The following is a 70,481-nucleotide window of genomic DNA, read 5'->3' on the forward strand; positions in this document are numbered from 1 at the left end:
CCTAGGGGGCGGTATCACCCCCATTGAAACTGGTAGGTTAAGAGCTCAGGCTATAAAATCAGAGCGCCCTGGGCTTCATCCTAGCTCCATGAGACAGGTATTTTATTCACCCTTTCTGTGCCTCAGTTCCTTTGATAATAATAGTACCTATCACGTAAAGATATAATGAGAATTAGTGAGTAAACGCATGTGAAGTGCATAGAACCAGGTGCCTGGCTCATAGCAAATAACGAGCCATTGTTCTTATTATTCTAGTATAGTTATAATAATTACTGTTATTAATATTACTATTATTCTTACACTGTTAAATGCTGTTATGTGAAAGACTTCTGATCGCCTCTTAATTGTGGTTTTAAACTGCTCCCACAGGAGTACAAAATAGCAACTAACAATACCTCCCCTAACAATGGAGCCCACCTGTAAGCTCAGAACTGAACCCTCCTGAATCTGGGGCCTCTTCATCTGGTTCTCAGATTACAGCACAGGGCACCAGAGTTGGGCCCCAAGGGGTTTGTCTATAGCCCATCTTCCTGGAGAGGGGCCCCCTTCATGGGGGGCAACCCCAGGGAGGAGGACGTAGGCCCTGGAAAGCCTGTCCTGATCAACGTGGGGAAGGGCTGGCATAGTGCAGCCACTCCCTGGGGCTGGAGGAATAGAAGTGGGCAGGGGGAGGACGCCTCAGATGGCTGAACAACAGGGCCCCTGCTGACATCCTCCAGCAAAGGCTACGGAGCCAGCAAAGGGGAGACCTTGGGAAACATTTTCCCTCCTCCCTCATCATGTCCCTAAAGGCAGCCAAGGGGCCAACACAGTGTCACCACCAACTCCTCTCATTGGTAAATGAATTTGAGTTTTCAAAGGGTTTTTCATCCATTTTTTCATTTGACTTTCTTGAGAGCTCCATAAGATGGCAGTTAATATCCCCATTTCACAGATGAGGAAACTGAGACTCAAGAATTTTAGTGACTTGTCCAAATCTTCATGCAGCTAGCAAGGAGCGGGGCCAGGATTTGAGCACGGCATCTCCTTTCCTCCATCAATCTCAGCAATGGGGTGAGCCAGTTCTGCACTGGAGGCTTAGAGATAAGGGGGCATGTGGCATGGCCTCCGTTCCCTGTCAGCAGCAGGGTCTGAAGCCTGGCTGCCGCCTGACCCTAGCATGCTTCTCTTCAAGAATAAATATACGACCACACGGTTACAGAGCACTGCTCCTTAAAGGGCATTCTGCTAGTTGCTTTTTCATTTATAGTTCCTGACTACTGCCCCCTTTTGCAACCCCAGCCTGGCTTGATTGAAGGGCTGATCTGGGCCAGAGGGTGGAGCGGCCAGGGACCTGTGAGCATCATGCTTGGAAAGAAGCACCCAGCAGTGCCCTGTGTTCTCACATTCCGCCTCCTCTCCACGTCAAGGGCTTTGGCCTAGAGGGGGAGCTGCAGACAGAGCCAGGTTCTGGAAATTGACAATTTCTCCAGTATACCTCCTCCAGCTCTAAAAGTCTGTCTTGAGCCTGTATCTGGTCCCAATTCTCCCTGCTTCACAAAGGACATCAAGGTTTATAGCTCTCCCGGGGATGTTACAAAATCCAAAATCCAGTCATTTTACTTATTTTTAAAAGTATAGATAGATAGATGATAGATACAAAATACATACTCCACTAGCCTTTTAGGGATGAGAAGAGGTGTCCAGAATTGAAAATCGGCCATTAGAACCAGACTGAGGCTAATCAAGAATTACAAGAAGCTTGCCTTCCTATATCCTCTTTCTTGAACCACTAATGCCTCCTCCTCTCCCCAGACATCCTGCAGAAGCCCAGGGAAGCCTGCCGCTGTCCTGGGCTCACGTCCTCTCTCCACACCCTGGCCCATAGAATTCACAGGGCTTCTTGACTCTCACTCCTCACAAACATTTCAAATTGAGCAGCTCTGGTAAAGTCCTTCACACTGAGTGTCAATAAGGGATAACCACTGAGTACCTGCCAAGAGAAATGACCCAGGAACAGAGGCTAGATGAAAAGAATTTGGGCAACCTTTCTGATACCGCCTCCCCGCCCCCACCTTCAGTGGAAGCTTCCAGGGCCTGAAGAATCTGATATTTCCATTGTACAGGACCTTGGGACAAACCTCGATCTGGGGTCACCGGGATCAAAAAGATGACAGTGGTGTCGACAACAAACCATCATTCCCTAGTTCATGGGGAGGTGGCATGCTTCTGAGAACTCCAGGATCCCTGCCTGGGGAGGCTGAGATGTACAGCCCAAGGCATGGGGGGAATGGGTGGTGCATATGCTCTGAACCCAGTTCTCTTAGTCAGGGAAGGATGGCCCCAGATACCCCTCCCCTTTTCTGCCAAGCACGTAAACACTCATGGACCCCAAGGCCAGCCACAGGCAGACACGGACACAGAGTGCCAGAGACACACCACTTGTACAAACCATTTATTCCCTGCATAGGGTTTATACAAACTTGCAAGATACAAATGCAGAACTCACTGGGTGCTTCAGTACCTATATCTAAAAAGAATGCTGCTGAGAGGGAAGCAAGCTCTCGCCTGTCAGTCAGGATGGCCCCTCCCTGGGGAGGGGCTCATTGGCTAGAAAGATGCTAAGGGGCTGGTACGGCTGTTTGGTCCCCTGACAGAGATGCCCTCTGTTTATCTAATCTTAACTCTTCTTCTAAGGTCACTTTTATACTAAATAAAGACACTGAGTCATAAATTTCCTTGTACGGTTTATTGTCTAATACTAGCAAATCAAATTGGCCCCAATATGTGCATAAATAGATATATGTGTGTGTGTATATATATATATATGTATATTTCATATTTTCCTTAGTTTTAAGAGCTGCCAGGTTGTCAGGGGGTACCTAAAGGGAAAGGAATTAATTCTGTCTTGCTATAGTCAGCCCTGCTCCAAGAGGATCCCTCTCACCAAGGCGAGCAAGTGCGCACAGCCTGCAACCTCAGAAAAACTCTAAAGTGACAGTATCAGTATTTGATTACAGCTTCTTGGTTATCGATGAGGGAGGTAATGTGCTAATTGGGAAGGCCCTAGATTAGTAACCAGGGCTGTCACCAGGTCGGTTACTTCCCCCTGGGCCTCCATCTAGGCCCCCTTCATTCACAGCAAGCTGCTTTAGGCTGGGAATAGGGTACCAGCAAATGCCAAAGTGGGAAGCCAGGCTTCACATGCTGGCCAGGAGCTCTGTGCTAGATTCCAAAACCCTTGATTCCAGATCTGGACAAAAGACATCCGTTCTGCCCAAATTCTTGCAAGGCGAGAGCCCCTTGCCCACTTCAATAGTCGATAAGCAGTCTGGAAGGCTGAGCTGGCTTAGCTCAGGGCCCCAGCAGCAAGAAAGTCCTTGGCAAGTCTGAGATGTACCTTGTCCGTGGGACCCTCCGGGCTGACTTCGCAGTCTGGATGCCAGACTGGGGTACCATCCCCTTAACAACGGCCCCCAGAAGAAAGGTCACAGAGGGAGACAGATGCCATAGGTGTCACCCAGACCAGTGAGGGATCAAGTGAAAAGGAGTGTGAGAAGTCCAAGGAACTTGAATGTATCTGCCCCGAAGGACCCGTGATGCCAACCCGTTTCCTTTGGCCGTTGCACCATATTCTAGGTCCATCAAAGAATAGACTGACATTCTCAGTGCTGTTTGGTGTAGGCTGCCCTTTCCAGCAGGGTGATAAAGGAGGTGGTCCAGGAGCACATCTGGGGTGTGTGTGCCTGTAAGGCTGTACTTTTGTGCACACAACTGTAAACATTTCCTCGAAGAGGGTTCACACCCAATAACCCTAGAGAGTCATCAAAAGTTGACAGTGTAATCAAATCCTTAGACCAGGACTTGCAAGAGAATGTCCTGCCCTGGCAAGATCCTCTCCGGGTGAGCTCTGGGGACCAGCCCTTTGCAGACTGGGGAATGGGAGGAAGGAAGCTGCCGAGGAGGAGGGAAGGGTGGAGGGTTGGACCTAGAGGCAGCCGTCCCAGTCTCCTCACATCATTTGCCAATTCCATTCAGACATTGCACATTTTGAAAATAGATTTGCTTTTATAACAAAAGCATAAAATAGATCTGTCTTAAAATAAGTCTTTCCTCTCCCCTTCTTTGGATCAAAAGGCATGGGGTATGGCCGCAGTATGCTAGGAATGATGTGGAAAGTAAAGGAGAGAAAATGGGCCTGGGCAGGAGTTCTAGTAAAGGATCAGACATCCAAACAAATATATATATATATATAACATATACATCTATAATATGTATAATCTTCATAAAACATATATTAAGGCATGTAAAGCAACATAAAGAGCCAGCTTTATGAAATAAGAGGTGAGAGAGAGGTGGCAGAGGGGCAGACATTAACCCTTGGTATTTTACATGTATTTCTAAAAATATCACTTAAAAAAAAAAGGAGACACAGACAAAGAAAGGGGAAGGCATGGAAGGCCCCGAAAAATCCGTTTCTTATGGATGGATAAGGTGTGGGAGAAGATGGAGAAGGGAGAGACGGTTACCTGGGAGCCAATCCCACCTGCCAGTGTGTGCGGGGGGAGGACAGGTTTGGGGTGCTTGAGCTGTGCTGAAGATGGGAACTGCAGCCAAGAGTCATGTTCAAAAAACCTGCTAGAAGTGAAGGTAAGTGGAATCCCGTCTGTAAACCCTCAGAAGCATGAGAATATCCTAAGCACCTAGAACAGTGCCTGGTACATAAAAGGTGCTCAATAAATATTTGTTGAGTGAATTGTCAACTTTACTTGCATATGAACCATAACTGTCCCAGCCATGAAGGAGTGGAGAGGAATTGTTGGAAGATGAAGTAATCATTCTTGGGGCCGCTGGAGGTCAGAATGAAGTCTCTGGGCAGCAACTCTGGCAAAGAGAAGGCCTAGGGGCCAAGGTTGTTCAGCTTCACTCTCTCTCCTCCATCCTCTCTGGCTACATTCATCTGAAGGTGGGTGGAGCATAGGGAGAATGGGCTTTGCTTCTGTCTCTCCACTACTGGCTCCCTGGGTAGGTGGGTTGTGAGTGAGTCAAGCTAGAAGGGAGACCTTCCATACAACCTCAGCTTGTCCTCATCTGGGATGCCTGGGATGCCTGGGATGCCTGGGGTGCAGCGTAGGGCCCCAGAATCTGGCCTACCAGATTAAGGCCACATGCCCTCTTTCCAGGGCACACGCTCAGCTGGCCCACAGCACATTTCAGGGGGAAGGGAGACAAGATAATGTCACAGAAATGTTTAGGAAAGGCCCCAAGGCTGACCACACCCTCCGTAAGACAGGTCCTTCTCTCTGCTCCTGACCCCAGAACCAGGCCCAGACCTAGAAAGAGCCATCTCCCAGACTGCTGCTTCCCGGGCCCTCAGCTCACACCTCCATACCCACAGCAGTGTGCTCCATGGCAGGTCCTCGGTCTGGCAGCCCCGCTGATCCTGGGGACGAGGTGGGAGAAGCAGAGCCAACAGCTGGCACTGTACTTGGCACTAACCTAAGGTTCCACCCTGGGGAAACCAATCCCCTACCCCTTCTCATCTCCGTCCTCCTCCTCCTACTTGCGCATGAGTCCTGCTTCTTCCCTTTCCTCCCACTGTCCTGAGACCTGTCCCTCTCTCTCTGCTACCCTTCTCAACCTGCCCTCAGACACTGCCCAGACCTGCTTCTCTCTATCCACAGCCAGCACTGTCTTCTGGGAGCCGAGGAGCCTCTCCCCATCTCTCATCATCTTGTCTTTGGCTCAGGCAGGGCGGTCAGTCTCCACTGGACCCCAAAGGAGTACCCATAAGCAGAGATGTGCCAAGACCCTGGGCACAGCTGGGGCAGGACGGCGGGGGTGATGGGGGAAGGGGGTGATGGTGGGTGCCGTTCTCGGTGTCAAGAGAGGAGTCCTAACCTAAGATAGCCCAGGGCGCATTCCCCACCAGGGCATCTTCTCCATCAGGGAGTGTTCCAGTAGGGCCATCACAACCCCAGTTAGAGCCAGACCTAGGCTCCCTGTGCCGTGGGCATCAGATAGGATGGCGCTCCTCGCCCCACCATCTCACGCCCTGGCCTAGGACCACCGTCTGAGCAGCAAGGACTTCAGGGCCGGGTGCCGTGGGTATGTGGACACCGAGGCATCTGTGCTCCTCTCGGCAGAAGCCCGGCCCCCAGCCTGGCTCTCTGTGGCATTCCCATGGGAGCACAGGGGCGGGGGGCCAGGGGGCCAGGATGGGCAGAGGCAGGCTTCAGAACGTGGTTCTGTGGAGCTTCACGGCATTGGCCTCAGCCAGGGCTTGCACTGGAGGAGAGAGACACGGGTGAGAAAAGCGCTGCACAGAGGGGCAGACCCTCCAGCCCACCCTCCCCAGAGAGAAGTCTTGCCTTGCAAAAACCTGTGGAAACCCGCCCACCCCCTCAACCCTGAGAGAGGGGAACAAACGAGTAGAAGTCAATTCTTGTTCACTTGCCTGATCCTGAGCAGCTGCGTGCTAGGGGGAAAGAAGGGACACAGCCTTTGCCTAGAATCATCCAGGGCTATTTTAATTTACAGTAAGATCTGGGAGTGATCTGGGAGAAACAAGCAGCTTCTGAGGCAGGACTGCTGTGTATCTCAACAGATGGCCGGCTTCTTGGCCGACAGGAAGTGCAGGGGTGGGAGTCAGGGCAGTCCCTCAGACAGCGGACAGGAGAGGCCTCAGCTCTGTTCCCATCTGCTTCTGGAGAAGCAAAGCCACTGGCACTGCAGCATCCAAGAAGCAGCCCTGCCAGCCGGCTCTAGCCCGGCACTGCGTGGGGATGCTTGCGGGCTCAAGCAGATGGATGGAAGGGAAAGAGCGACAAGGGGCACTGGGGTGAGGGGAGAAGCAGTGCCGGATGGAACAAGACGGTGCAGATGGCTCAGTGGGGGTGAGGGGAGGGTCCCCGTTCCCTGGGCTGGATGAAATACAGTAGAAAAGTGCTTACGTCAGAGCTCAGACCCGCATGGCATGGCTGCTGTCGGCGCCCCGTGGGGATTCAGACGATAGGGGGTTGGCTGGTGGAGCCGGGGAGGCAGGGGAGGTGGGAGGGCTTGGGGTGGCACATTGCACTGGAAACAGAAATGAACAGGGAAGTGAATAGGGGCGGCCGGGGGTGGGAGGAGGGAGGTTGGGCTCCCAGAGCAAGCGAGGCCCCCCTCCGTGCGGTGCAGGGAGCAAAAGGCAGGAGGCAAGCAGGACAGCTGAGTTTGGGAACTTGTTCAAGCTGAGGCAGAGCTGGCCTGGTTCCAGGGGCGCCATGGAGGAGAGCGTGGGGCCCCAGAGGAGCCCTGGCCCAGTCCAGGCTCTGCTGAGAACCAGTGTGACTGTGGGCGAGGCCCAGCCCCTCTGAGCCCAGGGCTCCGCTTCCATCCCTGCAACCGGGAGAGATACACGTACCTTTCCCCGACTGTGGGACAGAATGAGGGATGGCACCTCATAGGCAGTGATATCGCTAGTGATAATGATTAATAGTGCAGTAAAATCCCACTAATCCGAATCATCAGGCCTCATTCAAGGACTCAATCCAAGCGATCACCATGTTTGTCAATTCCGTGCAAACAGAGGTTTCTGACAGGCTTCAAGCCAGTCGGTTAACTTAGGCTGGAGGGTTCAGAAGCGACTCCCCACAGTCCCTTAATATCTCTTTTCATCAATCCAGGAAAGGCAAATTCCAATCCACCCCTAAACAGATCATTAAAGGCCTTAAAGTGCTGACATTAGACTTAATGAGATTTTACTCTATTATCATTATTATTTCACGTTGAGAACAGCAAAATGAAGGACAAGGAAAGGGGAGTCGTATTGTTAGGAACAAGCTCTGCACCGTCTCCGTCCCCTTGTGCACCCTTGGTGCAGCTGTGAGAGAACATCCTCACTCAGGCTCAGAGAAGAACCAGACCTCAGCCAGGGTCACACTGTGTTTCCCCCAAGAGAGGGATCCTGGCATTGAACTTCCCAGTCTCTTGCTCCCACCCTACCCTGGACCTCATCCCCTTCCTTGGCCTCTGCACAAGAGAAAGGGCCAATGCAGCCCCACGCATATCTACACACGCCCACATACACACATAAGACACGCAGGGCTCTCCCCGACAGGAAGTGATCCACAGTCCATGCATGGGATCCAGCAATACGAAACCTTTCTACTCAGCACACGTAACTCAGAGGTGTGTGTATGGGCACTTCTGAACCTGTGCCTTGCACGTGACCCAACACACTTGTAACTTGCCATACAAATACATACACAAATGCTTTCAAAACTCACATTCGTGTGCATGTCCGTATCACAGATAATGGTTAGCTGTCTGGCAACTTCAACTTTTAAAAGAGTCAAAAAATCAAAACCTAAGCAAGGAAGATCTCAAGGAAGCCAAATAGATGTTACAATGTACATGCAGTGAAGCTCTTACAATTTATTCATTGAAGAGCTCCTTGGAGTCCAGTTAGTCTTATTTATACACAATTCTGATATATGTTGACTTGCTGAGATTCTAGCCCATGAGAGATTAGAAACAGGAAAATCAGGAGAGAGAGAGAGGAATTGAGAGGCCCACTGACATCCATATAAGGCACAACTGAAGAGAGAAAATCTTCTGTAAAAAGTAGACAAAATAACTTTAAAACATTTCTCCAAAGAAGACATACAGATGGCCAAGAGGCACATGAAAAGATGCTCAACATCACTAATTATTAGACAAATGCAAATCAAAACTACAATGAGGGGCCTTCCCTGGTGGCGCAGTGGTTAAGAATCCACCTGCCAATCCAGGGGAGACGGGTTCAAGCCCTGGTCCGGGAAGATCCCACATGCCGCTGAGCAACTAAGTCCGTGCACCACAACTACTGAAGCCCATGCGCCTAGAGCCCATGCTCTGCAACAAGAGAAGCCACAGCAACGAGAAGCCCGCGCACCGCAACAAAGAGCGGCCGCTGCTCACAGTAACTGGAGAAAGCCCATGCGCAGCAACGAAGACCCAACGCAGCCAAAAATAAATAAATAAAATAAATGAATTTATTTAAAAAAAAACAAACTACAATGAGGTATCACCTCACACTGGTCAGAATGGCCATTATCAAAAAATCTAGAAACAATAAATGCTGGAAAGGGTGTGGTGAAAAGGGAACCCTCCTGCACTGTTGGTGGGAATGTAAATTGATACAGCCACTATGGAGAACAGTATGGAGGTTCCTTAAAAAACTAAAAATAGAATTACCATATGATCCAGCAATCCCTCTACTGGGCATATACCCTGAGAAAAACATAATTCAAAAAGAGACATGCACCCCAATGTTCATTGCAGCACTGTTTACAATAGCCAGGACATGGAAGCAACCTAAGTGCCCATCAACAGACAAACGGATAAAGAAGATGTGGCACATATATACAGTGGAATATTAGCCATAAAAAGAAATTAAATTGAGTCATTTGTAATGAGGTGGATGGACCTAGAGTCTGTCATACAGAGTGAAGACAGAAAGAGAAAACCAAATACTGTATGCTAACGCATATAAATGAAATCTAAAAAACAAAAACTGGTACTGATGAAACTAGTGGCAGGGCAGGAATAAAGACAGAGACATAGAGAACGGACTTGAGGACACGGGGTGGGAGGGGGAAGCTGGGGCGAAGTGAGAGTGGCATGGACATACATACACTACCAAATGTAAAACAGATAGCTAGTGGGAAGCAGCAGCATAGCACAGGGAGATCAGCTCAGTGCTTTGTGACCACCTAGAGGGGTGGGATAGGGAGGGTGGGAGGGAGATGCAACAGGGAGGGGATATGGGGATATATGTATGCATATGGCTGATTCACTTTGTTGTGCAACACAAATTAACACAGTATTGTGAAGCAATTATACTCTAATAAAGATCTATTACCAAAAAAATGTGTAACAGTTTGGTAGCATTTAGCAGGGCTACAAACAGATCTGTATTGGATTACAGCCCCCAAGTGCATCCCTTCCACAGAGGTCAGCAAAATAAGGACGTTTATAATGATACTAAATGAGTGACAGCAAGAAAGATTGATTGCTAAATATAACCTCTTTAAAAACCTCTTTAAAAACCTCTAGAAAAATACTAAACACATTAGGAATATATCCATCAAAATAAATTCACATATGCATTGGATAGGCATTGGACAGATGTGCTATTACAGTTGTGTGTTCACAAGTGCTACCACATCTGCAGGCATAATCGGTCACATGTACTCACATTCATGAGGCTGTGCTCTCTCCATCCTGCACACACACGTGTGTGTTCACAAATGTGCAGTACATACACTGTGCGCGACATATACACAAATACTCTATCATTCCTCATGCTGCACAGAAAGTCTATCACACGTAAATGTGTGCATTCATAAGCACTACCTCCACCCGTGTGTTGTACACTCACGTCAACAGCCTCCCAAACGTCATCTGTACTCATAAATAATGGGTCTCCGCTCAACACCCATAGACATTTTGCACACACAGACACACTCCTATATTTGTACTCAAGCTTTCCCTCCACCCACACATAACACACGTGCATATGCACCCATACATATGTATCTACAACCATTACCCAATACAGACACTGCAATGACATCACGCCACACATACAAACTTAAAATTGCCGCATCTTCCCAGATACTGCACACCAGGTATACCAACAACTGCTACAAGCTCGCCACCGACCACAGCATCCAGGCCCCACACCTCCACTCAGGCACTAACTACATCCCTTGCCCGCTGCACTGTCCTCATGCCCCCTGTGCCCAGCACTCCCCCCCTACAGCGCCTGCTGTGCCTGGCAGAGCTGCAGCTCTGGGAATCTGGGCCATAGGTCAGGGGTGGTGGGGACAGTGGGCTAAGTCTGAGGTCTGGCCCTGCCACAGCCGTTTTTTAAATAGTTGGGGTCTCGGCAAAAGCAAGGTGACCATTTGTTTTCAGCACACTGACCCTGAAATATAAGCCCATGGGTATCAAGGGGGAATCTGAAGAGCCAGGGTGGGTTTTGTTTTCATGGCACCTTTGCCACCTTTGGCGCGGGAGCTATAGAAGAGAGAGCCAGGGGCTGGGACAGGGCAAGGGGCAGAGGGAAGTTTTAACAGTGCTGTATGCTCTAACCCTTGAAATAGGAAGTTGCCTTTTGCCCAGAGCATGTGGAATTTGATCTTTGGAAGCTTCGAGTTCATTTTGCAGGTAAACTACAGGGCGGTTGACAGAAGCCTCCTTGTAGCCAAACTGGTTCTGCTGCCTTCGGTTCTGGCTGCAAGATGCGGCTCTCTGAAGCCCATCCCTTCTCTTGCCCTCAACTCCTGCCCACCTGAAAGCCTGTTTCTGAAGTATCTCCAAGGGCTTTCCCTGGTCACCCGTTCTAATGTCCATTTATATGCCAACTGCTAGTAGGTTCTTCCTTAAAGCTTACTTAAATCTCCTTTGCTGTAGCCTACAACCCTCTGGTTTCTGAAAATATCCATATTTAAAATAGCTAGAAAACCCACAAAACATTCCTATTTCTACTTTAGCTATTGCTATTTCAACTAATACTACCACAGCACCAGCACTACTGCTACTACAGCCGGCTAGCATTTATTGAGCAGTTACTGGGTGACAGACATGGTGCTAGATGCTTAGCTCACCTTGTTTTCATCCTCACACCACCAGACAGGTATTTTGATTTGAATTTTACAGATGAGGAAATCGAGCCTCAAAGAGCAAAAACTGAAACCCTCCAAGTCACCAACATGAAACGCCATTCCTTCTTCTGTGCGTCCAGCCACGATTCTAATCTGACACTTGCCCAGGCTACCATAACTCTGGCTGGCACAACCTGTCTCTGCTCACTCAACCAAAGTCATCACAAGCCTGGCATCCGTCCAGGGCATTCGTCTGGACTGGCCTTCAGAACCACCCCCCTTCCCTCTCCCTCCTAAGCACCTTTCGTGTTCAGGAGTGGGGAATATCGTCTCCCATGCTAATGACTTAACCACTGTCCTTCCTCCACCTCAAAGCCTCCCATTCATAGGGTCTCTTCTATTCTTCCCAATTACATTCTCCTCTATTCCGGGGTGCTTCTCCTCAAGCTGAGGGGAAGTGAGTCCTATTGGCTGCAACCCCATAGGGTCCACTGAGACCCACTAGCCTTTGTATCAGTGTGAAGTCAGTTCCCTGTACTCATCTTTTCTTAGCAGAAAAGTGGGTTTGGGTCAGTAGCCAAGGTGGTGACTGTATTGGCTGCTTGTACCATCTTCCCTTTTCATTCCTGCTATTTGCATGCAGCACGAATGGGAAGTCAGAGAATACCCTGGAATACCTGGCCCTCACTCCACCACTGGTACATACTTGCGTCTTTTCCAATCAGGCTCAGTTATCGCCTCTTCTCTGGGCCTTTCCTGGACCTGCCCAGGTAGAATGGCTCCCTGTGCTCCCCGCATGGCCTCTGGCCATTTCTCTGTCCAGCAGCTAGGCGGGTCATCCTGGCTCTGAGCTCCCAGATGTCAGCAACTCTGGCCCCTTTGCACCCCCTGAGACTAGCACAGCCCCTGGCGCTCAATAAGTGCTCATTCTGACCTCAAGGAACATCTTCCTGTTCTGTCCCTGGCCCCCTGCCGCACTGCACTACCTCCCCTACGCCTGGTCAGCCGGTCTCCCTGGCGGAGCGAGGCCCAGCCCGTCTCACCAGACAGCATGCGGCCCCTGCGGGAGGCCTCGGTCGCCAGGGCACAGGAGATTTCAATCCGCTTCTCCTGCTCCTGCAGCTGGCTCTCTGAGTCCTGGGGCACGTCCACAAGGTCCCCCTCGCCGATGGGCACCACGTTCTGCATACTAAAGAGGCACAGACACACAGAGATGGAGGGGGGACAGGATGGTCCGACTGGCTTGGGGGGCCTGCAGACGGAGGTTGGCAGGGATCCAGGGGCCTGTGAACGTGCAGGCTCCGGTTCCCAGCAAGCCTGTCCCCTGGGGTGAGTGGGACCCTAGCAAAACGCGTGTTGGGACCCCTACCTGCACCATTTAGAAATGAACTAGAAGGGTCAAGTGAATATTTAGGGCAGGCTTGACAGGGGAAACAAGTCACCGGAGGGCGACCCATCAGTTTGTCTTGATGACAGCGCGTGCACGAGCCCAGTAGGTCTTTCTGGCACCGATGGCAGCGTCACCAACCCTGCCACGTGCCTGGGCCCGGTCCGCTGCCTGGAACCACTGCTTCCATTTGCTCTCTGCTGGGGAGGCTCAGGAACCCCAACCGCATGAGTCCGGGCACTGGATTCAGTGGCACTAGTGCCCCAGGTGCCCTAGGAGCCAGGGTGGGTAGAGGAAGTGGAGGTTCACCCCAAGGCCTGTTACCTGGACTTGGCAATGAGCGTCTTGATCCTCTCCACCTTCTTCTGCTTCTCCTTCAACTCCTCTGGGCTCAGGGGAGTGTCAGGCTCCAGGTCAATGTACCGCTCAGGGATGAGGACTTTGTCTGGGGTGGAGAGCTGTGGAGGGACCGAGGTCACCGCCTCTATTCCTTCCTGGGGTTCCCCCGGCCCGGCCCTTCCTGGACTCTGCTCACCTCCTTACTGATATCCACATCATAGTGCTGGGGCTCCAGCTCCATTCTGCGGAGCCGGGCAATCTCCTCCCGTGGTGTCTCGTAGGCCTGCCCACCAGGCTCCTCTGCCCGCAGAGCTGCCTCCAGGTTGGAGATGTCCACCTCATGGATGCTGCGGTGACGGCGCACCTAGGCGGCAGCACCGTCGTGACCACGCGGGGCCTCTGTCCCGCTGCCAGCGGCACCTCCACGGCTACCCACGCCTCCAGGCAGCCCTAATCATGCCCGTGTCCGCACTATCCCTGCCTAACATGCCTGACCTGGCCACCCCCCACTGCTGAGCTATCCTTCTTCCATGCTGCTTGTCCAAAGCCTGCTCGCCTACAAGGGCCCCAAGGTGAAATCTCATCCCTGTCTTCTGTCCCCATCCTGCTGTACCTGTGTTCACATCCTGTGCCATATATAATATTTTGGGCAAGTGAATCGGTGTGTCTTATATTGATCTCTCATTTTTTCATATGCTAGAAGTTCTAGTCCACCAATTAGAATGTAAACTGTTTGAGGGCAGGACTCATGGGCCATAATTTTTCTTGTATTTCTGAAATTTAATGGAAAGAAAAATTAGGCCAATAGTTTGGGCTACTCCCAGCTCTGCACTTAATAGCTGTGTGGCCCAGAGATCCCTTAATTTCTCGTGACTTTTTTTCCCTATCTCTAAAACGGGGGTAATACTTCCTAATCCAGCATCCTTGAAATGACTAAATGAAATAACATGAAAGGGATCGTGACTTGTACTGTGCCATGTGATGTTGAGCTATGATTACCTTCAGTAACCCCCAGCCCAATGTTAAGCACATAGGAAGTGCTCTAGAAACAAGTGACGGCTACTTCTAGGTTGCAGGTTTTGTACTAACCTCTTTTAACTGAATTTTGTATAATTCATTTCAGCCAAAATAGTCAAGGCATTCCTTTCTCGTGAGTTATTTTTCTTTAAACACACAAAAAAGGAAACCCTTGTTGTAGTATCTCCTCTGCCCAGTGGGGGACAAGCATCCCCCAGGTCTCCCAGGCGCCCAGCTTGGGTCCTTCCTGGTCTCTCCCTGACTAAAACCTCCTCCCTCCCTGCAACCCCTCCAGGCCAGGCTGGTGGGGACCTGGGCGTGGGCAGTGTTGGCAGATGCCAGGCCATGCCTGTGGGGGCTGGGAGGACGTTACCACTTTGTAGGCGGGCCGGGCACTGGGGTCGGGGGCCGGGCTGGCCGGGAGTTGCAGGCTCCTCCGCTTATCCTTCATAGAGCTGCTCTGGTGCCGCCGCATACGGTCAATCTGCTCCTCCACACTCATCTTGACCTTGCCCTCGCCAGGGAACACAGCACTCTTGGGGCGCTCCTGCTGTAGTGGGAGAACGGGGCTCTGACTGGTGCCTCACCCCCCCGACCCAGATTTTTCATCTGCCCTAATCCCTTAAAATTTCCCTTCTCTGGGAAGCCTGCCTGTAATGGGTTGAAGAGTGGACCCCAAAAGATATATCCAAGTCCTAACCACAGTACCTGTGAATGTGACCTTATTTGGAAATAGGGTCTTTGCAGATGTAGTCAAGTTAAGGAGCTCAAGATGAGATCATCTTCAATTAGGGTGAGCCCTAAACCGAATAATGGGTGTCCTTATAAGAAACAGAAAAAAAGAAGACACGTAGAGTAGAAGGTGATGTGAAGGTGGAGACAGCAGTTGGGGGGGTGTGGGTGCGTCTACAAGCCAAAGATTGCCAGCAACAGCCAGAGCCAGGAGAGAGGCGTGGAATGAGGCTCCCTCAAGCCTCCAGAAGGAACCGACCCTGCGGACACCTTGATTCTGGACTGCTGGCCTCCGCAACGGTGAGGGAATAAGCTTCTATTGTCTTAAGTCACCAAGTTTGTTTTGTTAACTTCCTAGCAACCCCAGGAAACTAACACGGTGCCTCTGGTCAGCACATTTGACTCTGACCACTGACTTTTGCGTTTGTATTTCATCACTGGCACATTACAATAATTTTGTTAAATATTCTTATATCCTTATTACGTATAGCTTCCTTGTCCCGTGACGTCTCCCTGAAGGAGAACTCCGCTTGCCTTCTTTCTTCTTGTTCTACCTTCCTCCTCTAGTCCTGGGTTTCTTGAACAGTGACAGGTAGGTGGACACACGGAGGCCCCTGGGCTCCCAGCCCCGCTCAGGCCTGCACAGGCTCTCGGGGCCTGCAGGCGCGCACTCACCCGGGAGGAGAGCCCATTGGCGAGCCCGCTGGCACTCCTCTTCACCACCCCCGACGGGGTCACTCCTTCATCAGCGGGTGACTTTGTCCGAGGGGGCACAATGCCAACTGCAGGGAGACACAGTAGCCAGTGGGTCCCATAAAAAGGGACACAGGGCAGCCTGCTTCTCAGAGAGGCTCAGTCCCGCCCTCCATGGAGGTGAGAGGCCCAGGTGGGGAAGCACCGCATTGGATGTGAGCGAGCACCTGTCTGGGCTCTTCTCTGACCCTTAGCCTCACTTCCAGGGGAGGATGGAACAGGAAGTACCTTTGTTGAGAGCTGCCTGCTTCTCTGCTTCCACCTCTTGCCTGGTGGGCACAAGGCTGATGTCTCTAGTGGTGTCCAGGGGTGAGGTCTGGTGGGGGTCTTTCTTGCTTTGCTCATAGCTTGCCATGGGCTAGGGAGAAGGGATGAGAAGATGGATGGATGGTGCTAGAGTGACCCCCGAGAATTGGGTCCCTGGTGGTGTTTCTTTGTTTTGCAGTGGTGGGAATGCAAACCTTTGAAAAAACATGGGGCAGGGAAACTGTGTGTGCCAGCTGGGAAGTGGGCAAGGATACACTGGAGCCTCCCACCCATGCCACCTTAAGACTGGCCAATGTGTGGTCCTCTTGGGGAATGAGGGCTCAGGGCTTCCAAGAGGGCCTCCGTTGAGGCCCATCAGAGAGATCCCTCAGCCCAACCAGTCCTCCTGGCAAACACGAAAAGCACAGACTTGCTGTGAGCCAGAGGAGGAATGGTTGGAGGAGGGGGCTACAAGGCCAAGGCTATCTGTGGATTCTGTTGGGATCCCACCCAAGACTTGAGCACAAGAATAAGATGAGCTTTGTGGGAAGGAACAGGGCATTTGGGTTGTGGTCTCACAGAATCATGTGACTAGAAAGGGACCTCAGACATCATCTGAGCCATCCCCTCCCACGGGGATGAAGAATTAAGTCTCAGTGAGGGGAGTACAGAGAGACTAGACCAGAGGTCACAAACTCCAGCTCTGGCCCAACTACAGAGCATGGGTAAGTCCTATCACCTTTCTTTGTCCGTAAAGCCGAGGCAATGATACCTGCTCTGCCCACCTCACTAGGCAGCCCCTCAAGGGTTGTGCATCTTACCAGTAAGTAGCTGAGCCTATTTGAGGAGTCTTTCTACTCACCATGCAACCTCTTCCAAGCCTAACTGCATGTGTCTCCTGGATCTTGCCTAGGGATCCAGGTGAGAGAAGGAGCCAGAACAGGGGAGAAAAGGGTCTGTATCCTTACACTTCAGGGGCTGATGAGAGTCAGAGGACACAGACAAGGCAGAGACACAGGCAAGGGGAGAGGGAGAGCATGGGAGGATTGGGGTCTGAGGTGCACAACGGCAGGAAGGGACTGGAATGGCACCAGTGGGGGTTGGGGGGCTGTCACTGGATTTCCATCGTCTGGTCATGCTGGTAGGGAGGGGGGCATAACCCACCACCTACAGCCACGGGCTGCCACGGGGTAGGGCAGCAACTCATGTTTTCATTGTCCACAGGAAGAAAAAGGGGAAAGAGGACCAGTATGAGGGTCTCAGCCATCCCTTTGCTTACCCCAGAGTCTGACAGAGGACCAGTAGAAGCTGAGCTGTGGCAAAATTAATACTGGGATGGGAACAATGACTTGGTCTCCTGCCGGGCCCCGCTCCCTCCGTCCCTGCCCTCCAGGACCCAAGGGTGTTGGGTACCTGACCCCTGGCTGTCTCGCCACTGCGGTGCCAGGAAGGGGAGTTGGGGTATGGCCAGAGGCGGCTCTCACTAGGGAGTGGAGGCACGGTGGGAGGAGACTCCAGGGGGACGTAGGCTTTGGGGAGGGGAGGCCGCGGGGGGCCAGGCTCCTGAGGCAGAGAGAAGCCAGAGCATTAGGAGGAACAAGAGCAGCCACTGTGAGAGCAGAAGAAAAGAGCATTAGCAGAGGCGGACGACAACACTGCTGGAGCCTGGGGCGGGGCCCTGGACCACCAAACTCCCACCCGTCGCCTGGATGGAGTTCCAGCTCCAGAGCTAACCCTGCCTGGCCTACAAGGCCCTCCTCTACTGAGCCCCCGCCTGTGCACTGGTCCCCCATTTTCTCTGAAGCTCTCTCCTCATTGTCTCCCCATCACATTGGGCACACCCCTCCCCTGTAGCTTTGCTTCTGCCAGCTCTCCAGCCTGTAATGCCTTTCCCTTGTTCCTCTACCTGTCCCAATGCTTCATGGCCCAGTTTAAGTTCCACCCTCTCTTTGGAACATCAGAACATTTACAGTCTGAGCCACGTGGCTCAGTATTGAGACATATGCCACCACGTTCCAGAGGAGGGCTGTTCACTGTGAATGGGTCTTGGTCCCCATTGGACGCTGGGTGGGTGAAGGCCCTCAGGCATCTTTCTGAGAGGGTCTCATACCGTCCCTTGCCCAGAGTAGAGCCTCCGAAAACACCTGCTGATTGGCTGACTAGGCAAATGCCCCCCACACCAACCCTCAGCCCTCTCACCCGCAGAACAATCCTAGCGTTAAATTCCTATTAAGTGTTTGGTGTCTCTGCTAACCATCCTGGTGCTCAGGAAGACTTCCCTGAAAGGCAACTAAAGATGACAGTTGGAGATGAGAACAAGTAAAGGAGAAGTCTGGAGGGAGGGTCACCAAACTGGGTGTGAGAATGACTACCTTAGACAGAGATGAAGCACTACGACTGGAGGCCTCTGGGGAAGAGATGGGCACAGAACTTGTAAAATTTCAGGCAAATGGGGACCTAGTCCTCCCTCCCCCACCCACCTTCTTCTCCGTGATCTCAGCTTACCTCATTGGACCCGGGCTTAGTGGGGGACCCCTGAGAGCCAGACACCAATGAAAAAGGGCTCAGGGGGCTGGTGAGGCTGGTGGAGCTGAGAGGGCTGGCGGGGCTGTTGGAGCTGTAGGTGCCCGAGGGGCCAAGTCCTCCTTTGGGGAAACAGAAGAGGAAAGAGATGAGGGAAGGGGTAGGGGTGTGGCCTGGAGTGTGGCTGCGCTCTGTAGGTGGAGAAGGCAGGGGAGGATTTAGGGTCTCAGGGCCACCTGGGCCTGCTGAAGGGACTTATAACGGGTCGGCTCACAGGTTGGCTGTTGAGAGGCGAGCTGGGCAGGAAAAGATAACGGATGGAAATGACACCACTACCTCAAAGGTGTCACAGAAAGTCAGCCCAAGGTCCCTGGGCTGAAGGAAGACACTAAGGTAATGGTCTCAGATCACCAGTGGGCCCATGGGCTTAGGGGCTGGGAAGGCGCAGGTGCTCTTTGACCTGTTCTGGGGAGGGATCTAGAGGCAACAGCATCTCTGATTGGTCTATCTGGTCTATTCTGGGCAGAGGGAATTTCTGGAGCCCTGAGAAGGCCCTGACTGGCTCTGAGCACAGTGTGAAGGCCTGGAGAGGTATGAGTTGGCAGGTGTGGGATGGAGACCAGAGACACTGGAGGTTTTTCTGGTGAGGCCAGGAGGCTGGTGGAGAGAGCACCTACCTCTGTGCTTGGCTGTGTCTGTGCCCCGGGATGGGTTATTCTTCCTCAGCCCCTCCATCACATCCTGGATCCTCCAGATCTCCTTCTGGATTTGTCGGTTGAGCACCTCGTTCTGAAACAGCCAGAGAGCAGGTCAAAGGAGGTGGCTACCAAGGAGTGTCCCGGCGGGAGCTTTCACGTGCTCATGTACACACACACATCCCTCTAGCACACTCATCTTTCTCATGGGCAGCCTTTGCCTCTTCGGCTTCCGGAATTGCGGGAGGAGAGGGCTCTGTCATCACAGCAAAGAGCACTTTTAGGTGAACATGTGGCCTCAGAACGAAGAGAGTGAGAACCTGTCCCTCTGATTCCGCCCCCCACCCAGGGGAGCTCAGGGTGGTCTTGGAGTGAACACCCCTCTAGGTGGACACTTGATGGTGGCCTGTTTTCCAGGGCCAAGAGCTTCTGGTTTACTGTCTTGTTTCACATACTGTGGGACTGTTTGATATGCATGAATTCTACTCAATTACAGTGTCCACTCTTTGAAAAATAATAGCTACCTTTTATTTAACATTCCCCGCCCCGCTGCCCTCCACCCCACCCTGCCCGCCTATACCAGGCACTGTGCTGAGTGCTTTGCACACATGAACTCACTGCGGCTGCACAACACCTCTAGGAGGCAAGGACAGCGGTTGTCTCCACTTCAGAGGCGAAGAGGCTCATCCCCAACACCATCTGTTAGTAAGCAGTGTGGCCGCCATCTGGATCTGGTCTCAAGAGCTGGTGCCCTTGACCATGAAGCTATCCTACCTCCCAAAATGTTTGCGTTGAAAGTGAGGCTTGCCCACAGAACATGGTGGCATTTGGGGCCTCTGGTCCAGGGGCTAACCTAACCTAACAAGCTGCAAGGTTGGGTGGTAAGCTTTGTTACCAGGAGGGAAACAGGAGGAAAATGGGGGAAACCAGGGTGTTAACTGCATCAGAGAGACAGGGCTTGCAAAGCGAGCTAGAGAAGGGGCAGAGCCTGGGAAGAGAAAAGACAGAGGAAGGAAAAGAAGAAGGATGCCCCAGGAATGTCCATCCTCCTGCCTCCAAGCAGAGTGTTTTTGACCCATCCCAGAAAGAAAGGCCTCTTTCCCACCTAAAAATTCCCCGGTGGATGGCTCCCACACTGCGTACTCTTCTGTTGTCATGAGAGGGATCTGTATTTATCATGATCTTGTTTACATTCATATATCTGTTAAAGTCTCCCATGCTTCAACTTTTATTCTTCCCCCATGATTTGATGGAACTAAAGAACGATCCCACATTATCTTCACCCTGAAACTCAGAGTCTGTTTTAAGAGGCCCTGAACCTTGTCTTTCATTTGAGGACCAACTCCTGGTCATAAGTCTCTGAAATTTCTAAAGCAAGAAAGGAAGCCACCGTGGTCTCTTTCGGCCAAAATGACAAAGGAGGGCCTGAAGCACACAGCAGCCCCGCCTGCCTGTGGGCCTCTTCACCTGAAAGTCCAAGCTGAGCTGCTCCCAGAGCTCGTCGTGCAGGGCAGAGACCTCTGCCTCCAGGCCCTCGTACTCCACGGTGCTGTTCGACAGGGCCTGCAAGGGGAGGGCTTACTGAGAAGCTGCAATTGCCAATCCGCCCCTCCTCGTCCTGCCTCAGGGCCCGGGGCCCGGGTACCAGAGGGACGGGAGAGGGCCCTGGGCTGAGACATTCTGATGACAGCCAAACACTGACCTTTTAGGAGGTGCAACAGCCCAGCCTACTGCATGCCCAAACAGAGAGAAAATGGAATCCTCTCTGGATGGCAGGCAGGCCCAAAGGGGCTAATCTCACTCTCACACCCCTCCTGTTCTCCCCAGATTGGGTGATAGAGAGTAGAGGGCAAAAAAGGAAAGACCTGGGGGTGCCTGTTCTCTGGAGGTTAGAGACCTTCCTCCCTCTGGGCCACAATTTCCTGGGGCTTTTGCTGCTGCTCTCTGTGTCAGAGGGTCTGCCCTGTGCCTGCTGGGAAGTAACCAGGGTGGCGTGTTGCCGGTATCCTGGTTCTCCAGGGGAGTGGAAAAGGTGGGCAGCAAAGCTGTTAGAGCAGCCAAGGAAATAAGTGGCCCTCAACTTCACTTTGTCCTGAATGAATCCTGGTGCAGATACGGCTTGTGGGAAACAAGCCAGTCTCCCTGGTGGAGACTCAATGGGATGAGCGGGCTGGCACATTTGCCGCCTCTTTGTAAGGCAGTGTTAAGGTCTTTGTTTATGCCTCTCGCAGACAGCACCCTGCTCTCGCCGTCAGAGAACAGGAATTAGAGGAGCACAGCTGGGAGGGTGGCTCCCCCCTGCAGGTGCTGGCCAGGGTGGGAGCGCACACCCAGCTCCCAGGTTACCGTGGTTGCCTGAGACAGCTCCACCCGGATGTGGATGAGCTGGTTCTGCAGCGACTCCTTCTTGTGTAGCAGCTTCTCTGGGTAGGCAGGCTGGTTCCCAAACATCTCCAGTTCCTGATGGGTCCCCATCAAGGCACTTTCCAGGCTCTCCTGAAGAAAGGCAGGGGAATGGCTATGAGCGGCCTTCATATCCCCTCTCCTGGGCTTTCAGCAGCAGAGGCCTGAGCCCTAGGGGTTCAACCAGGCAGCTTAGTGGAGGTTTCCCTCACACTGGCTGAGGTCCCCAGAAGAGCTTCAGCAGGTCTGATTAAGGGCAGGACAGAAGTTTAAGGAGGGGCAAATCTTCATCAGCTTAGTCAGGATGGAGATAGCAACCCACACCTTCTCTGGGCCAGCCCCCCGTCTGCCCCACTCAGGGCCACCCCATGGCTCTCACCTTCTCAGCTCGGAGCTGCTGCACCAGCCGTTCCTGCTCCCTCACCACCTTGTTCTGCTCACACAACTTGCCCAGCAGCTTCTGGGGGCCCCAAGGGGGAAGGGAGGGAGAAAGAAGGGAGTGAAGAACACGGTTTGATGGGGACCTGGGAATTGGGTTGGCAGGGCCTGGCCTCTGGATACCACCTCCTCTTCCCTGCCAAGGAACCCTGGGCCTTCACCTTGACCTTGGAGGCTCCTGGGAACAGGAAGATGGTCTTCACCTCGGGGGACTCTCCAAAGACCCATTGGGAGAGGAGACAAATTTATTCTCTGAGGAAACGAGTCAGCTTGAGAGGGGAGAGGGCTGAGAGCCAAACGTTAAGCTTCTGCACTCCCATCCTCTTGGGGTTCCAATTCACAAGAGGTTCAGGAGATAACATGGCCTCGCCTCCTAGGCCTCCAGGTGTGTATGAATTAGAGGCACAGGCCGGTTTCTGAACAACAGTCTTAGCAAAACCGCTGAACAATGTAAACTGGTTCCCTAGTCCCACAGGACCCTGATCTCCCCTCCTCCTTCCAGAGCCTCAGGATGGCTGACGGTGGCTCCCTCTGAGGTCTGGTCCTTGCCTGTACAGAGCGTCTCCCCTGCCTGCTGGGCAGATCTGCTACCTAGGCAAGGCAGGTTAGGCCAAACTTGTCTTCTGGGAAGACCTGTGCTTTCCTGCATCCACACCTTTATCCATGCCACTCCTCAAATACCCGCTTGGCTACTTTCTAGTGGGCCAAATCTTGTCCTCTGGGCCCTTTATTTCAAGGCCCAGCTCACGTGCCACCTGTTTTGTCCCTGGCCTCCACCAGCCCACGCGGTCCCCCTACCCCGCACTCCTGCAGACCCTGTTACAGTCCTCTCAGCACATGAATCCTGTGCTGCCGCCTGCTGCTCCCTGGGCCTCCCACTGCCCAGAAGCTCCCCGAGGGTGGAGCCAGGCCTCATTCTTCTTTCCAGGCACCTGGGGACTACATGCTCTACCTCCTAACGAAGTCTGTGCTCCTGAAATAAGCACAAGCCAGCGCTGTAGATAAGAGGGCCTCGAACTCAGTGGAGAAACACACACAGCCATGGTGGGAGGTAGGGGTGAGTGGTAAGAACGAGAGGAGGCCCAGGCAGAATGTTGTCTTTGCGGTGAGAGAGGACGGGAATGAAATGTATGAAGGGCCACAGGAGATGAGAGATGGACGGAGGAGAAGCCCCCACGGAGGAGAGTGAGGATGAGAAGGGCAGCGGGAGGGGCTGGAGTGGACAGAGGCAGCGGGAGAGCTGTTCTTACATCTGTGTCTTGCTCGTTTAGCTTGTAGGTGTGGAGGCTGTCCCGGAACACTTCTGGGTATGGAGGGACCTGCAGGAACAGGAGGCCGGTTACCACAGCAGAGGGCAGCCCGGGCAGGGCATGCAGGGACGGGAGCGCTGACAGTCTCGCTCCGTTCCTGCCACGGACCACAGTCCCATCGCCTCAGGCAGCATCGGTTCTCGGGACCTGGGCTGAGCTATAGTGCTCTGCCCCCTGGCCGGAAAGTGTGGGACAGCCCGGCCTAAGCTCCGCACCAACCGTCCTGGGCTGATTCTGGAGGTAGAGATGCTGCTCACTCGTGCTCTGTATCTCCTCTCCGCTAAGGTCTAAAATCTACTGCCAAGAGGGCCTCCAGGGCTGTGTAGCCCCCAAATGGCTTACTGGTAACAACCATGAGAACAAGAGTTAAGTCCTGGCTGTTTTGATAAGGATAAGACCTGGGAGAACAGAATGAGCATTGGAAGAATCTGAGAACGACCACCCTACTAGATGGAACGCCAGCCCCAGGGCTTGTGCCTCAACCAGAAGTGTCTCTGAGCCCAGCAAAGGCGCCTGCCCTTGGTGACACATGCAGCAACGAGAGCACATTCTACACAACTCTGTCACTGGACGGTTCCATATCACACGCCTCGTGTCCTTCACCCCAACAACTGTTAAGAAGACCCCAAACATGAAAGAGAAGTCCTGAACGTTAAAAAGCAGCCTGCGATCCCTGCATGGCGTGAGATGTCAGTGCGGGCTATTTCGACGGCCTGGGAAACGGGCCTGGGTTCACCCATGAACGTGAAGAATGGAGGAGACACAGTGGAAATAAAGGAGGGAGGCCAGGCTGAGCCTGGGAGATGAGGCCTGGCAGGTGAGCAGGCGGAGTGGACTCATCCCTGATGGGTGGACGCGACCATGCACAAGCAGCTGAAAAATGGTGTTGACAGGGACCATGCTGCCAGGCAGAGGTCTTACTTGCATGAAGAGTTGGGCCCTGGGGGAGGAGTTCTCCACCATGCGGTTCACCATACTGATGAGAGTCTCACTCTCACTCATCTGCAGCAGAGGAAGGAACAGACGATTCAAACTCAGACCCACAGAGAGATGTCTCCCCACGCCCGCCTGTGCTTGCTTGCCAGGAAACAGGAAAGGACAGCTCCTCCTGAGGCCTCCAGCATCCTCTGCCTGGCCTTGCCCATCACTCACCCCTCGTGAACTCCATCTCAGGACCCGCACTGAAGTTGCCCTTGAGGAAAGCCCACAGAAGGGACCTGGGAGGCCACTGTGCCCTCGCTTGTGGCTCTGAAGAGGCCCCAGCCCAGTGACACCTCCCCAGGGTGCCTGAGTGTGGTGGGTCTCATCCCATTGGGCCGGCTCTCATTTCTCACACTGGTTTGGTCAGAGACCACACAGGCAGTTGGAAAGTCCGATCTCCCAAAATCTGAACTAAATGAAACCACGTTAAAGAAAATGTGACCCGGCTCTTTGGATGGGCCGTCACATTGGGAAGGCACAGGTCTCTCTTCCCAAACCCTGCCCACCTCTGCTCTAGAGTAGAAAGTATTGCTAAACACGGTTTCCAGAGCTGGGCTGGTAGCATCCATGCCAATCTGGGATGGCGCCAGGGAGCAAACAAGGAGGCCAAAGCAAGTAAGCCACGTTAAAGGGACACCAGAGATTGGAACACTGCTCTCCCAACACGTTATCCTTATGCTTCAAGGATCGCCAGGAACATGGAGGGGGAAAGACTATTTGCCAGATGAAAACGAAAGACAGAGAGGAAGGGTGAGGGAGAGGGACAGGGAGGGAGGGAGGACGAGCCAACCAAATCAACCAGGAATGCCATCATTTCCCCCACTGGTTCCAGTGTGACAGCGTCAAATGTAAACGTATTAGGGAGTGTCCTTGGCCATGTCCCTTTAACTCAATGGATCTCCAGGAGAAGGCAGCAGAAGACAGAGGGGAGTTGTGCAGGAAAAGCTTCTTGGGGAGGGGCAGTGAGGAAGGGAAGGGACGGAGCCCCCTTAGGGCAGATCTTCTCAGGTCACAGTTCAGGGAACCCCCACGTTTTTTGCCCTTGTCTTCCCAATCTTTGTTGGACCCACACCTATTTCCCTCTTGCCCTGTTTAGGCGGCAGCCCCAAAGCAGCCTTGCTTCTGCGTGCTGTACAAGACAGGGCGAGGGGCACCCCTCCACCCCCATTCACAGGCTCTAGAGCATTTTAAAAGGCTTTCCTAGGATCTGATTTTGCTACTTCTTTAGCCCAGTTGGGAATTTTTTCTATGATATAAAGCGTGATTTAAAAGGCTTTTAAAAGAGCAATTGTAATATGAGGTTGAGTCTTTGCAAAATGGTCAAAAGTCAACAGTATATCAACCACATTTTCTGTAAGGATCTGAACTCAAGTCAGTGCTTATCTTCTTAGAGGCTGTGCACGCGCGTGTGCGTGCGTGTGTGTGTGTGTGGATGAGATTGTGTTTGTTGTGTATGGGGTGTGCCAGTGTGGTGTATGTGTGATCGTATGTGGTGTGTGTATGTTTATGTTGGCTGCCTGTGTGTCATACCTGTGGGTCCTGTGTGTGGTGTTTATGTGTATGTGTGGAGGACAAGGCAGATCTACCAACACATCAGGCTTTGAGAGGGCAAGGGAGGCCCAGGCTCTTCTTGGTCACCCACAGATCTCATTCCTTCCCCAACCAGTAGATCTAAAACAATAGAGGAAGCAGGGGTCTTCTCACCCTGGCCTGCCCCCACACATGCTATGGCTTTCAGGATCGTTCAGCCTGTGTGGGCCTTGCCTCTAGGAGGATTCCTGTGTGCCACCTTCTGTCTCTCCAAAGCGTTAGAGAAATTTCGTGAGAAAGCACCTAACCCAGTACCTTATACACAGCACTGGGGCCAAGGGTGGTCAATTAATATTTTTGAGTTTTGGAAGAAAAAGAATAATAAAATAATCATAGTAGCAATCACTAGCCCTCATCAAGGCCTGCCAAAGTGCTCTCATATACATTCTCACTCGACTCTCCCAATAACTGTGAGGTAGAAAGGGCAGGTCCTACAATGTCCGTCTCATGATTGAGAAAACAAAGACCCAGAGAGACCAAGGTTTAAAAAAAAAAAATCCCTGTAAATGGCACAGCTGGAACTAGAGTGCAGTGTCTGACTATGTTCTGGACTCTTCTTATCATACAAGACTGCCTTTTAAGAGTATTATCGTTTATCTAGGAAGAGGTCCTCTGAAAGGTTATTTCTGAAGCCCCCAGCCCCTCTGTGAGGGAAGAAGCCCCCAGGAAGGGGCCCTGCCATCTGCACTGAATGCTTGGAAAGCCAGCAGTGTGGATGGGCTGCGGGGAGGAGGGCCTGCCGGGAGTCATCCCCACATGGACTAGAATGCTTACGGTGTCAACACCACATGCTCCTTCTGGGACTAAGATGCAATGTTCTTGAGGGCCAGGAGCCATCACTGCTGATTAAAATGTGTATATCATGCTTCCCAGTACCCAAGGGCTCCCATGAGGACGACCTCACTGAGACACGGAGACCCTGTGAGATGACGGTCACATGGCTTGTGACTAGAACCACCAGCATTTGCAGCCACGTCCTCTGATACCAAGTTTATGGTTCTCTCTACAATGTTAAGAGCACAAACTCATCCTGATGAGGTTCAACCCCAGCTTCTTCACATGTTAGATGTTTCCTCAGCTGTAAACCGAGTCAAAAGCTCAGAGTCATATCCAAGCTCTGTTGTTCACTGGTTGTGTGTCCTTGGCGTGTTATTTGATCTCTCTGGGCTTTAGTTTCATCATATCCCCTACGAAACGGGGATAATAACAATACCTACGTTGCAGAGTTGTTATAAAGGTTAGGCTCTGTGAAATGCTTAGAATGGTGCAGGGCATGGAGGAAGCATCCCATTACGGTAAGTGCTGCCACTATTATTATTATTATTACTAACGTTATTCTTTCCACCACCCCAGGCCGCCTCCACCTGGATCTGGTACACATCCAGGTCCCCCGTGATTTGTAGCACAGATCTGAATATGAGTATGTGCTCATATAAATTGCCCAGCATATTGACCCCTGGCCTGTCTAAACCCAGTATCACAGCCTCCTTAGTCTCAAAAGGCAAGGTAGCCAAAGGTGAGAGCCCAGGCAGCCGATTGCTTTCATCACATGGGGACACTCATTGCCTCTTCAGGTTGCTCATCCGTAACACTGGACTGATGACACTCCCTCTGCCTACAGCACTGAGTTCTCAGGAAAACATGAGCCGTGCATACAAAAGAACTTTGCAGAGGAACTAACAGATATACCGAATTACCATAATTTAAAAAATCAGTGGAGGGCAGGTCTGTGGTCCTTCGCTTACAAAATGTGGAGTTTAACCACAACCTGTGGAATAGGATAGGCTAATTTCCCAGATTCAGGCTGAACTAAATCCTTAGCCTCTTAGGCCCCAGCACAGAGCTCCTCCCTGTCTCTGCAACTCTATCCAGCAAAAATGCAAATTCCCGCCTGCCCCCTGGGGGCAGTTCCATCTGGGTCGAACAAATAGGCGGTGACATTAATTATTCATGTGGTAATTTACAATTCTCCTTTCCCCAGGAAACTCCCAGCTGCCCTAAAGGGCTTTGCAGAGAAGGGGTGTGAAGGTGCAAACCAAAATATAAGCCACTTTGTTGTGTCCCAGTTTTTGCCAACAAAGGTTGTCAAATGGATGGGGGATGAGAAGGCGGGGAGGAGCAGGGAGACGTGAAGGGAGGGCAGGGGGATGGTAAGGGGCACCAGCTCTGCCTACCTGCTGATCCAAATACTCTAGGTTTCTTTGCAACTGAAGGTCTAAAAGTTCATCCTACCCGGAGCCCGAGGCCCAACGGCAACACAAACAAACAGGAACAGGACAAAAGAAAACAATAAAAAGGAAGCAAAGCAGTTAAGAGTTAGCTGGGCAGCGACAAACAGAGGCCTCTCTGGCCTTGAGGAGTCTAGGGAAGGGAGGGGGGAAGTGCGGGCAGCCACAGAGGTTGTCTGCTGGACAAGCCCAGCGAGAGAAGCGACACACTCCGAGGCTCCTGGGTCGGCCTGGCCCTGCCCTGGGAGAGGGAAGCACCACTGAAGCCATCTAGTCAGCATTCCTGGAGCTTTTTCCGAGTCTTCTGGAAAATCCACTGTTTCCAGATGGGTGCATTTGCTGTGTGTCTTGGCTATAGAGTTTGGACACCGGCAGAGAAGACTCAGAGAGAGGGGCCAGTGACAGGCCGTTGGAGACAAGGATTCTGCCTGTTGGTTCCAGTGGTTTTCCCCAGCTCCCCAGGCGGAGCATCTGCATCGAGTTCTCCAGGCGGAGACCAAAATCCTCAGGAGAACAAATTCCCGAAGAGACACAAGTAGAAAGGGGAGTGAAAGTAGGAGGAGACACAGTATGGAAAATCTTTTCTTCCTCAATCCGACTTCTAGTCTCTTTCCCCCAAAGTGACATTCCAGGCAAGGACGAGCTTGAAGCAAGTACGCTTAGGGGTAAGAAGACTAGAAGATCATGCCTGTTTTGGGAGCTCTAGCTTAACTTTTCTTCCCAGCCCATAGCCTAAGCACCCTGTCCAGGCCCCTCTGCATGCTGGAGAGGAGTTGTTCTGAGACTGAGAGAATGGGGACATTTCACGCTTCCAGATCTTGTCCCTGCTCCTCTGCCCTGTGTCACAGAGGAGGAGGGGTAACTGACACCACTCTCTATATTGGTGTTAGAGTCCAGGCCGGAGGGAGGAGGTATCCAGAGGCTGCTAAAGACCAGACGGGCCAGGCACTGGGCACAGAGCATCCCTGCGTCTGCCCTAGTTTGGCCCCGCCCTGGGAGGAGAGGTCCTGAGGGGAAGTGGAGTGGGAGGAGAGGACGTACCATCTTATCGTGGACCGTGGGGGATGGTGGGTAGTTGTAGGGGAACAGTCCTGCAGGGACTGGCCGCCTGTCTCCCAGGTAATCATACTGGAAGAGAAAGGGGATTGGAGAGGTGAGGGGGTCCGGCTGGGATATGGACTTCCCCACCAACTGAAGTTCAAGGTTAGGGATGTTTGTAACCTGTCCCGGAGCAGATTTCAAACTAAAATGGACAGCCTTTAACCATTGCAATATCCCTGCAGTGATCTGTCCAGGTCCTCAAGATTTGAAAAGATAGAACCCTCTCTGTCCTCTTATATAGAATTAGGGCTCCTGGTACAGTCTGGGGATGGGCACAGAGAGCAGTGTTTCTACTCAGGGGCAAGGCAAATCCCCTAAGGCAGCTCTCCTATGGACAGAACCGCAGGGCCAGTGGCTTCCCCTGGGCAGCATCCGTGGTCCTGCTGACACAGCCCAGTGACCCCATGTCCCCAGATGCCCTTGCATCCCCACCTCTTCTCAGCAGATCGTCTTAGGCTTCTGGGGGATCTCAGGGGCTGAGGAAGGAGGGGAAGGCTGGTGGCTCACCTTGGGGGAGCTGATGGATCGCCTCATCACATAGGCAGCAGGGTCAGCATAGATGTCCTCACTGCGAGGTGGCAGCCGCTCGAAACGGGCGCTGGGTGAGCGGATGGGGGAGAAAATGCGGGCGCGGCTGTAGGACCCATGGCTTGGCGAGCGGGGCACAGAGTGGGAACGGGGCTGCAAGGACAGGCGTCGCAGGGAGCCGGAGGCGGCATCCAGTTCATCATAATAGACAGGCTGCCGGGAGGGGCTGGGGATCCAGGTGGTACCATCCTGCCGCCCATAGCCGGCAGGCTCCTTCCACGCACGCAGCTGGAAGGCGGGGCCGCCTCCATTCCGGAAGGAGTGCCGCTTGTCCTCCAGGGCCCAGGGTGGGCTGATCCGATCGTAGGCCGGCATGGAGCAGATGCTATCCGGCCGCACGCCTGGCGGGTAGTACTGGTAATCATCAGGGTACTGGGAGGAGTAGGGGCTGTAATACTCAGGGACCCTACGGGACACAGGGTAGAACCTAGAGGGACTGAGACAGAGAGGACTTTGTAAGGAAGCCAGACAAAATGGGCACGCCCCCAGCCACCTGCCCGTGCCCCAGCCCCTCCTCCTCGTCCTCCAGCCTAGAGTGGGGTCTGACGAGGTGAATGGTGCCCTAGGCTGACCTTGCGAGCATACGGGGGCGCCCACTGCCCAGGCACGGAGGCTTGTTTCCAGAAGTGCAAGGAAAGACCTGTCCTCAAAGCTCTCCCCCTCAACCAGTTCCCTGAGGCCAGAAATTTCACCATTCAGAGCTTCCATCTTTGTCTCTTTGTCTCCCTGGGGAGAAACTTTAAGCCTTATTAGCCATCTCTATCTCAGCATGAACCAATTTATCAGATTCTTTCCAGAGAGGCTGAGAGCAGAGAGAACACTAGAGTGTACCAGGCACCTGGAGGGGGACAACGGAGGAGGGACAAAGGGATGCCTTCGCTGATTTTATGATCCTGTCAAGGAGCCAACCAGTCCGTTCCTGGGACTCAACCCTAGTGAGGCGCTCTCCCCAGGGCAGGGCAGACCACCACGGTGAGCTGCCCTCCCAGACCCCCAGGGAAGGAGCAGCAGCCCCCCTTGCCCTGATGAACACAATCAGGTCCAGTAAATGTCTTCAAATATTTGAGAGCCAGTCACTGGATAAAGAAGTAAATCGGTCTATTGGGAAGAACTAGGGCCACTGAGTGGCAACAGTTTTCTTTTTAAAAAACTGCTTATAAATAATGGCTTGCAAACAGTTAGAGCTTCAAAGACGCAGTGAGCTGCCTTGGCAGTTAGTGAGTCTCGCGTTGGTAGAGACACTGGACGCTGTGCAAGGGTGGGAAGCACGGACGGACGTCTGGCTGGACAGCTTTAAAGGCCCCTCGCTGAGACTGCCTGCATGCTTCAGGCCGCCCAGCGTCCTGTGGGAGGCACTGGGTGCTCTGTCCCTTCCTCTGAAGTAGGCAGAGACAGCAAGAATCAGGGGCAGGGGGCAAACTCTACAGAGGGAACCATGGGGTTAGTAAGCATCTGGGCAAGCAGGGAATCCTGGGGTTTTCTTGGTTTCCCAATTCAGCCTGGCTTCCAGAAGGTTTCCAACAGAGGGTGCCTCCCCGTCACTCCCCCAGCCCCAGCCCCCAGCCGGAACGCCATCCCCACTCCACCCCACCCCACCAGGCCTCACCTCCGAAGATCTTCAGGAGGGGGCACCCCTCGGCGCAGGTTCACCCACTGCTGAAGCTGGTTCATGGAGCTCTTGCGCTGGGCGATTTTGTCAGGGTTGGCACGTGGGGGGAAGCTCTGCCGTTGCCCCCCACTTTCTGAGTCCTGAGGTGGGAAAGCTGTGCTCCCCGGCCGGCTTGGGGAGCTATACTGCCAGCCGTTGGGCTGGGTGGGCCGCTCCCCACCTCCTGGGACCCTTGGGCCCTCAGGGTAAGGGCTGCCCGGGTCTGAGGCTGGTTCTGGTCCAGCGTGGACACCATTGGCTTTCACCAGAGGCTCGCTCTTGACGTCAGGCCTCTCAGGCCTCCTCTCCACCTTCTCGCAGCCTCGGCCATCACCCTCTCCTCGGGTCTTGGCCTCTGGTTCAGGCTTGGGAAGGCTGTTTTGGGGGGGTTGGTGGTGGTGTTTGCTGGGTGGGATGTTCTCAGAGTCTGGCTTCTCGTGGCTGTGGGATGCCAAGGGAGATGTTGTAAGGGACTCCAGCCCAGCGTGGAGTTCAGGTGGGGGGAAACTGGGAAGGAGAAGAGTAGTGGAGAAGGATGGACAGGAAGGCAGTGATGGAAACAGGGTTCAATGAACTCCAATTCTGTTTCCTAAATCCTACCATTTTATAGACTTGCTCCAGCCTGGGCAATTATAAAGCGTAATCCAAGCTTGCCTGGGCACATGTGCTCGTCTTGCCCTGCTGGTCCTCCTCGTGTGTCACCCTCCGCTCCCTTCTGCTGAAACTCCTTGAGTCCAGCCTCCTAGCTATGGCCGAGACTAACCTCACCCAGACTAGGTGTCTCCTGTAGTCTGTTCCTGATCCAGCCCCCGTCACTTGGTGTGCACTACACACTACACATAATCGGAACCATCCTTGATGTCTCAGCTACAGAGGTTTGTGACAGGTCAGCCCTCTCTCCTTTAGAAAGTTACTTAACTTCCACGAGTCTTGGGCTCCTCGTTGGCAGGGTGGGTAGGACTGTGTGAGATCAAACATGGCAGGCGCACCAGGGGCTGAAGCCGTTGCCTCCAACTTCACAGGCATAGAGAGAAGCTAGTTCCCCTCCCGAACAAGCATCTTCTAGGACTTTCTATGAGAGTATAAGCTCCATGAGGTAGGAGCTTGTCAGACTTTTCCTACCTTGTTTTCCTAGCACCCTATACACATTTCTATTTACAGTAAATATTTATGAAAAGAATGAGTGAAGTTCTGGAATTCCACCCCTTGGTCAAAGCAAAGATGGAATCTCATGACAATCTTTTCGCTACACCTTCCCCAATTCAACATAGTCAAGCATCCTTGTTGAGACACTGCTTGGTAAACGTTTTCAAGACAGGTACACGGACTTGGAGTCTATACTGTAAAACTTCCTTCTGCTGGATCCCTGCTAACATCTAACTTAAGACTCAATGCCCGGTTCAAGTACAGACAGGTGCTGAGACTGCAGGCGATGACGGGGTGAAGTGAGAGGAGCAGTCACGTGCTGAGTGCTCGCTGCATGTCAAGCATTCTACCCATACTACTGAGTCCTCACAACAACCCTATGAGGTAGGATTATAATTATTGTCTCTGAGGGTCAGGGGTTAAGTAACTTACACTCAGGTCACACGGTGGGCAAGTGTTCAAGTTGGGATTCAAACCTGAGTCCCACAAAGGCTGTATGCATAACAAAACGAGTGAATGACCCTGGTCTTTGGCTCCTGGCCAGGCCCGCACGGGAACCTGGCTTCTCTCTTGGCCTCCACCAGCTCAGAGAGAAGAGGAGGAGCTGCCCAGGGGAAAAGAGACTACAGGCTCCGAATTCACTTAGCCAGCCTCCCTGCTGGGAGGCAAGGAGTTGGTTCACATGTTCTCAGAGGTTCAAGTCCACGTGCTGGGCTCAGCAAGGGCACAGAGATGGGCACCTCTTCACTCCTCCTCTCTCTCTCTAATAGCAGTCCTCACGCCTATGCCCGGTCCCCGGCACTCACTTGTGACGTGCAGCTTGGGGCGCTGACTTCTGGGCTGGGGGGATCTGTACTCGGGCAGCCTCCCCCATGGCCTGGATCCAGGCCTCCTGCTCCTCGGGGCTCTCGGCACTGAAGAAGTAGGTGCGGACCCCGGCGTGCTCAGCCTGTGGGGAGAGGCAGTGCGTGGAACTGTCCCCAGCCTCGTCCACCCAGCACACAGTCACCTGTGGGGAGAAGACACCCACGCCCACAGGGCAGGTGGTCAGGCAGGTCATTCCCCTGACCTGCAGCTCTTCGCCCCATACGGAGCTCAGGGCAATGTGAGGAGGCCCCCAGCTGTCCCAAGTGCCCCAGCTGGCACCCACGTATCTGCCTCGACTAGCTCTCTGGACACCACTAGGCAGCCCAACAGGCAGGTAAGCTGACCTGCCCCACCTGAGGGACAATTACCTTGCCCGCTCTCCCATCAAATTCCATGCTTGCTTTGAAGGGCAGTTACCCCGTGCCCGGGAGAGATGCCCCCCTACCCCAACCACATGCCAGTCTCGGCCCCAGCTCAGCCTCTGAGAAGCTGGCACTCTCTTCCGCGCAGCGGGACAGCGCGGGCACACGGGGGGCATGCACAGACGGTCAGAGCACGCTACCTAGTTGGCGGCTGCAAGCAGGCGCAGCAGGCGGTAACCCAGAAGCGAGCTCCTGTCCAGAGGAGGGGTCCTCACGCGGCCAGAAGGAGGAGAAGCAGAGAACAGGTCAACCGAACACCAGAAGGAGAGACAGGAGACGTGACAGGAATGTTGAGGAACAGAGGGAAATGGGGAGCTATTCAGACTAGCCCCTTCTGCTCAGTGTCACCACTGGGACCACGGCACCCAGCAAGGCTCAGGTCAGCCCACCAGGAGTGGGGGTGGACAGCGTGCACCCGGCAAACCTGGGTTGCTCGAGGAGAGAAGGCAGGGCAGCCCAGTGCTAATCCTAGCTCTGTTCCCGACCAGCCCTGCAACTGTAAACAACTCGAGATTTTGCTCTGGCCTTAACTGATGCATCTGTTTGATGGGGAGGGTCCAAGAGGAAAAGACGCTCCAGTGCTAGATTCTTTCTGGGGTCTCAGAACACTTCCTAGGTGAGACCAATCTCCCAGAAAAAGCAGCTAGCCTTGTTCATCCCATTCAACATGAGAGATCTCAAAGTGTTTAAGAGTCTCAGATGTGAACTTCACTTTGGTCTATGACCCCTTGGGTGCTAAATCCTGGGTCTCTGGGGGTTGGAAGGAGAGAAGACAGGGCTCCTCTGACCAAGCCCCAGGGTTCTCCTAAGCAACAGTGTCAAATCCACACCCTTCGAGTGCTTTCCCAGCCGGACCTTCACTTTTCCTCAGCACCTTCCCCAGCACGTGTCTTTGCACAGGAGCCATTACCCAGTGAGGGGCCATCCTACTTCTCTAAGGACAGAGATGGGCCTCCTTCCTCTGGATCCGGCCAGTCCCCACCCTCCAGCAGGGCTGCCCAGCAGGTAGGCAGAGACAGGGAGGTGCTGACGAAAAGCGAGTGAGGTTTTAAAGAGGGATCTGGGGGTCGAAACTGCACAGGGAAATGGAGAGCAGGGGCCCAGGCAAGCCCTCTGGGGTGGAGAACACAGGGTTATTGTAGAGGGGAGAGACACACAGGTGGGACGAGTGGGTGTGTCCAGGGCTGGTAGGAGTGGCAGCAAATAATTACTTTGCTAAGCGTCCAGTGAGCATCCTGTGTGTGCAGAGCTCTGCTCTGGGCACCAGTCACAGGGAAGCAAAGACATGCTCTTAGCACTTGAAGAGCTCATGGTCAAGCTGGAGGACAAAACATACCCATGGGGAAACAAGGAGAGAGCAAAGGCACGGGAACAACAGCTGTGACAGGAGAAGGCAGAGGGCCTGGGAAAAGACAGGGTGATTGATGGGGAGCCAGGAGGGGGCACCAGCCTGGAAGCATGAAAGGGGACCAGAGAATTGAGGGAGGTGCCCCCATGGACGAGCCCACAGAGCCCCCACGGGGCTGTGCAGGGACAGAGGAAGGCCATTCAGCAGCAGGCTGGGGGGGAACAGTGCTGGCTCATTACTGGCCATCTGAGGGTTTCACTTGGTGGCCGCAGCAGGACAAGCCTCCCATCTGTCTCATCTCCCCTCCCTTCCCTGGGGAAAGGCCACTGAATAGCCACAATCCGAACCTTTTGTGGGCCACTGAGCACAGCCCTCCGAGTTGGGTTTTAAAGAGGCAGTGCACTCCTCAGGGGAAAGGGAAGGAGGAGAGGGGCTGATGGGCACAGAGATCTGGGGTTTATGGAGGGGTGTGTCAGTCACCGGGACGTTGTTCTAATGGGGCTGCCGGCAGAGCTCCCGAGCTGGAGTGTGTGTGTGTGTGTGTGTGTGTGTGTGTGTGTGTATGTGTGTGTGTGCGTGCGCGTGCACGCACGCAGGTCTGGAGGGGAAGGGTAAGACAGGCTGTCTGACTGTGTGGGGGTGTGTGCGTGTCTGTGTAGAGCAGGCCTGTTTGTTGTTGGTTAAACAGCCTGTTCCTATTTCCCCAGCTAAAATCCGGCTCCCTGGAGCCAGTGTTTTATTGATTATTCATTCTGCAGACAGGATCCTTGGAGGCTGGAAACTAATTATGTGCCTAAGAAGTCCCTCTTTGTTCCCCAGAGCAGCATTATGTGTCTGCCCACCTCTCTGTGGCCAGGTGACCAGAGCTGAAGGACAGAAAGGGCAGAGTCTCTGGGGCCCCAGGAACTCAGATGCTGCCCTCGAGTAACCTGTGGGTTTTCAGGGTCTTGGACAGCAATTCTCAACTGGGGGAGAGAGGGCTTTGTACTAAGAAGATGCATGGTTGATATCATAATTTTATATTTGGAAAATGAAAAAGAACCTATGATCTTTGCATCACAAAATACAAAAAGGGCATGGAATTTTCATTGTTTTTAATGGGCCGTGAATTTTTAAATGTGGAAAAACACTGGCCTAGGATGAGACAGCTGCAGTCCCGTCTTTGATGGGTAGATCCCCCAGGGGTTCCGAGCAGTGGCGCTGAGCAAGCAGGTGAGGCCATCTCCCTGGGCCCTTATTCCCTCAAACTGTGTCTCTGTGAGGTTTGTAGCTTTCAATTATAATGAAACTCAATTCCTAACTTTCTGCAAAGATTTTTTTTTTTTTTTAAATTAGAGCATGTCGTTTATGGAAACTAAAAAACACAGGCGTACAAAACCCATTTTACAAGGTGGCAAAAATACTAGGGTGCTGGCCCATGACAAGGGCTGGAGAGGGGACAGGGTGCAGGCAGCAGGGCTGAAGGGCAAAGGGATAAGAAGGAAAGTGGGGACAAATGACAAATTGAGGGCCCTTACGTGGGCCGGTGCGAACACGCCGTACACTGAATAGTAGTGAACAACTTACATCTGAGACCCTTTGAGTAAGTTTGACTGGGGGTCTAGTTCCCTGGGCCCAAAGTGGGGAGGAAGACTTTCCAGAATGGATCTTAGAAACCCACCCGGCCACAGTTCCTGCCTCTGCTGTGAGGGATTTCCTAGGTGCCAGGCCACTGGGCAGAGGGTCCATGGCCTCAGCACATAACTAATTCTCCCCCAGGAAAGACTGTGGTACCACTGAAGCTCATCTCTACAGGCCCACCCTGGGGAGAGAAGAGGAAGGGGTCCCGGCACAGCCTCACAACAGCCTGCACTGAGCCCGGGGACCGCTGCCTGCTCCCCCCAGTACTACCACTTGGGGTTCCTGAGGAGGTGGCTCTTGATCCTGTTTCATTCTTATATGCTCTAGAAGAGCCGGCCTCCTGCCCCTACCTGACCTGGGAGAGGAAGGCCAACTGACCTTAAAGGTATGTTTTCGGCTGATGTTGTCTGAGGGCTGCACCGCAGCCACCCGGAAGCTCAGGAGGGGGATGCTGCCCAGGACGCTCTCCTCCTTCTCGTCTGTCAAAGGAAATAGAGGCACAAGTGAGATGTGTGCGTGCGGGGGGGAGGGGAGGGGAGTGTATCAGCCCTATTAGGATAAATACCAGCAAATATCTGTTACTCGTCTACTATTCGTCAGGCACTCGGGCCACCACACAACCACACAGGCCGTGCTCTGCACAGCGAGAGGCACACTCCCTGGAGCTGGGGAGCGTGGCAGCCCTACAGGCACTGTTCTAGACTTGGGGACTGTAGAGGTGAACGCGAGTAGTAGTGCCCACCCTTGGGGAGCTCACATTCCAGTATGGAAGCAAACAAGCACAGAAGAGCCAACATTTTGGAGCGCTTGCTATATGTCAGGCACTATTCTAAGTTAAAGGCTTAATGGATTTAACCTGCCCAACAATCCTATGAATGGGTACTCATGATCTCCATTTTATAGGTAAGGAGATTGAGACACAGAACGATTAAATAACTTGTCCAAGGTTACTTAAGTAGAAAGTGGTGGATTAGTCTTTAACCCAAGAAGTCTGACTTTCGAGCTCTAGCATTCTTAACCTCCCTCCCATCCACAGCGCCTCTCCAAACAAGGTGATCCCAACAGCGGCACACGGAACAGGATATAAGGGGATGGGGCGCGGTAGAGGGGACGCTCTCATCTTCGGCTCGGGCTCTTCCGGGCAATTGTCTCTAAGGTCCTCCTAGGCACCTGGCAGCTTGCTTTGTCTTCTGACTAGACCCCTCCCCTTTACAGTCCCCATGTCTGCACAGAAGACACGGCCCTGCATGGCCCCCCGCCCTCTGATCCCCAGAAGCAGGCGAGCAATCAGGCTGCTGCATAATTCATCCTGAATCTCCAAAGGAGCCTGAGGGATTAGCTGGTCAGGCCCCCAGCTATCAGCAGGAGACCGAAAGGGTAGGGGTGCTGTGTGGGAACCACGAGGTTGGGGCTAACGATGAGGCCATGGCAAGACCCTCCCCACTTCCCTGGGATAGCTCTTTATTCCTGGGTCTAGAGACCCTGTAAAACCCTCAGCTAGGGTTCAGAAGAAATCTCACAGGGCTTACAGACTCCACGAGCTCCCCTTCTCCCCTTACTCGTCACTTGCACAAGGTCCAGTTTCCTGGACAGACCTCGGCATGGTACCCAGAGGATGGACTAAGCTAAAGGGACAGGAGGGCTGGGAGCCCAGAGCTTCTTCAGGAAGGCAGAGGCCATCATCCCCAGAAGAAGGTGGGCCCCCTGCCTGGCTGAGTCCAGGCCGGTGTCTAGGGGTCTCCTGAGAGCACCTCTCAGTGCATAGTGACCCTCCATCTCCATGCCCCTTGAGTTCAGAGCTTCTTAATGTTCTCCCCTCACACCAGGCCCAGAGTGTCTTCCCTGCAGAGACCCTGGTTCTCCCTCCAGCTTCTGTTATACTCTGGCTCCTGTGCGGCCCTACATCCCGGGGCCCAGCCTGAGCAGATTCTCCTCCCTCAATCTTGGGGTTTCCTCTGTGACTAGACCCTGGACGAGCATCCCCTTCCTGATCTCTCTCCTTGGGATTCAGGTGCCTCAGGGCACAGGAACAGCAGTGTTCTAAGGGCGGGGGTGGGGGGTGGGGTGGGGGTGTGTGTGGGGGGGTGGTCACTAGGTACAACTTTTGTTTGCCAAAGTTAATGATTCAGTGAATTGCTCCCAGGAGACCTGGAGAAATCAGAGATCTGCCATTCCCAGGGCATGGAGGAAAAGGAAACAGCCACTCTTGCTGCTAGATCATTTTATCCTCTCCTCAGCGCCCAGGCCTCGTTGCACGGCATCAGTGTGACAGAACCGTCACTGTCATCAACCCTCACTAGTTCCTCCCTGCCCTCCTTGACATATTGTTGCTGTACATACTTTAAAAATAACTCCCTAGAGGCTGCTGCACCAAAGTTATAAGAGTTTTGCCCTCCTTTCTGTGGGGGAGGAAAGGGAGTGAGTGTTGGGGTGGGCAAAGAGGGCAGAAGCTGGGGGATAATCATTTACTCCACATTCATTGAGCACCTACTATGTGCCAGGTGCTGTTTTCAGTGCTGTGGATACAGCAGTGAACAAAACTGACCCAAAAATCCTGCCTACACAGATCAGGTCATACATTCCAGTGGGATGGGGGAAGCTCAACATACAAGGTCCAATTAGCAGGTGACCTGCTAGTGATGACCAGGGACCCTCGTCTTCTTCCTCCTTTTCATTTCCCACCCACGCCCTCCCCCGGACTTCACCCTCTGTCATCTGACTGTCTTGTTCATCCACTACACCACCCACCAGGGCCTAGAACTCTGCCTGAAATCTCGTAGGCGCTCAGTAAATATTGCCGAATGGGAAATGAGTGAGTGAATGCGAGCTTTGTCTTTATCCCCTGTCACGTGCCACTGGTGCCGGAGACCACAGGGGGGATACGTGCCCCCCCACCCCCAACATCCATCAGAAACCGAGCCCTGTGACAGGGCAGAATGAGAAAGAGGGGGCCCTGGCTTCCCACAGCCCCTGCCAGTGCCAGGCGCAAGCTCACCTTTATAGTAGAAGAGGCAGCGATCCACCAGGACAAACCAGCGCTTATTCCACTGCTTAACCCCAGAGCTGGCCTGCAGGAGAAGTGGGGAATAGACAGGATAGTCTGTGACCTGGGCCTGGGGAGGTGGGTGTGTGCAGTGGAAAGAGTGCTGCACTCATTGTAAGGACATCCTGCCTCTGTTTGCAGCTCTGCGACTAACAAGTGGCAGCAACCCCCAAGAGCCCTCAGGGGCAGGGAGTGACATTACATTATTGCCTGTGACCTTCCACTTCTGTCATTCTGGGCCTCAGTGTCTCCCCCAGGGAAGATAAACAGTGCAGCGATGAGCCAGAAAGAGTGAGCAGAAGGTCCGGCAGGGATAATGGCCAGGTCAACGAGGAGAACTGGACCCCTAGACTTAGAGGAGACATCCCCCTCCCTTCATAGCAAGAGGGCCCTGCTGACTGAGCCACTGGGTTGCTCTGATAGGGTTGATGACAGCATATTTCAAAGTCACTGCATCTGCCCATCAGGAGACCTGGCTGAATTCCCAAATATAACACTAATTTCTCTGTGAGACTTTGGGAAGATACTCAACCTCTCTGAGCCTTTATTAAATTAGGAGATTTCGCAGAGATATACCAAAATAGGACCTGGAGGGACATAGCAAAATATACATGGGCTGTTATAACTACAGAGGCATTACAGCACTATGAGGAGAAAGCAGGGATGCAGTGGGCAGAATGGAATAGGAGGCCTCACCTGCTTGAAAAGCCAGCCTGCCTTGGTGACAGGAGCACTGGGGTTCCGCTTCATGGAGTGCGAGCGCTTGCCGAAAGCGATGGCCTTGCGGGGCGTCCGGGTGGCCTAGGGATGCAGAGAGCAGCCAGCTTAACTCTTCCTCTCCTCCTTCCTGCTCCACCCGCAAGGGGAGCTGCCCTTGGTGGGAGCTATCCCTCTCCAGGGCCCTCATGTTAAAAGGCCCAGGTGAGAAGCTTGGATCTCTTACTAACTCAAGGGCATGGCCTTTCAATTCTTTGCTCTTTTTCTTATCTCTAAAATGGGGTTCAAAATTATAGTCCTACCTGTCTCACAGCGATGTGTGTTTTTTGCTTTTTCTTAAGGAGAAAATAAGATTTTTCATTTCACTCCTGGCCTATCCTTCTCTACTGGCCTTACTCCTTACCTCTTTCATAATGCTTTCTCAGACCCATTCAACTTCAAGTAAATTCCCTATGTCATCATCTTCTCCAAGCCCAATTCATTCTTTTTTTTTTTTGCTTTTTTATAAGTGTATTTATTTAATTTATTTATTTTTGGTTGTGTTGGGTCTTCATTGTGGTGTGCGGGCTTCTCAGTGCAGTGGCTTCTCCTGTTGTGGAGCACAGGCTCCAGGCGTGCATCAGTAGTTGTGGCACATGGGCTCAGTAGTTGTGGCTCGCGGGCTCTAGAGCGCAGGCTCAGGAGTTGTGGAGCAGGGACTTAGGTGCTCCGCAGCACGTGGGATCTTCCCGGACCAGGGCTCGAATCCGTGTCCCCTGCATTTGGCAGGCGGATTCTTAATCACTGTGCCACCAGGGAAGCCCCCTATTCATTCTTGAATGTCCAGCACACCACAGAGCAGGGAGGATGTATGGGTGTTCTCCTAGCTCCTTATTGCCACTGGGACTTCCCCACATTCTGGCAACAATCTCTCTTTCTCGAAGTATCAGTGATCTTTCACTGTTTAGCCCTTCTCACCACTATCAGCTTCTAGCTTCTTTTTTCAGAGTCTAAGGATTTTTTTTTTTTTTTTTTTTTGAGGTACGCGGGCCTCTCACTGTTGTGGCCTCTCCCGTTGCAGAGCACAGGCTCCGGACGCGCAGGCTTAGCGGCCATGGCTCACGGGCCAAGCCACCCCGCAGCATGTAGGATCTTCCCGGCCCGGGGCATGAACCCGTGTCCTCTGCATTGGCAGGAGGACTCTCTACCACTGCACCACCAGGAAAGCCCGAGTCTAAGGATTTTGATATCAGTCATCCTCTCCATTCTAAATCTTGCCATCACTGTGGACAATTTCATTGTTCCACAGTGAGAGGGAGGATGACCCATACAGTGGCCTAACTTTAAACTACCTTGATGTCCTCAAGTCCAAAATCCTCCACTTCCAGCCCAGCCACTCACTCCCATGGCAACACCTTAGACTTGGCCAGCTCCCAAGCCCCTGTCAATTCTCATATCCCTATCTTCTGAGCACAGCATCCCATTCTCTGGGCTGTCTCACTCCATCCCTAAACGACACCAGCTTTTCTACTCCACTGAGATCCCCAACTCCTCAATACTTGCCTTTTTTTCCTGGATCCATGAGCTACCTCCTGGTGTTAGTTGTTTCCCTACAAATAGGCCCCCTGGTGGAATAGATGAACCGCACTGTCCAACACCAACACCCTATCCAGTGCCTTTCCACTTGATCTTCTCTGAAACTCTAAATCCCCGATTAATCAAATTATCCACCCTCCCTGCACTCACAGCCAGACTATAGTGCTGCTGGAGAACAATCACACCACAGTACAGATGAGGCCACCGTGACCCCTCAGTCCCCGGTGCTCCGCTGCACACCCTCACCTCTCTCCGGAGCCCAGCGACCTGCCCGCCGCTGCCTTCCCCGCAGTGGCTTGGATCCGCCCCCACAGAGAAAATTGAGGTTGTCAGACACGCGCTTCCTCAATTTCACACCCTTTTACCCAGAAAATTACTGCCCTTACCACTCTCCTTGTCTCTTTCCCTTCAATGTCAGAAGAAGAGGCGTTTTCCTCCTTTCCAAGGCTATCGGGCCCAGCCTGCTGTCTCCTCTGAGACTTGCTTCATTGATAACCTCTCAAATCTGTCTTCATGTTTTCCTCCTCCACTGGCTGCTTCTCCTAAGCAAACATGCTCAGCTCTCTTCATCTTAAAGCATCCCTCTGTCTGTCTGTCTGTCTCTCACTGTCTGTCTCTGTCTCTCTCAGTTGTTCTCTCTCCTCCTTCTCACTGTCCCTCACGCACCCACACACAGCTGACGGCCCCCTCCACCCTCCACCAGCTGTCCCCGTCAGGTAACACCTTCCCTGCCTTCCCTCTCTTTCTCCTCAGAGATAGGCTGCTGGGAAGAGTCCTGACTTCCTCTCCTGCCTTTACTCCTAAACCTCCTCCACTCTTTTCAGAAATGGTCCCTGCGATGTCAACTCAGGCCACTCAGTCCCTGACATTCTTAAGCACCGATAATGTGAACCTTTCTGTCCTTCCCGGAACTCTTCTTTTGGTTTCTGGGGCACTATTCCTTACTCTTCAATATTTGCATCTGTGGCCAGTCCTTCTCAATCTCAAGTGTTGACAGACCTCAAACTTACGCTTTTAGTCTCGTCACACATTGTGCCTGTGTAATGTCATCCATACCCATTGCCTCAGCTGCCAGCAGTATGCTGAAAACTCCCTAATCTCTATCTAGATTCATTTGCTAGAATGAATCTAGATATAGATTCATTTGTCCCAGTCCATTTGCTCACTAGTTGTCCAACTAGGATTAAATAAGCGCAGAACCAAACTCATCCTCTTTCTAACCAACTGGTTCTTCCGTAGTTCTCATCTCAGTGACTGGGCCACAGTCTACCCAGTGGCCCAAACCAGAACTCTGAACAAGCTCACACCATCCCCTCCTCCCTCCATTCCTCCATACCACCATTTACGCAGGGCTGACAAGTCTGTCTTCTTAATGGATCTCAAGCCTGTCCTTTCTTCTCCAATGCCGCTGTTGGTGCCTCACGGGTTGTCATCTCTTCTGCTTAAAATTTCTCACTACCTCTCGTCACTTAGGAGAGAATTCCAATCCTCAGCACAGCACACAAGGACAGGTCTACAAGATCTGGCTGGGCCACCACCCACTTTCTGCCACTCCACCGGAAAGGCACCACCGCTGGTCATGCCAAACTCCGAGTGGTTCTCTCCCATCTCCCTAGGGCTTTGCTCACCACAGGAGGCGCGGGAACCCCACTTCCCTTGTCCACTACCAAATCCCAACTCATCCTTCACAGCCTAGTGCAGGCCCCCCTAGTCCCCGAAAGCCCCCTGTTCTCCCAGAGTAGTTGTTGCTCCCTCTTCTCAGAAACTTCCCATAGTCTAGAATCTGTCGCACTGCAACAGAACTGCGGACTTTCTGTCTCCCGTACGAGACTGGGAGCTCTTTGTAGGGAGAAATTTTGTTTTGTTCATCTCTTTATCACCAGAGCCTAGCAAGGTGTCCAGCTATCAATAAGCACTTAGTAAATACTTGTAGAAGGAAGGAAAGAAGAAACTGGGGTTTATCATAAAGTACCTCCCAAACTGGAAAATGAAATTATTTTCTGTACTTTACTTGTAAAAACCCACATATAATGGCGGAGATCAGCCATCTGAAGAAGGCATCCACCACCCTCAGAATATGTAAATCCTAAAATCTTTCCCTTTTCTCTCAGTCCGTCATCTGTCATAGTTTCACCTGCTCTCTGCAGCCTAAAAGCTGCTCCCTGCCACTTCAGCCATTCCCCTGCCAACCCCTCAGTAATACTCTAGCCTCCTTATCTTTCTGCCACAGCTTCCCAGCAACCCTCAACCTTAGGTCAATGCAACCATCTGCCAGGCCATAGCACTGCTGGAGAAAAACCACGCACACCTGTGGATCAGAGCCACACAGATTCAGTCTATGACCTCAGATGACCCTTCAGTATTATTGGGCAATATTCCAAATGTTCCTTGTTGACCACTGACCTTTGGGCTTATTCTGAAGCCCCCCACCCCCCAATGCCTCTCTATCAACCCCACTCTTCTCAGCAGAAAACCCTACCTCCTACTTCCCTGCAAAAGTTGAAAACAACAGGTGGGAGCGTCTTGAACTTCCTAGCCCCACCGCCATGTTTCACATACCTATCTTACACAGCCTCAGGAAGAGGGCCCCTCCCCTATCCAGGCTGACAGCACCTTTGCACCTGACTCCTGTCTCTACACAAACATGACTCATTGGCGATGCCCTTTCTCCTGAAACTACCTACTGGGTCATTCCCCTCCTACCCTTAACACTTTGAAACAAAACAAAATAAACAAAGAAAACCTCCCTGCATCTTGCGTATCTCCTAGCTGCTACCCTCCACCCCTCATTTCCCTTCACGGTCAAGTTTCTTTAAAAAATTTTTTTTGAAATATTTCAAACATTTCAGAAAAGTAGGGACTAAATCACCACTGCATGTTGTTTTCTTTCCCTAATAAAACATGACAAATAGAGCTGAAACTCCCTTTGAACCCCCTCCCCAATCTCATTACCTTTTCTTCCTTCCTAGAGGTGACCACTGACCACAAATTAGTATGCCTGTCCATGGTTATATGTTTGTACTGCAAGCTTATCTATAAAAACGCTGAATTACTTTTCATGTTTGTACATTTTACATAAATGATACCATGTTTTTCATATCCTACAACTTGCTTTTTCCTCAGCATTATGTTGTTAAGGTTCATCCTTGTTATACAGCTCGCTCCAGTCCATTTTTAATTTTTGGAGAGTCCTCCATTGTATGACTACACTCCCATTTACTATCTAGTTTCTTTCTTTCTTTCTTTCTTTCTTTTTTTTACGGGCAGCCCTATCTAGTTTCATAGAAGAGCAGTTTTCTACTCTTCAGTGTCCTGTATCCGCCCTCCCATCTCCTCTTAAGCCCTCTCCAGCTTGTCTTTGTCTTCTGCGCTCCTCACACCACTGAACTGCTCTTATCAGGGTCTCCAATTACCACGATGTTGCTAAACCCCATGGACACTTTTAGCCCTTATCTTACTGGACCTCTTTGCAACATTCTTCTCTGATTACTTCCTCCTGATGGTCTCTTCCTTCCTCCTCCTTTCTGAGCACCCAATTGCCATTCTTCATGAGTTATTCTTCTTTTGCTGTCCCCCTAGATCAGTGGTTCTCAGTGAGGGTGGGGCAATTTTGTCCCACAGGGGGCATTTGACAATGTCTGGAGACATTTTTGGTTGTCACAGGGTGGGGGCTACTGGCATCTAGTGGGTAGAGGCCAGGGCTGCTGCTCAACATGCTACAGAGAAAGAATGGTCCCACACTACAAAGAATTATCCAGCCCCCAATGCTAATAGTGCTAAGGCTGAGAACCCCTGGTCTAGATGTTGGTCTTCTGTATGGTTCTGGTCTGAGCCCTCTTTCCTCCCCACTCTCCACTTCCTGCATCACGTCACCTGCTCTTTGGAACCTGCAGAAAAAAGTAAGCAGCCTAATACGTTTCCTAGGATTCCTCCCCAGCAGCTTGCGTGGGGGACCGGACTTACCCGGACACTGGGCCGCTCTGGAGGGACCTCGGACACCATGTTGTGGTTGGATAGGTCACTGTTGGTGGTAGTTGGGCGTTTCCCACCTGTTTTATTGGACATGTCCAAGGTCGATCTGATTTCAAGTTGACCAAAAAAGAAGTGACTAGTGAGACCAAGAGACAACGGGTGCCACCCATCCCTTTTCCCAACCCTGCCCTTCACCGTTCCAGCATTCAGCACAAATTAGGTCCCCTCAGTGCTCCCGAGGGGTCCTCTCAGCAGCTCCCGCTGCTTTTCCGAGATTATATGCCAGTAACCCTGGACAGTCTCCTCTTTTTTTCCTGCAAATTTATCTTAAAAACCTAGACCCTAGGACTCTGGAACTCGGACTATGAGAGTCATTTAATTATCTTTTTTTCCTTTCATTTACTGAGCCAACATCAGAGGAATTAGCATTTGGCTCTCGTGGTCATAGCAGATTCCCTCACTACTCTCCTCAGAGGCCCCTGGTGATTGATATGCCAGCCTCAGACAGGTCTCACTCCTTTAGCTCAGCCCATGGGATGCACTAACCTGGGACCTGCAAGATTCCAGAAAAAGTGCTTGAGGGTATCAAGCCAGATGGGTCTCAGGAGTTTCCAGTCCTCAGAACTGAGGTGAGCGACCCTCAACCTCTCCTGCTCTCCTTTCTGACCCCCACACCCTTTCTCTTCCTGGCTACACAGAGGCAGCGGGATGATGGTGGTTAAGGACGGAAAGGCCAAACAGCAAGTAAGGGGTAAACGTACATTTTCAAGTCAAACTTTTTGTTTTCCTCTGGGACCTGGCCGGTCAGTGGGTGTAGAAATGTGTTCCGTCTTTCATTATGGCTGTGGAGGCAAAAGAGAGAGAGAGAAGCTGTGGTCAAGACGAAGAAGGCAGAGACGCAGGCTAAAGGGTGGACAGGCCCTAGGCAGTGACAGGGATGGCGACCACACAGGAGCTCGTTGCTGTGTCCTCCAGTGGGACCGTAAGCCGCAGGACAGAGGGCTGGGCTGTAGAAGGTCATTTGGGGAGGGGAGGGGAGGGGAGGGGAGGGGAGGGGAGGGGGCGGGAAGATGTCTTTCTGACAGTGTTAATTACTTACTAGAGATCCCCAGGCTGGAAAGAAACCCCACTTAACCCTTTCAGTGGCCATCCTGGGCATGTATGTGGGGGGCGGGGAGGGGCTCCAATAGTCAAGACTTGGTGTTTGGCTGGTTTCCTCCCAGGGACAACTCCTGCCAGGGCTCCACATAAAAACCGCTCACTCATTATTTGCTAAAAGATTTCTCTTGCAACCTTGGACTCCTTCCTCTCCTGCTCTATCTCTTTCTTCAAATGAAATGAGACATCCAGAAATTCCATCCTTGAGCTTGGGCTGGGCTCCACTCACACCCCAAGTCCAGGGCCTCCCCGTCTAGGGGCTACCTGACTAGCCGACACCTCAGGAGCTGTCCAGCATTGAGGTGAGTGCTGGCTCTCAGTCAGATCTAATTAAGGGATGCTGTGGCCGGGGAGGGTAGTGCGGACAGCCTGCCAGGAAGCAGGGGCGAACATGGGCCAGGGCCGGGGTCTGTGCAGAGGCAGATGGGAGGCTCCCTTGGGAGCTGTGGCTCTTCTGGCTGGCTGGCTTCCACGCTAGCTCCCGGTGGCTCTGCAGGGAGGTAAGGGAGGAAGGGCAGCGGACAGAGCTTAGGGAGGGGCTGGTGCAGAGGGTCTAAGCCATAAATGGCAGCAGTTTGTGATGATTTCTGAAAGCAGAGGGCCACCTGGCAAGAAAACTGTGGGAGATTCAAGCGTGCAGCCAGCGGGGGGCTGGAACAATTTTAAGGTCCTCTTCACCTACCCCTCTTGGGAGATACTGTGAGAGCCCAGAGCATGCTCAGTCCACCCCAGAAGCTGGTGCCTGCACAGAGCCTACCAAGGCTGCACGGCGGCTTGTGGGTCTTAGTACCAGGCCACCACGCATGCCCACAGCAAAGGGCCAGCGCTCTGCTTGGCAAGTGGCAGGTTAGCTAGCACCAGGGGAAAACAGTGTGGTCCCTTCAGCTGCATGAGAGAAGTAAAACAACCTTTTGGAGAGCACCCTTCCATCGCCGAGGACGTTTCCCAGCCCTTAAGACGTCTGCTGAAGCTAAAGATCATATCGCAGGGTATGTTTTCAGCTTCCAAACCAGTCATGTTCAGATCGAATCCAAAGACATGTGGGAGACAGAAGCCCAGTGGACAGTGGCCACAGCCTCTGTGGAAATCTGGTTTTGCAGCCAGGACCCTAAATCTGGCCAGTGTCTATTCGGCCTGGGTTCTAACTCTAGCACATTGATAACCCGCTCCCTGCTTCTCAAACTCTACTCCTCCCTTCTTCCCAGGTCCAATAAGGATGCTCTCCTCAACGTAACCCCAGGGGATCTTTGCAAGGAACAGCAGCCGTTTCCAGTCACCCTCATCCCTGGCTCTGCCTCATCTAGGGGTGGGGGTAGGCAGTCTGTGACAGCTAAGATTTCTGAGGCACCGAGGTCTCTGCTGTTTCCCAGTGGCACAGATCACCTGCCCCCCGACACCCCTCCACCCATTCCGTCCCCTCCGGCCCATTCTGCTGTACACAATCCCTGTGCCAACTCGGCTGGAACCTTTCCTGCAGGCACTGGTACAGATGGATAGATGGACGGAGAGACAGACACACACAGAGGCACACACACAGTCTGCTGTCAGCTGGTACAAGTCTTTCAGAGGACACCAAATTTCTTCCTGCCCCAGACTCTCCTACCCAGTAACCCCTACAAATGACGTCCTCGCTCCATCCCGGCGCTACCAATTTCAAAACAGCTTCCCCTTCACAAGCACTGCAATGCAGCAACCATTGACCTAACTGCTCTCCCTTCTCCAGGTCACATGGGGCAGGCCCCTCGCTCTGACGCCCCCGGATCCAGTGACCTGCCCACTCAGCTCTCACTTCACTTGACTCACAGCCCACTGAAGAAATCCCTACCTGACCCGTCGATCAGCTCGAAACTTCAACATCTTTTAGGCAGCTTTGTCCCCTGTTTGGCAGCCTCAGAGGACCCACCAGCCACCCTGCTCGTACCATCCCTCTGAGAAGTAAGTCCTCCGGTCTGGCTCGCCGTGCCGTGGCTGAGCTCCAGGTGCACGTGGCAGCGGCAGGCGCTGCTCTTTCCCCTCCTCCTGGCTCCAGCACCAGGAAGGGGGAGGGCCCCTTGGTGGTAGGGGTGCCCAGGTGCCCTAGGGGGCCTGCAGCTTCCCAGCATTCAGACAGAACGCTGCCCGGCAGAGTGCCAGAGGCAGAATAAGTGAGCAGGGGATGACATCTTCTCAGTTCAGGTGCCCAAGGAGAAAATGCAAAAATGGAGAGACGGAGTACACGGAGCAGGTGTACAACTTCCAGGTAGTCTGACCTCACCGAGCTAAGGACACAGAGTAGCTGGGCAGACGGAGGAGTCTGGGGCTGTATTCCCATCTGCACGGCAGAAACCCATGCCAGCCCAACCTGCAGGAAGACAGCCCTCCCTGCCTCCCCTCGCCCAGAACACAGGCCCTTGGGCTGAAATCCACTTGCTTCAGAGAGACCCTTTCGACCCAGTGGGTACAAGGGTTAAATGAGGCTCCAGATTCACGTGCTGCTACTGTCGTTGCTGCCGATGCCAGGAAGCTCTCTCTCCTCCCAGCCTGCCCAGCCCTCTGTACGGACAGGAGCATAATGAACACGAAGCTTGTCTGCAGCACCCCCCTACACACTCCCTTTAGACACAGCCCCAGGTTGCCTGCCCTCCCTTGGGGTGGCCCAGCAGATGAAGGGCAAGTGAAGCACATGGGCGTGGGTGTCACGGAGCCAGAGCTGGTGGCGAGGACTGGCTTCTCTGCTTGGGTGAAATGGAAGAAAAGCTTCTTCCCAAATCTTATGAGGAAGAGGGTAGCAAATGAGGCTCAGACGGGGTCACCGTGTGTTTATTTCTGTAAATCTGCCCAGCTGCAATGTAATAAATTCCAGCTGGAAACTGTCAGATCTGCTCGGGGCAGGGAGGTTTGCATCGTTGTTAGCTACTCTGAACTCTCCAGAGATCCAAGATGGTCACATCTCTCCTTTTCCTAACGTCCTCTGTGTCTTAGGGCCCTCCACGCAAGGGGCTTCTGAAGGTCATCTCTTCCAAGCCCCTGCCTCCAGGCAAGCCTGCTCTCCAATCAGTCTCAGTAAGTGCCTTGTTTGTTTGTGAAGGGTTCCAGGAAAGGAAGCTCCGGACCCACTGTTATCTTATACTGCCTAGATGTTCTTTTCTGATATCAAATTTCAGTTCCTCTGGCTTTTGATATCATTCCATTTTTATCTTTGGATGACAGAATCCTTTCTGACCAATGTGGTTCCTTTCAGCAGCACCAGGCATTCTGGTGACATCATAGTCTGTTGTTATGGCAATTCTGTGATGTCAACAGACACTGAAAGGGAGGAGCTAATCTAATTTTTTGGATTGAGGCCAGAACTCAGTCAGAGAACAAAGCAATCAGTGAATGGAAAAGGACAACATAATGATTTAACCCGTGATGAGTCAAGCTGGGTGGATATAGCTGGGGTCAACAGCTGCTGATACTTAAGCAACTAATCCTAAATCCAAAGGTCAATATATTCAGCCATTTAGTGGTACATCTGCAAATGCTTTATCCTGGTGACAAGTGGCTTCACGTTCCAGATCCCACCTCTCCCTGTCCCTAATCCAGTTACTGGAGCCCTGCTGTGGTTATGGAGAGCTGGGCCCTCTCCTGATGCCTGCTTGGGGTCTCTGCCTGTGCACAGTAGGTACCCAATAAATATTTGTTGAATGAATAAGTGAATGAATGAATGAACAAAAGAAACTCCATATGCTCTGATTTAATTTTTAGCCACCTGCATTTGGAGTTTAACATTCTATTACCAAGGGCTTCCCTATCTTTGCTCTCTCTTAAAATTAATTACTTCCTCTCCATGAGAGCAGCTCTGTTTTTGTCCCCTCACCCCTTCACTTAGCTCCCCTGCCTGGCTCCCCCTTGAATATATAGCTTGGCTTTGATCCATCTTCATTAGGAGGGGAAGAAAATTAAGCTCATCTGCACAGAAGGAGGGGTGGAGGTGCCTTGGGAAATGAGATTTCTTCCTCTAGAAGGCAAAAATATCCCTTTCCCTTCAATTTGAGCTCAGGGGCCTCCCACAGCCTTTGCTTAACTTGCAAGTTAAATTACTTCTCCCATGCCCACTGAAGATAGCACAGGAGGAGGAAGGAAGGCTCAAGGGTTTCCCCTGCTTGTCGAGAGCTCTGAAATCCTCAGGATTAAGCGAGCACACAGAATGCCTGGCTGGAGTTTCTTTCCTTTGCCACTAAACTGCACAGATGACAGGTTTTCATTAGGTTAGACACCAGGAAGAACTTACCAGGTATGGAACATTAAAAAAGGGAAACAGGGACAGGTAATCAGTTTTTTTTTTCCCTCTCCTCTTCCCTTTCTTTTGGGATGTCAAAGGCCTCCATTTCTCAAGAACAAATGGTTATGAATCCATCTCCAAATGGACTCCTTGAATTCCACCCAAGGGAAGGGGGAATCTCAAGCAATAAAGGAGATTTTGCTATGAAGACAGGAGCAACCCTAAACTCCCGAGTTGCCCACTAGGTGTTCCCCTATCCACGGTACCTATGAAGGTGGCCCCAATGGCAGTGCCATCAGTGAGAAGAGAATTGGCAACACCGGGCTTTCAGTCCAAGGTCCAACATGAGGGTGACTTGACTTCTTTGGCCCTTAGTTTTCTCACATGCAAATGAGGTACTTTCTAATTCTATGAAATAATAACTGGAAACTTTCCAAATGTGAAATATTTTATGCACAAGAGATAATGCCTATGATTATTCTGCTTAAAAACAAATCAAGAGGGACTTCCCTGGCGGCGCAGTCGATAAGACTCCACACTCCCAATGCAGGGAGGCTGGGTTAGGGAACTAGATCCCACATGCATGCTGCAAATAAGAGTTCACATGCCACAACTAAGGAGCCCATGTGCTGTAACTAAGGAGCCCACCTGCCACAACTGAGGCCTGCCACAACTAAGACCCAGCTCAACCAGATAAATAAATAAATAGATAGATAAATAAATAAATAAGTAAATATTTAAATATTAAAAAAAATCAAGAAATATGCTAGGTACTGGAGCTAGAAAATGAAAAACACACAGTCTCAGGCTTAAGATGGCAGTGGATGGAGCAGGGGCTGGGAATGCGGGGACTGGCATTCCAGAAGTGCCAAAACCAATCAATTGCAAAGAAAAGAGGTAGATCCTCTCCGTTTTCCAAGCGTTTGTCCTCCATCTAGTTTGGGCTTTTCTACAGTTCTACAAACACCTGCAGCCTCTAACTTCAGGCACTAGTGACAGCCTCACTATGGAGGTAACTGTGTACTGATTCATCTCCAAACGTCCTCCCCGAGAATCGGTATCTATCTGGAGTGATACCTGGCACTACACAGTCAAAAGCAGCAAAATCAACCCGGGTCTTCGTGACTCTTTGCAGACATGCGTGTCCGCACATGTGTGCACACACACGCACCACACACTCAGGATGGACACCCAGAGGTCCCACCGTGATAAATACTGAAGGACTAGAGAGATACATTCAACTCCTTCCACCCTGGGCCCCTCTTGGTTATCTGCAGGACACCAAGCTGCGGCGTCCCCAGAGCTCCTGAGAATTAGCCCCGCCAGGCTTTCCCATCCAGACAAGGCTTTGGCTTCTGGCATTATCGCTCATTAGATAGAGGACTGTGAGGCGAGTGGGAAGGAGGGCTGCTATGGCCCATGCCTCCCACTTCCTTCTCCCCCAGCTAGCAAATTCCAAGCTCAGACTGTCCACACACCAGGGAGGATTTCTGCAGCCGACAAAGGAGGCGAAGGTGGGGAGACTTTTGACTCCTGCTCTCCACCTCCCCTCTGGATCTCATCATCATTTTCAAGGAGCTTTATGTGTTCTACCTTTCTCTCCCAATGAAAAAACAACTTGGTTTACATTCTCAACAATCCTGATGTGCCTGATTCCTGAGACTCCCACCAACCCCCGTCATTCCTAGGAAAAAGTACACTTCCTAGCCAAGTTCTCCCCACCCAAATCCCTCTGCAGCCACACAAAGGGGAGGTCGAAAGGGGTCGGCCCTGGTGGCACCTCTAGGTATTTGCAAGTGGGAAAGGCCCCTCTACCTGACACTGTCTTTTTTCCAAATGCTGCCAACAGATCAAAATACCAGTCCTGCAGGCTCTAGGGACACAGCTGTCAGCCCTGTACTTGCATTTACTCTCTTCTCTCCTCCCTGCCCTCGCTCCAGCCCTCCTCCTGCGCCACAGTCATTTCCAAACTGGCAAGATTAGAGTGTCTTCTCCAAGTAAGCTTGGAACATCCAAAAATGCTGGCTACTGGGCTGAGCGCCTAGGAGATAAGGCCCAGGCTGCTCTCTTTCCTGCTAAACTCTGTCTGTCCTCATAGCCCCTTCCCTGCCCCAAAGGGTCAAAACACCTTTTCCTTCCCTGCTATGGCCAATCATGGAACACTGGAGGAATTTCACCTGAGTTTGGCCCCTACCTCAGGTAGAAAGCAGAAAAGCTGGCTCAGTAGCCAAGGGATGGAAATTACAAATCAGGGATCCAGATCCAGGCTTCCTCCCTTCCATCCTAGGTGGACGTCCTTCTCTAGTCTCTCACTATATAATCTCCTGAGCCTGGACATTCAAGCTTACAACTGCAGGTAAGGGTATGGGGGCCTTGTGTACTCTTTAGTCAGGGCAATGCTTCACTGTGTGTATGTGAGCGCGTGCGTGTGTGTTTATGCGTAGTGTGTGTGTGTCTGGTGAGGGGGAGAATACAAATATCACTCAGGGGAAGTTCATGGGGAACCTTCATGCTGATCTACCCCAACTTGGATGATCTTATCTTCAGACTGATTATTTTACTTTATGGAACTCCACTTGTCTTCTGAAAAATAAAGATAAACAGAGTGGATACTCAGCATAACCATGCCAGTTATTAAAATGCTGAAGTTCTTCCATATTGGTTGGTAAAGGGCTACTCTTCCAATGAGGAAGAATTTCAATATTTTAATAACTGGCCCTCCCCTCCTCTATGTGATCCAGAGACACCTTGGGGCCCTCCAGGACTCCAGGCCTTTCTGGTTGATAAATTACTGAGTGTCATTGCTGGGATGACCATTCCTTAACTATCTGAACACCGACGGCCCTTCCAGGTGTTAAGAACTGTGATTCTGAGCACAGAAGTCATCTCAGGCAGCTCGAGAGGCATTTCCTCCTTCACACGCTGGCCCAACTTGGAAAACTGGGGCAACCCAGCTCCCTAGGGTTCCTCAGGCTCCTTGCCCTTGTGCCTCTGTGCTGTCCCTGCTCAGGGGAAAAGGAAATGAAAGGAGAAACGGGAGCTCTCTACGGCTCCAGCTCCACATTTTCCTTCTCTCATCCTTCCCCTGAGTGGCCCCCAGCTAAGGCAGATAGAAGCAGAGGGAAAAGGGCTCCAGTCCCCTCCCCTCAGCCTCCAAGCTGCTTTCTCCGACAGTCAGCAACTGGAAAGAGGCCCAAGAGGTAACGGGCAGAGCAATAATTAATTACCACCACCACCACCCCCCCCCCCCACGCACACACCCCACCGCCAAGCTCTGAGCCAAATCCCAAACCCCTACCCTTCAGAGACTGAGGAAGCCCAGCTGTCTGCTTCTAGGCCTACGGAAGGTCACTCGAGCCAACCTTCCTCATTCCTAGCTCAGCAGATTTGGTCCTGGTGTCCCACAGACAGCAGTCACCCCACCCACCCCCAGGGAACGAATTGTACAAAGTGAGTGTTTGGAGAGTAATGCAGCTGGGCTGGTGCCCCTCCTTCCACACCCTCAAAAGCTACAAATGCCTTCTTGGTTCCCAATCCAGCAATCTGTGGGCGTCAAGCTCTTCCATGGCTCAGTTTCCTCGTTTTAGGAATGAAACAGTAGTAATAAGTGGTGGCCTGTTTAGAAGACAACACAAATTTCCTACCAGACTAGACAGCAGAGGAAGAAAGGTGATGATGCTCTGAAGGGGTAAACACAGGGAAACCATTAAACTCATGTGGTCTCTGGTCCTTGCACGGGGAAGAAGGCAAGGCCCATTCCAGAGTCAGGGGAGCCGAGAGTCACTGCCCCAGCTATAGTGACAAGAGAGACAAGACAAAGTTCCCGTCTCCTTGGTTGTCTCCAGGCCCTGCTACTCCTCCAACCTGAGCTCCTCATCTCCGGGAGAGAAGAGAGCCTCATGATTCAGGGGGGAGACTATAGCTCCACAAGGCCCGCTGCAAGAACACAGGGTGAAAGTCACAAACCCTCTTGCTGCTAACCCCCACGGGCTACAGGTCTGGGCACTGTGTGTGATGTAGGGTGGGAGGTACCCCAAAATGTTAGTCCGACCACACCTGCCTGGGTGCACACAAACTGCTTACAACCTGGACCTTCTTTGTCACTGTGCCTGGCCGGCACCTCACACCCAGACACTGAACGGCTGTCTGGTGGAGTGGCTTAGAGGCAGGCCAGTGGTCTGACCACAGTGGGAGGAGGGAACATGTGCTGTTCTGCTCTGGGATGTTGAATTGCTAGTGCGAGGCAGGAGAGCTCAGCCTTGAATCCTCTCACAAGGGAATCCAGTGGGTGGGTTCCATCTGCTCCATGGCCCCTCCTCTCCCCTCTCACTTCCTACTGGCCAGCCAGACTCTGATAAAAGTCTACTGAGCAGAGGCTTTGTCTGGGGAAGAAGAGAGCAATAAATCAATGGGAGCAGGAAGGCAGGAGCCTCGGCGACTGCTTTGGGAGAAGGAGGCCCCCACCTCGGAGGGCTGCATGGAGTGTGGATGCAAAGGCAGGTGGGACGGCAGCAAAGCTCTAGTGTGAGCACTGCTTCTCACCTGCCCCCGGGAGGGCTCAGCTTCTTGTCTCTCCTAGATTGGGAGTAATGGGTGAGCAGGGATGCAGATGGATTGTGGGAAATTTTGAACGCCTCCTTCTGCAGGGAGTGAGGAATCTGGAACTTCCCATGTACTCAGGGAGCTTGCTAAGGGCTCAAAGGGCAGAGGAATCTCCCCGGATTGCTGTCTGCTGTAGAAAAGATCCAAAAGGAGCTTGGGGACAAGGGCCACCAGTGGAACCAGCCAGGAAATGACTGTGTCTGGAGAGAGACGTTGTTGTCTCCACCTCTGTGTGCTGAGAAAAATCATTGTGAGCTCCCTTGACATCCCAGAGAGGGAAAGTGAGACCTGGAAGGGAAAGGACTTGGAGAACTTTTGAAGAGAGCTGTAACATGAAAACAAAGAATGGCTGGCACATGGCTGTGGCTGAGCAGTACTGACCTCTTTACTTTTCCAGGCCTCAGTTTCCCCATCTGTAACATGGAATGATACCACATTGCTGGGAGGATTAAACAAGATCACATATTTAAAGCACCTAGGAGAATGCTTGGCACATAACAGTTTCTCAGTCAGTGGCTGATGTTATAATCATTTATAAGATAAAGGAATGAAATAAAACAAGGAGTACTATTCCATCCAGTTTAGTAGCTGCTAGTCATATGTGGCTATTTACATTTTCATTAATTAAAACTAAATAAAATTAAAATTTCAGTTTCTCCGTCACGCTAGCCACAGCTCAAGAGCCACCATGCCTAGAGGCCACCTAACTGGACAGGACAGTTGTAGCATGTTCCACCACTGTGGAGTATTCTATCGGATAGCATTGGGTTAGATGTTCCCTAAGCCACCTTCCAGTTCTAATCTTTTTGGACTCTATAAAACACGTAACTCCAAACCAGTCTGTCCTTCCTCCCGCTGATACGTGTTCAGTGTCCTCAGGAAATGCAAGCTCTCTTACAGTCCTCAGCTAAACCAAAAAAAAAAAAAGGAAATCTGCTACCAACAACAACAAAAAAGTTAAAAATCTAAAATCAAATGATACATTCCAAAGACCAATCAAAATTAATTTGGATAATACATCATTTTAAAATATATGCATTGGGCTTCCCTGGTGGCGCAGTGGTTGGGAGTCCGCCTGCTGATGCAGGGGACGCAGGTTCGTGCCCCGGTCCGGGAAGATCCCACATGCCGCGGAGCGGCTGGGCCTGTGAGCCATGGCCGCTGAGCCTGCGCGTCCGGAGCCTGTGCTCTGCAATGGGAGAGGCCACAACGGTGAGAGGCCCGTGTACCGCAAAAAAAAAATAAAAATAAAAAAATAATAAAAATAATAAAATATATGCATTAAGACTCCCCTCCAGGGCTTGAAAATATTGTTACTAACAGCCCTACTGGGGGCAGGCCCTGGGGGAGGCAACTGGGAAAGGTTACAGAGAGGATCACGGAGGTTGGAAAAGGTGAAAGAACAAGGAACTGTCCCTCCTTCCTGCCTCATTTTCCTTCTTGGATTGGCCAACTTCTGGAGAGGCTGGAGGGAGGAAGAGCAGACAGGTCGGCTGCATGGTCTGCAGGGTCCTGCGGTCCACAGTGGGAGGAGCCAGCACAAAGGGGAAGAGAGGGAAGAGGAACTGCCACTGAGGACAGCAGGCTCAGGAGTCTTCCTTCCCTTGCACTTCCCCTGTCCCCACCCCGGCCCCCACCCAGCCTGGAGCCTGTGGTAATCACAGGGATACAATCTACTCCTAAACAAACAGCACATGAAGCTGGTGCCAGAATGTGTCCATTGATAACCGTGGCTTAGAGAGGGGAGGGGAGACGATCTCAGAGGAATGGAAGAGGCACTCCCAGACCTAGACCCTGACTGGAGCCCAGGTAATGGAAAGAAGAACTTGGGAAGAAAAGGAAAGTGTGGGGGGGGACCAGGTAAGGGACACTGCTGGCCCCTCCCCTGTCCCCATGCCACACAGTAGCCTTGAAGGAAGACTAGGCAAGGTTGCTAAGACAAGAAGAAACAGATGCTTTGGGAGGAGGGTAGAGGGGAAGAAAGGAAAAGGGATGCTGTACTGGTCCCGGTCAGGACAGAAGCCAGTCTTGGTAAGTGACACCTGAGTAACAGGTGAGTCCGCCTATGCCTGTTGGAGCATATGAACACCATCCTGCTGCTGCCCCTTGTGGCTGGCCTGGGAATAGCTCTGGCTATATACTTGGCAGTGCCCAGAGCAAAATAAAAACGCAGGGCTCCTTGCTCAAAACTTAAGAAGTTCAGGATGGTGACAGAAGGACATTAAACCAAACCCTTCTGAGGACACAGGGCAACTGCGCAGGTTGTATGCTCACGAAGCCCTCCCTGCCTGGGAATACCAATTCCTCTGGGCTGCTTCTCCTGGGAGTGTGAGGACAGAGGGTGGCTAGTCTTACGTGTGGCTAACTCTTAGTACGAGGCAGAACACGGAAAGTGGCCGGCTCCTCTCCCAGTCCCGACTTCCCCCTCTTTGTTGGCTCATGTGCCCAGAAGCTTGGCATCTTTTGCTCCTGTCCCACTGGGTCTGGTGGCTGGCACCTCCCCCTTATTGTGCCTGGTTTCTGTCTGCCTGTGGGCAGCTTAGCCGGAGGAAGCACCACAGCTGAAAGCCATGGGGGTTGGGTTTGCCTTATCTCTCAAGACTGGCACAGGGAGCACGCTGTTCCTACCCAACAGACCCCTCCAGGGCTGCCTACCATTACCATTATGTCATGGAACCTTTTTCCTCCCAAGAAAGAGGCAGGGGGACAAAAGGGTTCCTGGCTAAGAGGGGGTAAAGTCAACAGTTCTGCTTTGGAGACAAATCAGTCTTTCATTTTTTTGTGCACGCATGAGTACACACCACACACACACACACACACACACACACACACACACACACACACACACACAGAATCAGCTGAGAAAATTCCGTCTTGGCACCTCCTCCAACGAAGCCAACAAACTCTTGTCCACATTCCCTGCACAAGTCTGACTTGTCATGAGAAGGTGTCTGGGTCAAAGAGGCCTAATATTTGGAGGGAATGAGGGTCCTGAATGGGCAGTTGGGGGCAAGGGGACAAGAGACATCTAAACCCAAAAGACTGGTTCTCTCTCTTCCTGGATTTGTTTTGCTCCCAAATGACAAACTTTGTCTTCTAACACGTTGAGTCCCCGCCAACTCTCTGCTCCACCCCCACCCCTTGCATCCTGCCTCCCACCTCTCCACACCTGACTTGAAGTAAAAAGAGTAAAAGGCAAAAGGCACAGCTATGCCCGTCTCCTTTGGCTGTGCCCTCCCTGCCTTCCTTCTGGGCTGGTCCCAGCAAACGGCTGTGAAGGGGCGGATGGTGCTTCTGCCCAGAGCTCCTGAGCCCCTCTCCGGAGACAATGGCTCAGGGAGAGGGGGAGAGCAAGACTCCAGCTTTGTGTGCAAGGTGGCCACACCAAACCATTGTCTCTGCATCAGGACAGACAATGATGTGTATTTCCGGCTTCTGTGCCAAGTAGTTCACACCCCTTAGACTAAGACAACCCTAAAGATTTCCTTCTAATAAATAGGAATGATACCGAAATCTGGCCCCAAGCTGAGAATTTGTATCCGGTTGTAACAAAAGCCCACTCTAGCTGATGCAATGGGAATATTGGTGCTCTCTTACCTGCTCCAGAGCCACCCAGACGAATATACAGCAGACAGATAACCACTCACTCACCGGCTCTTCTCTGGGGTCCCCTCTGCTCTCGCCCTGACTCCTTTCACACTCAGGAACAGGGAAAAGGTTCTCCTTTAACACTCACCAGGTCCCTGGTGGGTAGCAATCATTAACAGCCACACATGCTGACTGGCCTTAACCCCTTCAGTGCCGGTCGCCTCCAGCTGGCTGATGGACAGCCCTGTCCCCTCTTCCCAGCTCTGAGAAAGTGGCAAGTCCCACCTTGATGCCATCCACCTGAGTAATGCTGCTGCCTCCCATGTGGAAAGCAGGAGCCCTCTAGTCCCACCCAGGCTGCCCCGCCTGATTGGCGCACGCTGGCAACCTGAGGTGCTGGGCTCTGGCATGATGCCCAATTGGATGAGCCCACATTATGAAATATTTGCCTAGCAGGCCAATAGAGGAGCCAGGATCGGGGGGAGGGGATGATATTTTTATTTGTTCCTGGAGGAGGGAGAACAGACATAGGTAGTCAGAGCATCCCTAGCCCTGGGCCAGGAAACAGTGGGAAGGTGGTCTTCAGGTCAATGTATGTGCCTCTAGCCTCTCTGCCTAGGTACAGGGCACAATCCTGGAAGGCTCCTAAGCAATTTCAGCTCCTGGCTGTTTAGCCACAGCGTTTCTTTGCCTTAATAATTCCCTGACTCACCCAGGAGTTTGGAGGTAGGAACTGTAATAGAAACAAAGATGGAAAATAACTTGACAGGCAAAGGACTGCTCGTTACTGCACAAACTGTGTGTCACAGGTGGTCTTTTTTATATTTCAAAGCTGCAGGAATAATTTTGCATCTTTGGAGGATGCAGAAGAAAGGTGAGCAGGAATGAGTAGAGTCAAATCACCTCTTTATCCCTTTAAAAATAGGCAACTGATTTGGGGAAATCTAAATCCAGCCTAGAAGTATGTATCTACATGTAGGACACATGCAAATCTATGCAGATATGTGCAAATGAGCAGCTCCAGACTTTTCAGAGTAATTCCTCGCCAGGATTTTTCTAGTTGGAGCAAGAAATCAGGTAGTCTCCAAATCCAATAACAAAGCATCTCACAACAGCACAAGGATATCAGTAGAGGGGGCATATAGAGGTTTATAAACATATTTATGGAAAATTTACTACATAGAAAGCCTTGAAGTACAGTCTAGTAGAGTTTTTAAACCATGATCATAAACATGATAGACTATACAGGAGAATGCAAGCGCCCTCTTTCTCCACACCCACAGTTAATACCCCCTTCTCCTTTCAGGCCCCAGTGGGTGGTCAGTCTGCTCCACTTCGTGCCAGTCTGAGTCTAGTAGCTGCACCTCCTCTCATCACCCCTGGTTCCTGTTTGTCAGTAGTCCAGTCACTGTGGCTCAAGACCCTGGCTTAAACCTGCCAGGGGGCCTTATCTTATCTCCTGGGCTGCCTTCCCAGCGGCCTGATGGCTGGTTGGCCCTGGTCTCTTAAAGGGGCTGCATGCATTCCCACCTGCTCCATTCACCCTCGAGAATACCCCAGAAATCTAGGGCTGCACTGCCTGTGGAGGGTCAGGTTCACCATACCACTCCCTCCTCTCACATCTGGCTGCAGGGCTGCTACATATGATTTATTAACTTAAAATGGGAAAAGATGCTGATGTTTCCACATGCTTTTAAATGCTTATCATATCATGTAAAAGCCCTGCATCTCAGTACGTACAGGTTCCTGCTCTGTAAAATGGAGTTTTAAAGGGGGAGAGGGGCTCAGGGTAAAAAGTCAATATAGAAAAATCAGTTGTATCTCTATATAGTGGCAGCAAACAATGAAAAATTGAACTTTTAAAAAGACTACTTATAATAGGGTAAAAAATATGAAATATTTAGGAATAAATTTGACAACAGATGTGCAAGACCTATATACTGAAAACTGTAAAACAGTAGCGAGAGAAATTAAGTAAAATCTAAATAAAAGGAGAAATATACTGTTTGTATGGAAAAGGAGATTGTTAAAATATCAATTCTCCGCTTATTTTCCTATAGAGTCAATACAATCTCAATAGGTTCTTTGTAAAAATTGACCAAGTGATTCTGAAATTCATATAGAAATGAAAAGGACCTATAGTACCCCCAAAAACTTTCAAAAAAGAGAATAAGGCTAGAAGAATAAAGTTAGAAGTCTTAGATTACCTGACTTCAAGATTATAAATCTACAGTAGTCAAGACAATGTGGTATCAGCATAAAGATACATGTACAGATAAATGTAACAGAATAGAGAGTCCAGGAATTGACCAATTGACCATGCATATATGGTCAGCTGGTTTTCCACGGAGGTATAAAGGCAATTCAATGTGGGAATGAGAGCCTTTTCAGTACATGGTGCTGGAAAACTAGAGGTCCATATACCAAAACCAAAACCAAAACCCCTTGACCCTACCATTAAAAATGAACTCAGAATGGACTAAGGCCTAAAATGTAAGCGCTTAAACTATAAGATTTCTAGAAGAAAACACAGGAGAAAATCTTACTGATTCTTGGTTTGGCAAATTTCTTAAATACGACACAAAACGCACCAACTTTAAACAAAATATCAAGAAATCAAACTTCAGGGACTTCCCTGGTGGTGCAGCGGTTGGGAATCTTCCTGCCAATGCAGGGGACATAGGTTCAAGCCCTGGTCTGGGAAGCTCCCACATGCCGTGGAGCAACTAAGACAGTGCACCACAACTACTGAGCTGGCTCTCTAGAGCCCATGAGCCACAACTACTGAAGCCCATGCACCTAGAGCCCATGCTCCGCAACAAGAGAAGCCACCACAATGAGAAGCCTGTGCACTGCAACGAAGAGTAACCCCTGCTCACCGCAACTAGAGAAAGCCCACGCACAGCAATGAAGACCCAACACAGCCAAAAAGAAAAAGAAATCGAACTTCATTGAAATAAAAAACTTTACTTTTCAAAGGATGCTGTTACAAAAATAAAAAGGTAAGCCATAAACTGGAGAAAATATTTGCAAAACGTGACATAAAACTTTCATCTGGAATATATAAAAAACTCTTACAACTAAATATTAAGACAGCAAACACAATAATAGAAAAAAGGTGGGCAAAAGATTTAAACCGACACTCCACCAAAGAGGATATACTATGTCAAATAAAGTACATGAAAACATGTTCAACATCACTAGTCATTAGGGAAATGCAAATTGAATCCATAATAACACTACACACACACACCAGAACTGCTAAAATTAGGACTAATCATACCAAATGTTGACAAAAATGTAAATGACCGGGAAGTCATACCCTGCTGATGAGACATTTTAAATGGTACGTCCACTTTGCTTAACTTTTTAACTGCCAAACTTTTCCATACAGTTGAACATACAACCCATTGATTCCTAGGTATTTACCTAAAAGAAATGTAAGCATATGTCCACACAAAGACTTGAGCAAAAATATTCATAGCAGCTCATTTGTAAGAGCCCCAAACTGCAAAAAACTCAAACGTCCATGAATAGGTGAACACAATATGTGTTACATCCATACGACTCAGCAATAAAAAGAAATGAATTATTGATATACATAACAACAGGGATGCATCTCAGAATAATTGTGCTGAATGAAAGAAGCCAGACCCCTTCCTCCCAAATAAAAAGTGTATACCGTATGATTCCATTATACAAAACCCTTACAAACGTAAAACGAATCTATAGTGGCAGAAAGCAGATCGGAAGTTGCGTGGACACAGGGTAGAGAGAGGGATTTCAAAAAGGCGGGAAGAAACTTTGGGGAGTGATGGATATATGTGCATTATCTTAATTGTAGTTATGGTTTCAAAAACTGCATCAAATTTTACCCTTTAAATAGTTTATCATAAATCAATTATACCTCTATAAAGCTATAATAAAGAAAAGTCTTCAGTTGAGACATCAAAAAAAAAAAAAAACAACCCAGCACCTACTCCTGGACCTCACCCATTATGGTTTTTTTTTTTTTGCGGTACGTGGGCCTCTCACTGTTGTGGCCTCTCCCGTTGCGGAGCACAGGCTCCGGACGCGCAGGCTCAGCGGCCATGGCTCACGGGCCCAGCCGCTCCGCGGCATGTGGGATCCTCCCGGACCGGGGCACGAACCCCTGTCCCCTGTATCGGCAGGCGGACTCTCAACCACTGCGCCACCAGGGAAGCCCCCATTATGTTTTATACTGTGATAAATGTAGGCAAGTGAAGGCGGGGTGGGCAGGGATTCCAGCTTTTCCTAGTGACCCACTTTAGTCTGCTGGTTAAAGACAGGGATGGACATGGCTTTGAATCAGCCTGGACTCCTCTCCTGGATTTAGGTCAAATAATGTGGCAGACCTGAATGTGGCCTTTATAAAAATAAAGAATTATTTGTTTCATGACAGAAGGGAAAATATCAGGTAAAACCCTGTACAGTTCACAAAGCCCTCCCATCACTATCTCACTTGATTCTTTTATGGTCTTATGAGGTTAGCAGAAAAATATTAACACTCTCATTTTACAAAAAACAAACAAACAACAAACAAAACTGAGGCTCAAAGAGGTAAAGGGTCTTGACTAAGATAACCCACCTCCTACATGGGAGGCAAGGCTAAGCCCAGTCTCTTAACCTCAGTCTGGAGCTCTTTCCTGTTAACACGCGGTCCGCCCGCAGCCTGGCTGACACCCCCGCCTGTCCCTCAGCTCTGGCTCCGCTCCCAGAGCTGTGGAACATGAACCAGCATCATGGTGCTCACCCCACACTGGGTGGATGCTTTTCTACAGCACAAGTGACAGACCCAGAAGGGGTCCCAGGATGGATGAAAACAGGGGCAGATCTAGGGTCAGAACAGGCTCAACTAAGGGGAACCATGCAGTGTTAAGACAGGGGAGACTGGGAGGGATGAGGGTATCTAAGGATCTAATCAGATCACACATCTAATGAGAAAAGAGGGGGGAAAAGCCAACCAAACACCACTCCCAAGGCAGGAAGTCTGGTGGGTGTGGAAGCAGCTGGAAGCTGTTAGAGGGCTCCAGGCCTCTGCACCCCTCCTCTCCCTCCTCTTCTGTCCCCCACCCTCCCTCCTCCTCCACTCTGGCCAGGGCCAGGGCTGGCTGGGAGCCCCACCCCTCTCTCTCCCTAGTTCTGAGGACAGGATGACAGGAGGGAGGAAATCCACTCCGCAGGGCATGGGGGCACAAAATGTAAGAGGCATCTAAAAATTCAATGATCGAGATTGATAATATTTTAATGTAATATTTTTTAGAATAAAAATTAGTGCAAAAAATCCATGATGAATGAAATATCATTTTAAATAAAGACCAGATCAGTATTACTCAATTTCCCTTTCGCCTGAGGCTCCAACATGGCTTGGAATGACACTGTTACTTATCCTGTTGTTATTGAAAATGTTGATATTTTTGTTCTTCGTGAAATTTTTGCACTGATTTTGATTTTTTTTTTTTTTTTTTTTTGTGGTACGCAGGCCTCTCACTGTTGTGGCCTCTCCCGTTGCGGAGCACAGGCTCCGGACGCACAGGCTCAGCGGCCATGGCTCACGGGCCCAGCTGCTCCGCGGCATGTGGGATCTTCCCGGACCGGGGCACGAACCCACGTCCCCTGCATCGGCAGGCGGACTTTCAACCACTGTGCCACCAGGGAAGCCCACTGATTTTGATTTTTGAAAATATCGCATTAAATGTTATTTATCTTGATTACTGAGGTTTTTGGCATCCTCTTAAATTGTGTGCCTAAGGAGAGTGCCTCAGTCACCTCACCCTAGTCAGCCCTGCTCAGGGATGAGACTGGGGGGACTGGGAGGGAAATGGGGAGACTGGACAAGGCCCAGAAAGGGCCAGAGAGAGGGCCTGCACTCTTCAAAAACCTCAGTGCATGAGAAACAAAGAAAGGCTGAGGAATTATTCCAGATTAAAGAGGAGTAGAGACATGCTCCTGGATTAGATTCCAATGACATTACTAGGGCAACTGGTGATTGTCTATTAGATAATAGTATTGCTTCAATGTTAAGTTTCCTGAATTTGTTGATTGTACTGTGTTTATGCAAGAGAATATCCTTGTTTTCAAAAGGAAGAAAAGATAATGAAGCAATAAGGGTCAGAGGGTGACAGCTGCCTGAGAGCTACATGAAGCCAAATGCTCCTCTCTCTCCAGCCTGTCTTTCCTCCGATTCCAGGCAGTCCCAATAGGGACCAATGGTGATGGCAGGAAGTCTTGTCCAGAAGACTAGTTATTGGAGGGCTGGTTGGACATTTTCTTCCCGAAACAAGAATTAACCTTGACAACTGGCACAGAAAAGAAAGGAAATTAACACCTACCCAAGGCATGACACCAGCACATTCTCTGCTGAACCTCCCGAGATAGGTACTGCTGTCCTGTACCTATGGAGGAAGAACCTGAGAGGTCAGGTAAGCAGCCCAAGGCTACCCGGTTCGGAAGTGGGAAAGCTGGGATTAGAGCCCAGGACACAGCCCAAAGCCAGGTCTTTTCCCACTTCAAGTTTGTTGTGCAACTTGAAATTCCCTTCTCATGCATCATCCTACAAACTAATCCTTTAGTTTATTTTTGCTGAGTTGAATCTGCATTGGCTCTGGAGTCAGACTGTCCCAGTTCCAATTCTGACTCCACCAGTTACTACCTAAGGGGCTTTGAGTGAGTGACTTAACCTCTCTGTGCTTTCATTCCCCTATCTGTAAACAGGGATAATATAAACTCCTACCTCAAGGGTCTGTCATAGGATTAAATGAGATTATACAAGCAGAGAATTCAAGAGAGATCCTGGCACCTAGTAATGTTCAGTAAATGCCAGTAATTATTATTAACTGTCGGCCTCTGTCTCGAATCATTCATTCACTCATGGGAACCCATGGCCTAATTTTTGACTACAAAACCCCTTAGCACTTTGACGCGTGAAGATGAATGCTTAATAATTGCTCCTAAAGAAGTTATCCATCAAGACGGCGCTTTAGATATTCCTCAGTCTAGTCTGTAATGCCTTTAAGCCACCACCCACCTCAGATCACTTGTGATCATCTGAGGCCGACCCCTTACCCTTAGGAGCCAGAAAAATCAACACCTAAGAATCTCAAAGAGGAGGGGGGTCTGCCCTATCATACTCTGAACTAGGAGGGAGATTTTGTTTTTCTGTGTCATGTCACACTTGGAAGTTAAAAAGCAAGTCAATTCTAGGGACTACATCACTGGGCTGAAGGAGTTGTCTGGGAAGACCCAAGTTCTAGTGCGTGTACTGCACCCATCCAGCTGTATAATGTGCGCAAGTGCTTGCCCCTCGGGGCCCACTGGGCCTGAGCAGGGAATTACCTTGCCCATAGAGTGAATGAGAGGACAAAAGAGGCTACCAAGTCCTGAGCACTTCAGGTTCCTTGAGAAAGCTCCTCTGGAGCTCTCTCCCTATTTTACAGTTTGGGACCAGCTGAGGAGGACCCACAGCATGAGAAGGAAAACAAACCAACAGCTTATGCATCTAGGGAGCTGAAGAGGGGCAGACCAAGGGCAAGGTGCCCAGAGGTCAAGCAGCGGTCAGATTTAGCCAAGATGGTCCTTCTGTGACAAAGGCAGAGCCAGAGCAGGGCAATTTCCTAACTATAAACAGAAACTCAAGAAGCCCCAGGCCACACACAGGCATGTGTGAGGATGAGGGTAAAGCACGGAGGACAGCGGGTATTGTATGTAGAGGAGAGGGCTTGTGAAGTGGCAGAAAGGGAAGGAAGGAGGGTGAGTGAATGTGGGTGCATGAGGATGCAGGGGCAGAGCCAGGTCTGTGGGGCCTGAAGCTTACACAATTTGGGCAGTTCTTATGAAGAAAAAGACTGCAAGTACAAGTTAGAGGGAGCCTTGGAAGGGGCTGGCGCGAGCGGGAGGCTGAAGCTAAGCTGCATCGCTTCCCAGTAAACTCGCCCCCACGTCTGTCCATCCGTACCTCTGAACACAGGCACAGCTCACACACCTGTGTTTGTCTGAGCCTCCCAGCCCCTGCCTTGGCACTGTTTCTCTTTCCCATCTCACAGTGCTTTGCATGACCTGATTTTTTTTTTCATGGCAGAGAGCACGAAATAGAGCCCCCATATCCTGGAATTAAATTTCTCCCCACCTCAGTGCCATGGGTATTTGGATTTTGTGCCACTCCCCAAACCCCCTTCCAGTGCATTGCACCATCAGCGTCGCCACTGGGGCCACATCTCTCCCCACCCTGCATACTTTGCTATGGGTAGCTCCACCTTCCCCACAGGGCCCCGCCAAGCTGCCAAGAGGGGTAAAACCGCAGCCCCCCCGGCCGCCTGGCCCCTGCATTCCAGCCCTGCGCCCACAGTTTGACCTTCTCTGCGGCTGCTGCAGATGTGTTCTGTGTTCCAGAAATAGCTCAGCTCCTGGGTCCCTGCAGGCCCTCCCTTTCCTCCGCCCAGAGACACTCCCACCTCACAGGCTCCAGGGGAGTCAGGCAAGAGCAGAGGGAAGGGCTCAGTTCTCCACTGCCCTCCCACCCCTCCTGGAGCAGAGCCAAGTGGGGCCTGCCCTTCTGGCCGTGTCTGCGTTACAGTGGATGGAGGTGAGAGTTTGGGCAGAGGAAGGCATGAAGGAGGGACAGCTCCATGAAAGGCTTAGACAACTTGACCCCTCAATGTGTTTCTCTTCTCTGGAGTTCATCGGGATGAAGGGCAGCAGCCAGCCAGAAATGGTTCCAAATCCCATATACCCTGGCCCAAATCCCTGTCTCCTCATGCAAGGGGATGATTTCATAGTCACTGATTCGATCCTAACCTAAACAAGATGGCGGGCATTGGTCCTCCTCACAAGTCCAAGATGGAATGGGGGACAGTGGACTCAATAACATTATGAAAGACTGAATTTAGAAACAGTGACGAGCTTTTAGGCCTGAGGCTTTTAGATCTTGACTCCCTAGTGTCTGATGGAACGATAAAATCTTTCCTGAAGGACTTTACTAAAAGGCTAGAGTGTTAACTCTGGGTAGGCTGGGGGCCTGAATGGCCTTCAAGATTCGGGTTCCACGCCTTTTCCACCCACGGGGAGCGGCAAGAACTCCGCAGCCATGCCCTGGCTCCTTCAGTCACACTGCCGTGCTACCTACTAGGCCTTGCCGGCCCCCATAGCCAGGCGGGAAAAGAGCTGAATGAAAGAGGCCAGGGGTGTGTAAACTCTCCAAACCAAGCTCCTCTAGGCTTGGAGGTCCAGGAAAGGCTAATGGTGATAGAAAGTACCCATCCCTTTCTAGAAACTGCCCCTCCACCTTGATACCCATGTAGTTACGGTGGTAACAGCCATGCTGCTAAAACCTGACACTACTCTCTTGGTTATAGGTAGCCACCTGACCCCAGCTCAGCCGAAACACCTTTCCAGGGATGGGAATTGGGATTGAGAGAAAAAAAAAGGGATCATTCCTTCTCCAGGTAACAGGTACACGAGGGAGCTGCTGGAAGCCATCTTTTCCACCCTGTAGGCTGACCACGGAGCCGGAACGGCTCTGCAGGGAGAAGAAACTGAAGCCAGCACACGGAGAGGAGCAAAGGGCAAGACCATACTTGCAGCATTTAGCTTCTTGGTCTAGTTTGTTCCTGTGGTCCAGCCATTTCTCTGGCCCTTACAATAAAATCCCCTTTGGAGCTTAAGGTGCTTTGAGCAGTGCCAGTAACGTACTCAAAAGTCCTAAGTAATACCAGGAAGAAGAACAAGATGACTTCTGGAGGACCCAACGTCTCAACTCTGCAGATGTGGCTGCCATGAGGAAGAAAAGGAAGGTGAAAGGAAGAGGAAGGAAAAGGACCAGGGAGTTTGCACAAGGGCAGCAGAAAACGGTGCTGGAAGACCTTGACTGGCCTAGAAGTCAGGCTGTCTGAGAGGACAGGGTGGAGGTAAGAGTCCGAGAAAGCAGATAAGTTTGCTACTACCTGGTTTAGAAATGCTCCCAGGATGTCTAGGGGGAGTGGGCAACAGAAGTGGGGGCCATATGGGTGAACTAAGATCCCTAACGAAGGTGGCAGACCAGCCCTGCTGATGGATGGGCCAGGGCGCTCGGAGCCCACAGGCTAACACAGCTTTGAGACACGTTCCTGGAGGACATCCGTTATTTGGGGGAGAAGAAAATCTTGTATCCTCTCTCCTGCACTTTCCAAAGCAAATGAGGGTCCTTTGCCACCTTAGAGGCTCACAGTTCTCTCAGACCAAGGGTTCTGATCTGCCCCTCAGGTCTTCTTTAGAAAAAGCTACTTTCCAGGCAGCAACTCCATGAGCTAATGGTCCCTTTAAGAAAATCTTCCCCCACTCTGTTCTCTAGTTGTCTGGAGCAGATGTTCCTTGTTCCTATGGCAACGAACCTACCACCCTTCCTAATGGGTAGAAGGACACACACAGCACAGACCACTCCCCAACCAGAGCGGCTGGCCCAAGTGCTGCTTTGAGTTCACTGACAGCAGGACAGCACAGGACACTGTGGACTCCTGTGTGCCTGCATAGTAAGAGTTCAAATCTTAGCTCACCTACAGATGACCCAGAAATGGCAGCCACCATCTGACAGCACT

The 70,481-nt window shown here is 51.5% G+C and overlaps 1 protein-coding gene across 7 annotated transcripts; it reads right to left on the bottom strand.

The window, feature by feature from the left end:
- Positions 1–4,483: 4,483 nt before the first annotated feature.
- On the bottom strand, positions 4,484–60,000 carry PLEKHA6 (pleckstrin homology domain containing A6). Of its 7 annotated transcripts, XM_082833536.1 has the most exons (25): positions 47,063–47,143; positions 46,293–46,407; positions 40,734–40,838; positions 39,990–40,062; positions 37,373–37,473; positions 33,544–33,746; positions 31,550–32,032; positions 29,863–30,379; positions 29,296–29,382; positions 28,201–28,254; positions 24,377–24,457; positions 23,396–23,464; positions 22,087–22,167; positions 21,651–21,800; positions 20,772–20,867; positions 19,287–19,398; positions 18,592–18,731; positions 16,069–16,198; positions 15,763–15,869; positions 14,729–14,905; positions 13,535–13,702; positions 13,324–13,457; positions 12,656–12,801; positions 6,933–7,056; positions 6,192–6,267 (listed from the first exon to the last, which is right to left on the bottom strand). In XM_082833536.1, the coding sequence occupies exons 2-24, from the start codon at positions 46,392–46,394 to the stop codon at positions 6,941–6,943; spliced, it is 3,432 nt and encodes a 1,143-aa protein (XP_082689662.1). In that variant the 5' UTR covers positions 46,395–46,407; positions 47,063–47,143; the 3' UTR covers positions 6,192–6,267; positions 6,933–6,940. The 7 variants fall into 7 exon arrangements, with proteins under 7 accessions (XP_082689660.1, XP_082689662.1, XP_082689658.1 ...); XM_082833532.1 differs by lacking the exons at positions 24,377–24,457; positions 28,201–28,254 and adding an exon at positions 59,902–60,000; XM_082833535.1 differs by lacking the exons at positions 24,377–24,457; positions 28,201–28,254 and adding an exon at positions 59,956–59,993.
- Between the last annotated feature and the right edge of the window lie 10,481 nt (positions 60,001–70,481).

The sequence above is a fragment of the Leucopleurus acutus genome (assembly GCF_964270905.1).
Source record: "Leucopleurus acutus genome assembly, chromosome: 2".
Taxonomy (NCBI): Eukaryota; Metazoa; Chordata; class Mammalia; order Artiodactyla; family Delphinidae; genus Leucopleurus; species Leucopleurus acutus.

Bases quoted from the DNA above. Each gene is read 5' to 3' on its own strand.
- PLEKHA6 (XM_082833536.1), bottom strand. From the start codon at position 46,394: ATGTCCAATAAAACAGGTGGGAAACGCCCAACTACCACCAACAGTGAC. The intron at 32,033-33,543 runs GTGAGTGCCGGG...GGCATCCCACAG, and splicing joins CCCCAAGCTGCACGTCACAA to CCACGAGAAGCCAGACTCTG. The intron at 23,465-24,376 runs GTAAGACCTCTG...CTGTTCCTGCAG, and splicing joins GGGCCCAACTCTTCATGCAA to GTCCCTCCATACCCAGAAGT.